Raw genomic sequence first — 72,089 nt, forward strand, 5'->3', positions numbered from 1 at the left:
GCAACTCGCGTTTACGTATTATGCAACCGCCAATGTTCCCACTATGCCGTTCGGTAAGATACTTTTCTTACGAACAACCGATTACCGCTCTGGATCAACTGGGTCTTTCGTTTTTCATCATTGCAGTTCAGTTCAGTCGTTCAGTCGTGTCCGACTCTTCGTGACCCTATGGGCCATGTCACGCCACGCTTTCCGGTCTCTCACTATCTTCCTAACATCACATAACTTCATCTGGAGTACCTCGAGGATGCCATCTAACCATCGCGTTCGCTGCCTACCTCTTCTCCGGCGACCCTCAACTTTTCCTAACATCAAATCTTTTTCCAGCGACTCCTCTCTTCTCATCAGATGACCAAAGTAGCTGAGCTTAAACTTTAAAATTTGACCCTCCAATGAGCAGTCACGGTTTATGGTTGACAATATCGACTGATTTGATCTTCTGGCAGTCCAAGGAACTATCAAGAGTCTTCGCCAGCATCACAATTCAAACGCGTCAATTCTTCGGCGGTCAGGCTTTTTCACAGTCCAACTCTCGCATCCATACATCACAACTGGAAAGAGCATAGCACGAGTTATACGGATCTTGGTTGGCAGACTAATGTCTCTGCTCTTTACTAGGCGGTCAAGGCTAACCATTGCTCTCTTTCTCAGAAGCAGGCGTCTCCTAATTTCATGGCTGCAGTTTCCTTCCGAGGAAATCTTGGAGCCCAAGAACAGAAAATCTGTCATAGCTTCCACTTCTTGTCCATTGATGCTCCAGGACTTGATATGGCAAGACGCCATGATCTTTGTCATTTTAATGTTCAGTTTAAGCCCAAACTTCTCACTCTCTTCTTGTACGCGCATCAGAATTATTTTGAGTTCCGCTTCACTTTCTGCCATTAAAGTGGTATCAGCCGCATATCTAAGGTTGTTGATACGTTTTCCAGCAATCTTCACTCCAGCTGAAGACTCGTCCAGACCGGCCTTCCTCATGATGCACTCTGCATATAGGTTAAATAGGCAGGGCGACAGTATGCAGCCTTGCCTCATCCCTTTCTCGATCGGAAACCAATCAGTAAGACCATGCCCAGTTCTGACTGTGGTTTCTTGCCTTTCATACAGGTTCCTGAGGAGATAGATGAGGTGAACTGGAACTCCCATCTCTTGGAGAGCTTGTCACAATCTGCTGTGATCTACGCAGTCAAACGCTTTCGCATAATCAATAAAGTAGAAGTAGATAGGTTTCTGGAGCTCTCTTGCTTTTTCCATGATCCAGCGAAGGTTGGCAATTTGGTCTCTAGTCCCTCTACCCTTGCGAAACCCAGCTTGCATGTCCGGAAGCTCCCGCTCCACATACTGCTGCAGCCTACCTTGGAGGATTTTCAACATCACCCTGCTAGCATGCGAAATAAGCGCGATCGTGCGGTAGTTGGAACAATCTTTGGCACTGCCTTTCTTTAGAATGGGGATATAAACTGACCTCCTCCAATCCTGTGGCCACTGCAGGGTTGTCCAAATCTTCTGACATAATGTATGCAGAATGTTAACAGCGTCATGGTTGAGGTTTTGAAGCAACTCAGCTGGAATGCCATCAATTCCGCTAGTTTTCTTCTTAGCAAGGCTGGCTAAGGCCCATTCAACTTCACTCTTCAGGATGCCCGGCTCGAGATCAGTAATCACAACCGTGTTATGTTGGTTTGCACATTCGGGTCCTTCTTGTACAGTTCTTCTGTGTATTCCTGCCACCTCTTCTTTATCTCTGAGGCTTCAGTGAGGTCCTTACCTTGTTTGTCCTTTATCACGCCCAGCTTAGCACAGAAGCTTCCTTTGATATTTTTGATTGTCTTATACAGAGCTCTTGTGTTCATTAATTGGCTATTATCCTCAACTGCTTGGCACTGTATGTTCAGGAAGGCATTGTTATCTCTCCTTGCTATTTTCTGAAAATCCGCATTTAGAACCTTGTATCTTTCTCTTTCCCCCATAACTTTTGCCATCCTCCTTTCCTCAGCTATTTGCAAAGCCTCTTCAGATAACCAGTTTGCTTTCTTGCATTTCTTTAGCTTTGGAACTACCTTAGTAGCAACTTCTTGTAATATATCACGAACATTAGTCCACATCTCTTCGGGCTCTCTGTCTTCTAGATCTAATTCTTGAAATCGATTCCCTACTTCCACAGCATATTCTAATGGAATTTGATCCAGATCATACCTGAAAGGCCTTCTAGTTTTCTGCATTTTCCTGAATAGAAGCTTAATTTTGGCAACAATAAGCTGATGATCGGTGCCACAATCGGCCCCAGGCCTTGTTTTTACTGCTTGTATAGCGCTTCTCCATCTCTGCCGGCAAAGAATATAATCGATCTGATTCCTGTACAGACCGTCCGGTGAAGTCCACGTGTACAGGCGCCTCTTGTGCTGTTGAAAATGAGTATTTCGCTACGGTCAGGTTGTTTTCTTGACAAAACTCTACTAGCCTCTGCCCAGTTTCATTTGGCTCGCGAAGACCGAACTTGCCTATAATTCCGGATATTTCTTCACTCCCGACCTTAGCATTCCAGTCTCCTATGAGAAAAACGACGTCTGATGATGGGGTGCGGTGTAAAAGGCGTTCTAGGTCCGCATAAAATCTCTCAACGTCAGCTTCTTCAGCAGTAGTGGTCGGTGCATAGACTTGGATAACTGTTATGTTGAAGGGTTGCGCCGGTTATCAAATGGCTGTAAGCAAAGTTGGAGGCTCTTCAAACTCAAAATAAGCTTCTCATTGTCTGTGCGCTCAACCTACGCAGATGGACGTGAAATAGAAGAATGTGGGGTTGTCAAGTTTTCTTCAGTAGCGCGTGCCTGTCCACGGCAGGCATTGTAGTGTGACAGCGGTCTTGTCCCTGTTTCCTTCCTCGCACTTCCCCATACTCTCTTGTCAAACATATGATGCCGCTGATCATAGGGGTCCCGTCCCGCACCACTCGGTCAAAGGAGCGAGGCGTCATCTTTCTTTTCGACGACCTCTTCTTGCATGTAGTTCTGGCGCTCGATCCGTTTGCGTCCGTGCTTGCGATATCCAGTTTACTAGTGCCCGGAGCGACCTTGGAAACTTCTTGGGGCAGTGACTCAAAAGGTCTTACTACCGACTCCAAACAATGAGACGGTGCGCGAGACAGACACTGAAACACCCGCGGACCGCGTCCCATTAATTCCCCCCCCCCCCCCCCCCTCGCCTTTCCGACGTCGGAAGAAACTGTTTTCGGTTTCTCTTTCAAGCATCAATGGGCCCGCGGCAGCTGCGCTCCTCGCCGTGCATCGGCTTTTCACTGCAGGCCGACTCTACCCTCACTTGTCAACGTAGCCGATGGGCTGCGAGAATGCACGTGGATGAAACAGGCAGCGCACAACCTTCATTATCAACGCTCGCCCAGCGCTACAACCTTACTTTCCTAAAGAGGGTGGTGGTGGTAAAAACATTTATTAACAAATGAATGGTTACAGAGAGGAGGTTGGGTTAGAGACGCATTGGCCTCTTCCCCACACAATGCTAGGTGGAGCCCCTATTCTGGGGCCTCATTGGCAAGAAACGCTGCCCGCATCCGTTGAGCCAAGAACTTTTGAGCTTTGATGTCTTGACAGCCGAGCAGGGCCGCCTACCAGTCTTCTCTAGTTGTATTGGGGGTTTCGAGAAATAGATGGATTTGATTGGCACGCCCAGACGTGGAAGTTGTCAGCCGCTTCCCCACAGTACTTCGAGAAGCCCATTTACTAAACTAACACACGCGTATTACACAGACCACGTCCGGTCGCCGCCTCTTGGACCGACTACAAATCAAACACGATTACCACATTGAGGAAAGGGTAAGAGTGCCAGCACTCTGGAGACGCGCCCGCCGGGTCCGATCCCTTCCCCGCAACATGCCCAAAGAAGACCATGACGGTCGTCTCCAGGCGCGCTTTGAAGCACTGAAGCGATAATATATGGTCACAAGCAACATTTTATTATGTGGATGTTGCCGGCCAATACCACGGAGGGTGGTATGCAGCTGAAGTTGTGTACAAAATAAACACAGTTTACGGGCTAAGGTTCAAAGCCTACAGCACAAAACACGCGGAGGAGATTGCCTATCACTCTGGCTCTGAGTATTCCTAAGTCGAAACGAGGAAAAGCATATTTGGTTGTTGCGAGTTTGTCCGACGTTAAAAAGTTGAAAATCACTTACATCTTCGACTTAGCGCACTGGCAATTTGCAGCAAGGCATCGTTCTGCACTTCTCTCAGCGCGAGTTCCACCACTGGTTGTAGAGAACCGGCCTTTGCCACACTTCGTTTATGAGAGGCTGATCATTAAAGAGCGAAGAAAATTCGGCACTGCGCATGATCAAGCTGCTGGCAGATACATTTACCGAGACACAGGAGCATTGTAAGAGTTTCGAATGATGTCGCTTGCAAGCCGGCTTGCGCGCGAAATCTGGGAGGACCGGAAGCCCAGTGACCGGTAAGGGAAAATTGTCCTCTCACTAAAAGCTGCAACTGTGCTAGACGTAAAAACCGCGGGTTCGCCGCCATTTACGCCCACGCTGGAAGCAGACGTTGGCAACTTAACACTCAATGCGACAGCAGTCTGAACAGACTCAATGCGCTTGTTTGTTTACGTTTACAATTCTTACAAACGATACCCAGGTAGCGCGCCTAGTCTGAACGGGGCTTATATTATGGCGATCCTGGCGCAGCTTAGTCTGTTAACGCGCTCGGCTGGTGATCGGAAGGGTAGGAGTTCGATTCCAGGTAGATGATGTTTTTGTTTCTTAGATTAAACAGAATCCCGCCGTCATTTGATTGACAGGTTGAGTGCGACACTTTCTGCGGACGGACGGGCTCACACGCACCCACTTATGAGCCTATGAAGGCTTTCGCCTTTAAATGATTATTCTCCCTTGGGGTTCAGGTTTTCTGATTTGCAGGCAGCTGAAGACCGTTGATCATGCATTCGTGCATTGTTGGGAAGATGTGTATTTAAAGTACGTCTTGCAAAGAACAATTCAGAAAGACTTTCCACTGGACCCGTACAAAATACAATTTTTCTCTGGAAAACCACCTCATGATACAATAATGCTTATTGGCCTCCACAGCACTTGTTGTTCGAGAATGGCTGGATAGCACTGTGAACCAGATGCAAGACCAGCCGAAATCTACATCCGCGAACGGATGTACGTTTGCGGAAATACGGAAAAGTGCCGATCAAGTTCCTGAATGGCTCTTGAAGGCATCTGTTGACCCTGAAGGAATTTTAATAAGACGGATAGCCAGCTGTGACTGGTTGATTATAAAATTGCCACATGCAAGGGGATCATTGTAAATATTTTTTCTATTGTGTGTATTGTGTCCAAAGACGGCAATTCAGAAAAAGAATCCTTAATTGACCTACGCGCTGCCCGAACCTCTGGCATGCAGAGGGCCTTGCCTCTAACCCCATTTGCGACAAATTTATTTCACTGTATATATAAGATTGCTCCATTTTGATTTTGGGGGGTTTGAAACTCCCGGATGAACTCGTGCGATTGTGGCATCATAATCGTGTTGATAAATCATATTTTTTTCGCACAAATATTTTCGACGTGCTGGGGCCAACTAGTAATACTACCACCGCTACTATGATGTCGACGGCTTTTCGAAGAAAAAAGCTCTATACGCTTCGCTTAAAGAAAAAAAAAATGCGCCATCGAGAACTATTCACTGATTTTGTCATGTAGATGAGCTTTAATCCATGTTATATGTTTAGCGGCATACTAAAAAAAATGCGATTCAGTGGCACCAATCTGTACCATAGCGAATCAAACGCCCTACTGCACTGCAAACACGTACAATTTACTGTACGTGTTTGAACAATATGAAGTCGATTTCATTTTTAGTCTCCCCGTTAGAACTTTTCCACGTCCATTTCTGGTTCTTCCGCTTGCTGGAGAAGGTATTCATGTTTCGCAAGTTATTGCGCTCTGCAAACTCAACTAGTAACTCCGCCCTGCTATTACTAGAATCAATGCCATAGTCACCTACTGCCTGGTCTCCTGCCTGCTTTTTCCTTACCTTGGCATTGAAGTCGCCCATTAGTACAGTTTACTGCGTCCTTACTTTTCGCATTGCCGATTCTACATCTTCGTAGAAGCTTTCAATTGCCTGGTCATCATAACTACATCATGTACAGGCATATACCTGTACAACCTTCAGTTTATACCGCTTATTAAGCCTAATTACGATGCATGCCGCCCTCTCAATATTACTATACAATTTATCTATATTACCCGCTATATACTTGTTGACAAGGAAACCTACTCCTAGTTCTCGCCTCTCCGGTAAACCTCGATAGCACATTACATGCCCATCCTACAGTACAGTATATGCGTCATTCGGCCTCCTAACCTCACTAAGCCCTATGACATCCTATTTCATACCCTCTAGTTCCTCTAACAGCACTGCTAAACTAGCTTCACTAGCTAGAGCTCTAGCGTTAAACGTTCTGGCGTTAAACATTCTATACGTCCCATTAATTCACTTCTTGTTCATTTTAGTCTTTGGAACTTCCAAACTGCGCGCCAATCTCTTTCTATGCCCCTTTCCGGCTCTACTTTCGGTAGCGTGACACCCCATCCTTGACGTCATGGTAATTCACTTGTTGTTTACCCATTTTAGTCTTCGGTACTTTAAAATTGCGAGCCAATATCCTTCCTATGCTCTTTTTCGCTTCTACTTCTGGTTGCATGACGTCACATCTGTGACGTCACCCTAATTGACTGCTTTAGTTAATTACTTTAGTGTTTGATATTTTCAAATTGCGCGCCAATCTCTTCCTATGCCATTTTTCGGCTCTACTTCCGGTTGCGGGGCGTCACATCTTTGACGTCACCCGATTTAACTGGTTTAATTAACTGTTTTAGTGTTTGACACATTCAAATATGGCGCCAAGCCATTAGCTAATGAGACCAATTTCGCCTTTATTTTTTTATTTTTTTCCTCTGATTAATTACCTAAGTAATCTATTGACCTATTTTTTTCGCACACAATACTGCATCACCCTCTATCGATTGAAGCCACTCGTTAACGTATACGGCTTCTCCATTACTCACAACTGCTGCAGGCATAATTTAGTGTGTTCTGCCTGTAAATAATTACCAAATTACCTTATTGGCCTAATTATTATTTCGGACACAACATTACGTCATCCTCTATCGACTGACATCACTCATTTATCTCTAACACTTCTCAATTACTCCTAACTGCCGCGGACAACTTTTACATTTTTTGCCTGTAATTAATTACCTAATTACCTTTTCGGCCTAAATATTTGCTCTGCGGCAACATTACGTCAGCTTTTATCGTTTTATACCACTCATTTACCTCTAACCCTTCCCAATTACCCGCAACGGTGGCGGACACGATTTTGCGGACGTGGTCTGCGGACACGGTCTGCGGACAGAAATCTGCGAACATAGCGAAGTAACGCTTTCGCGTTAATAACTACTACATTCGCACACTTCCACTCAGAAGGCAGTGTATCGTGATCGAATGGGGTAATAAATAAGGTAATTAAAATGGTGTAATAGATGACACAATGGTGTAATGGCGGCACAGCTGTTAGAATGAAATTTGAAATACGAACGTATTTTAATCTTGTGTACAAATAAGCTAATCGCAATATTTATAAATTCACTTTATAAAAAAAAATGACAAATTTTTTTCCGTATTCGACTGAACCCGAGAAACGTGCATTGAGCCGCCACAGAGCAGAACATTAAAAAAAAAAAAAAAAAAAAAAAATATATATATATATATATATATATATATATATATATATATATATATATATATATATATATATATATATATATATATATATATATATATATATACATATATATATATATATATATACATATATATATATATATATATATATATATATATATATATATATATAACATTTGTTCACCAACGATTGCCAATAAGGGTATGGCGGTAGGTGTACAGACGTCTGTACATTGGTTACAGATTCCAGCAATGAAACATTGCAATTTCCGAAAGCGGCCCCGCAGGGTCAGGGGATAATATTTTATACGCTAGATACACATGACGCTGGAAAAGCAAAACAAAAATTACTCGCCGGGTTCGAAGCTGCGCGCATTTTTCTTTGCATTAACGCGCTACTCGCCAGAATGGGATACTTGCGCAGCTGTGGCGTCAAGCGCAGTGCGCTGTTTATGTTTCTATTTCTGGCCCTCATTAGGACCAGCACCTGCTACTGAGCACAAAGAAATTCACTCGTGAAATAACCGCAGGGGGTAGGCGTCTCTTGACGAGAAACGCAAATGAAATGAAATTTCAGACCGGACAAGCTACGAGTCACGCTAAAAAGGGAGCGTTGATCGGAGCTGCATGTGTGTTATATGACCACTCGTGTCTGCGCCCAGCAACGAGTTGCGGCAGGTCCACAGCAAGACAAGGTCAGGTGAAGCTCATGCACCGATTAGCAAAAGGTAAAGTGATGAAGTTGTGGTTGAGATGAGCGTCTCTCGGACGATTTTAAATAATTTAGAGCGCTGGTGACTTTAAACTCGCGCTGACATCGCACAGTACACAAGCTCACTCTGTTTCAATCCCACAAAAAGGTGTCCGCAATGACCGGAAGCAAATCCGCGTCGTCTGGGCTTGGAGCGCAATTACAGCTGAACAACGGCGGTGGGGTGATGCTCCGGCGATTCTTCATTCGGCTGGGTGACTAGTACAACTTGCAAAAGTTCGAAATAACAGCTCAGTATTTAAACAGGTAGAATTACGTTGCCAGCCAGGCACGGGAGGGGGTTCGGGAAACCGCAAAATCGAGGTTCAAGCGCCTCAACCCCCATTTCTTTTGGCTGTGTGATCTTGCCGCATATATCATCTGGCATACACTAGACCCCATCCCCGGTTCGGTGGGTAAAATACAATTAGCTGTGGTTTAGCTTGCGGTTAAATCTGGAGTTATGCGAAAGCAATTAGCATGGCTACGCTTAGGTTCGGCCTGAAAGTAAAGAAATGGCTTTTGCACACAGTAGTTTACTCTATGGTTTCAGCTTTATATATGCCATAGGGGAATAATTTCACGTATGAGTACCCCTGGCCTCTCGTCACTGACGATTCTCATTCGGATGTAGAGTTCTAGTGGTATGACGTCTCTACGTCGAACGCCGGGGCACAACACCGTCACAACGTTCGAACGAACCTTCTGTCCTAGCAACTCGCTGTTGTCGTTCGCCTCTACCAACTACTGAGTTATCTGTTTTTTTTCTTCTTCTTCTCCTTTTGCTACTTCTTTTTTCGCTTTTCGGTCAGGCACGAACAGGTACGGCGAAATCTCGAGGCTGTGGCCAATGTAGCTCTCGCTGCAAACTTTGCAGTGCACCTCCTTCCTCCCCAAAAATATTTTCCTGATACACGCCTGCTGCAGGTGCGGAGTCTGCATCATCCTTAGGTAGAATCTAAGTGGCCGAAATTTCCGGCGCCATCCTCTAATGAGTCCCTGATACCCTGAGTCACTTAGGGGCATTAACCCACGTGAATTGAGCCTTTCAGAGAGCCCTCGAGAAGCACATACCGAAAATAAAACAAATTAGAGATCAGTCCGACGCTTCTCATGAAAATGTTCGTGTGTACGTTGCGTGTCTATCTGGTTATCTGGGCTAATTCCGTGGAAATGTTGCAGCGTAGCCACTGCGAGGATATCTCGCCTTGTTTTGCCACTGAAGTGCGGCGCTGGAGCGCTCTATGTCAGGATGACGCAGACTTCTCTATTCTAGGTCCTAGCTGTGACCTAGGATAGGATGGGAACGCGGGAAGGGCAACAAATAAAGAGGAGATAAGCTGTATGGCCACTCACGGTAACGGAGGAGATTTGAACAGATAGAATGCTTAGCAAGGGACAAAGGCATCCACTTAAGAAGATGAGATATGTTTGCAGCTACAGTGCTGTCGCATATGGCACAGGGCAGTCCGGTTTAAGGGTGATCACACGTCCAACAATCTTCGACGGACGTCTGATTCAAGTCCGCTCTTACCAAGCTGAATTCGGATATTGATTGAAAACAAAAGCTCACAGTACGGATACCACTGTGTGGCTCTAGGTACAGCGGCAGAAGTTGATATATGGTCATTCCACGCTCTACTGATAGTGAAAGCTATATATACATATTCATAGAATGATTTTTGTTTTAGTTTTTACACATGCCTCTACTATTGCTATTAGTGCAAAGGCGCGAAAACGCAGGGAACGCGAGACTAATGACAATGAAGTATGTGTAAAATGAAGTATGTTTTCCTACCGGGATATGAGAGTACAATCCCCAATTTTTGCAGTGCGTTTTCCCATTTCACGGTACCCTCCTCTTGGCCAACCTTTCTTATGCGGCCTGTGGCCGCCACGTTCGGTGACTAATACATTACAGTTGCGATGGTGCGGAACACAAAGAACGAGCGCTCTACATCGGTCGCTTTGGATGGCAGAAGTCCGAAAACGAACGTTCAAATAAGGACGTTATTGGGAGAGCGCATTTAATTCAAATTAGTAGCCTCCGCAGTAGTAAGAGGCCTACATTTTAAGCATGTTACCAACATGTCAGCGTACGTTAGCAGAGGTAATGAAAATATCTAATTAAAAGAACTGCATTTCAACGTCTTGTATGGCAGTTGCTCCGAGCCGCATACATACGGAGACAAATTTATTTATACAACCTAATAGCGCGCTACTTACACTTGATGGGCGTCTTGCATGGTTAGGTATTAAGCATGCATGAACCCATGAAATACTAGTTCGAAGGTGAGATGACAGTGAGCAAGTTAGCTGTGTGCACCTTAATGTCCAAGTGTAGGCATATGTCTTTTGTTCATTGTAGCTTGTATGGCCGCTTGTTAATAAATATGTTAATTGCTCATTAAATCCTCTTTCTATTGCCGAACCTTATTTAAAATATTGCTTTCAGGCCAAAGAATGATTCGGAAATGCTGCTTAACCGGCATGTACTGCGTTTTAGATTTGTGGCCACAAAAGGATCAAAACATTGTTCGTAATTCGTCGCTCGGAGGTCCTTTGGATGACCTGTACTGCTGGTCTGCGACCATTTTAAGTAAAACCCGAAAAAATATGTGTGTGTGTGGGGGGGTGGGGGGTGGAGGGGGCTGAATTGATCTGGAAAACTTTGAAGGACTCCAAGCTCCGCCTTAAGAGCATTAATGGATCCCATTTGCGGTTCTCCTTGTCCATCCGCATTCGCGTAAAGTCACTTCGATACCCGCGTAATCACTAAGACCTTAATTTGTGGCTCTTTTATTTAGGACATTCTGATCAGCACAGAACCATAAGGTGCCTCATTATGCGGCAGATCAAACAACATGGATTAAAGCCACTCGATACCCTAGCCGTGCCAATACTCCTGCGTGGCAAAGAGGTAGCGTTACTGACGAGCGGTTAAATTAAGTCTGGTCGGCTTTTCATCTCAAATTACCCACCCTAGCTAGCAGCTCCTAACTACTCGGCCATGTCATGAGGCCTCGTTATTTCATACAAGCTGTTGATAAATCAGTGCAAACTGACTTCCAGTTAACTACACGAGCCATAAACATGCTCGTCATTTCTCGTTCACAAAGCCAAAAGTTACATTGAGTTTGTGGCAAAAGGAGACTTTGAGGCTATGGATGTTTAATTGTGAAGCTTTAAAAACAGGAATAGCTTTGCGCATACGAACATTTCGCGCGGGATAACAGTCGGGATCCCGTTTCCCTGCAGTGCATGTAGTCTGATTGTGATCATGATAGCATATTGCTGCTTCAACAGACATTTAAAGTGTGTGATCGCGAAGCGTATGTATGGGGAAGCTTGCCACCGAATCTTTCGTGTTATAAAGGCACAGCAATATCGTTTTACAGCAGATTACTATGGCCAAACGGATTCCTTGTCCACTTAAGAAACCACTGCAAAAGTAATTTTTAAAACAGGAGCACGCTAAAAAAGTTCATTCAACTTAAAACATTTAGAGTAATAGTTCTAAAACAGTGAATATAGTCACACTAACTGTTGATGCAATAGGGTTGCTCTGCCGACATTATGCATTGACAGTTGGCAATTGCCTTAATTATTTGCCAATTTTTAGCTTATTTATTCAGGGGTGTTTTGCGGTGTTATTTGGCTTAGGTTGCGACCATGTTGATAACGTCAAAATTTTGGTGAACTACCATGTTATCTGCCTACGGCCACATCCCAGGTCAGCGGCCAACTCGGCTGCGAGATTCCTTGATTGGCCGAGAGGATCACAACAGAATAACGTGTGGCTTGGCCGAGTTCCTAAGGATAAGCGGGGTGTAGTGGAAATCAAGAAGAAGAAATGGGCATGGGCGGGACACGTAGTGCGAAGAGAGGATAACCGATGGTCGCTTAGGGTAACAAACTAGATTCCAAGGGAAGGAAAGCGTAGCAGGGAGCGGCAGAAAGTTAGGTGGGCGGATGAGGTTGAGAAGTTCGCAGGGCTCAAGTGGATACAGCTAGCACAGAACCGGGTTAATTAGAGAAATATGGGAGAGGCCTTCGCCCTGCAGAGGGTATAGTCAGACTGACGATGATGATGATGACTTCACACCATCATGTGACTTTCTCGGCCAATCAAGGAATTATGTGAAACGCGACTGAGCCGCCTTTTTATTGGAGGGCGAATCTGATGTCGTCAAGTTAAAATGCATTTCACTCGCCGACTTCTTGCACACAACACTAAATTAGCACTAACGACCGAAATCGTGATGCTACCGCTTATTCTTGGCGGTGTGCTGAGCTCTCCCCTTAATGAAGGAGGAGAAGGGAAAGAAAAAAAATATTGAGCGATCGAGTGCGGTCCTTGCAGGGCAAAGAGCCACGGCACGGCTCTAAGATTACGTGCACGTGCTCAGGCTACGTAGTATCATGACACTAGCACGCCAGTTGACACAGCGAAGTTGGATGTCCGTGTCTGGCGACGCAAGGAGGGCCTGCATTTTTTCACGATCCGACGGCTGGCTGTCCCTGCGTGGGAGGATCGTCAGGGCAGCCGATGACAATATGATCTAGTGGTGTGCGACACTTCGAAAAGAGTGCATATCCTTCTCCGTGACTCCCAGCTGTCCCACTCCCAGCAGATCTTGTGGAGGCGTCTCCAGACTCGAACTCTTCTCAACTCTCAGGTCCTAACCTACTGCCCTTACCGAATGTTCTGTGCAGTGCTCTGACCACCTCGTTGACCAGGCCGCACATGGCTTCAACGGGACCATGTACACATGGCGCTGCTGAGCCCACCAAAGAAGCCGCTGGACTGATTTACAGCAAAGGCAGCAAGGACGCTGGACTGCGGAAGGCGCAAAACCCTTCTATGTATGGTACGTCGTGATCACAGACGCGAAACGAAAGAAGCCAACAGTCGGCGAGGCCAAGGAAAGCATTGGGGATAGTACTTTGTCTTTTTTTTCCTTGGCCTCGCCGACTGTTGGTTTCTTTCGTTCATGTATTTTAACAAGCACCCTCATTTCCCCTTCCTTTATATTGCCACGTGCCTAGCGCCGCGCGACTGCCGTGCTTGGTGCCGACCACGACGAAGCGGTGGTTGGCTCGAGAGGCGCGCTGGTGCTGGACACTGTCATCACAGCTAGAAGAAAACCTGACTTTCGGGTGTTACCTTGGCCAATAGATATAGTCATGACAATATATATATATATATATATATATATATATATATATATATATATATATATATATATATATATATATAGATCTATATATATATATGGACATGGATTGCTTGTTACTAATAGGCCAGAGTTAAATTCAAACAGGATGTCACACAACTTTCCCGATTATCTATTTTATTTCAACAGTTTCGGACGGTGGACCGTCCTTCTTCAAAGTAGAATTCAGAATGGGTGCGAAGAGAGAGAGAGAGAATTCTGAATTCTACCTTGAAGAAGGACGGTCCACCGTGCGAAACTGTTGGAATAAAATAGATAATCGGGAAAGTTGTGTGACATCCTGTTTTTACATATATATATATATATATATATATATATATATATATATATATATATATATATATATATATATATATATATATATATATATATATATATATATACTGAGGCTCATTACCGTTTCGACTGGGGCCAGTTTTTAGAATGAGTGATCTTTCTAGATGGCGAGCACACACAGTGACCGCAGCAAAAAAGAGAAAACAACGAAAACAAGGACAAAAAGCAATACGCACTAAAGAATGCACAAACAGGTGCCTGCTCTGCGCGTGATGAGCCACGAGCTCAGTGTCCGTTCTCTGGGCGTTGTACCGAGGAAATCATTTGATATACACGCGCAGGACGGGCACGTGTTTGTGTATTTTTCTTTGAGTGTGTGCAGCTTTTTTGTAGCGATAGCTATATTACGCCAGGTTTTCGCCTCTTCGCCGTCGCCGCACTTTGAGCCGTGGCCGCACTTTGACGTCACACTACGGCCCTCGATTCTCGAGAAACTGGGCTCGTCGCTGTCGCCGCGCGGCCACAGCAACTGCCGGTGGACGCTCGCCTCGCCCTCTCTGTGACGTCACGCAAAGGGCCTCGATTCTCCGGCAAATCGGCTCGTCGCGGACGCCGCGCGGCCACCGCTCCTACAGGCGCACGTCCGCGTTGCCTGGAAACAGCCACAGCTGGCGCACTCGTCATGCCCTATGTGTGACGTCACATCAAGTGCCTCGATTCTTCGGCAACTCGGCTCGTCGTGGTCTCCGCACGGCCACCTCTCCTGCCGCTTGTAAAGTCACCGGAACTTAGTGACTTTAGCCGCTTGGCACTCATTGTGCCCTCTGTATGAAGTTCCACCCCGCGCTCCGCAGCTGTGATAACCGGGAGTATAGTGCTCTAGAATATTGGGAGTATAGAAGGCAGCTCGTGTCGCTGCAGCCATAGTTGAGGCCGCAGTATGGATGGTGAGAAGGCAGGCAGCCTGAAGGAGGCCAGAGATCACCGTAGAAATGAAGTGAAGAGGATACAGCGCGCTGAAGATATCAAGAGGACAGTACCGAACGATTGGCCAAACGCCGTTAAAGCCTAAGCGTAGTCGAGGGTCTGTAGCTATCGCTACTCGATCATGTTTTACAAGAGCTAAACTATAGTCACCTTTTGTCTTTTTATCCAATCACTGTGGGTGCTTACCGTCTATAAAGTTCACTCATCTTTTCCCCACACCCATGAATACATCCCTGAAAATATCTTATAATGTCATATTCTGATAAAGACTGGCTCCAATGGTTGTTGCGGCTGTAGGAAAAAGGTAAGGAAAACGCACGGGCCTGCCACTGGTTTTGTGGCTGAGCTACCATCAAATTAGAGGAGAACAACAACAACAACCTCCGCTGGCTCGTACAGGCAGAGAAAATAGAAAAGAAAGAAAAAGAAGACGGGGAAGGGAGAAAGACGTTCGTCGCAACATCCGTCGTCCGCAACCGAAGGGGGTGCAATGGTGGCCTACAACAGTTACAACCGCCGGTGGCAGGCGACCAGCCTCCGCTAACGGTGGGGGTCTACCATTCCCAGCCCAGTAGGGCCATAGACTGTTGGCCACCACCCGGGATCAAGAGCCAGACCAACCTGAGGACGCAACTCCTTTTTAAGGCTCATCAATAAAGTTTTCACCTACCTAGGGCCAGCAGCAACCACCCCCTACCACTTACCCTGGTTCAAGTCGAAATGCTAATAAACCTACATATATTCGAGTATCTAAGCGTCCATGCTAACCTTAGCCAAAGGTTACAAATGGAACATGTGAGGTAGGCCAAATCAGTAATTACGGATGTAATTCCAATTTATTAAATATTTCTTTTCGACTTCAAATGTGACTGGCAAATTGATGCGGACTTTCTGAGACTGCCATTTGATTTATTTCCGATAAAGTAAGTCTTGCGTATAGCTTTTTTTTCGAGCTCGAAACAAATCCCGCGAAATACAAAAAATGACAGCGGCGTAGCTCGGCTATGCCAGGATATACGTAGTGAGAGTTAGGCTTTCCTGCCTGTTTGTTGTGGTCATGCACGTTTAGCAATGAAAGACGTTTGGGCATACACATTTTTATTCATTTTTCTTGACAGAGACGACGACTGCCCGATGATGTGTGAAGTATTATGCAGCGGTCTCAGTTTTGTCTGTAGAGTGTTTCGAATTCGTAGAGCCTCTAAACGCAAACTGTCATACATTGCATTACTCACCAGTGTCCAGTTCATTTGGCGCCACAGCCTCTCGCACACACTACAAATGTGACCAAACGAATTCTTCGCAAATTTTGCTTCAAATTTATGGTCGCAGATGCACGTTTGGAAACTCGGACCAAGTGATCGGTCACAAGACGTGCCTTCACAGCCTCCTGTGTTAGTTCCCGTTGACTGAACTCTTCGATAGTCCCATCTCGGCAGTTATGCGCCGTCTGCTACGTTCAGCAGTCTGGCGTCACCGTTTGGCAAGCCGTTCCTGTCTCTGTTCGGGCGGTTCCGCAGCTCTCTTGGCCTTCGTACGCCGATTCTCTTTTTTGCTGCTACTATGCGCCACTTTCTACGCTCTGCATATTGGCCCCTACGCTTGGCAAGGCATTCTTCTCTTTGTTCGGGCGTTTCTGCTGCTTCGGTTTGAACGCGAGCTCTGACGTCATGCGCAGCGCACCTGTGCTCCTCTCCAGTTTTTGCGCATGCGCACTAGTGGCCTCTCCAAACTCGGCGAAATGCTTTGCTGGGTAGCGTAGTGTAGCTCTCGCTACAAAACTGTCATGTGACTGTGGGGCTCCCAATCATGATTTGGGTGAACGAAATTAGCTGCTGCTGCGACTCAACGGCCCTGTCCTGATATGTTGGTGATGGTTTACAGCGAGCGCGGTTAGCACGGCAAGTTGCACCGTTACTTACGCCGACTGGCTGACGCGGGTGAAAAAAAATTAAGACTTGGTTTAGCTTGTGGGTAAACCTGGAGTTATGTATGTTGCTGGCCGAGTTGGTAGAGAATAACGCTAAACAGCGTTAGCAGATGAAGGACAAGAAAAAGGAGGACACACAAGTGCGCTACCAGTGTCCTTTCTCTTGTCCTTCGTCTGCTAGGGCTGTTTACAGTTATACCTGGAGCCATATGAAAGCAATCTGCATGGCTATGTTTAGGTTCGGCTTGAAAGTATAGACATGATTTTGGCACATTGTTGTTTACTCTATGGTTTCAGTTTTATTTGTACCATAGGGGGCAATTGTTACCACTAAAATACGATGAGCCGAAAGCCTCTATATCGTGATGGTTCGAAGCCCTCCACTACGGCACCTCTGTTGTCACTCCCACCTTCTTGATGACGTGACAGCGTAGGATATCAGCCAACATATAAAGCCACGCTTTAACCGAGCCGTATGAACGTGCCTGCGTGGCCTAGGCATAACGTGAATGCAAGGGCTTTGGCAGGTTGAGCGAGGCGTAATCATGGCGCTCGAATGCACAAGACACATGCTTTCATTTTCATTTCGTGGATTTTCTTTGGAGCACAGGAAATATATACACGTTAGGGTTTCTTTATCGCAAACAAAAAGAATGGGAGTTCCTGGAGATGCTCTTCAACTTTGCAAATCACATTTATTTTTTGAAGTGAATGCTTAGTAGTTGAGAAAATTATCTTAATTTCTAGTTAATTAATTTCAAAACAAAAAATTGCCTTTAGTACACATGGCGACTGTCAGATCTAAGAAGCTGGTTCTTCTGGCCTACCTCAACTGTTTTATTTTTTAACTCTTGGCTAATGTTAGTTTGGACACCTTACATATAATATTGTCACGACTGAAGTCACAGGGAGCCGTGAAGGTACACGTAGCCGAGGACCAGAGAATAAGGTCGGCTTGTCGTTCCGATCACAGAGTCCAGCACCAGCGCGCCGCCCGTGCCAACAACAACCGCTTCGTCGTCGTCACCACCAAACATGGCTGTCGCGCGGCGCTAGGCACGTGGCATTATTCCCCCCCGTGAAAGAAAACATTGTCCCGATGACAAGCTGAGAGGAGAAAGTAAAAAAAAAAAATTAGGCGTGAGGTGAACTGTACAATAACGCAAGGTTTCACTTGCAGGAAGCGCTCAGTAACGCGAAAAGTATGGCTTTAAGCGCACCACATGCACAATTTCAGGCCGCTGGCGTCGAACTCTGACGGTCACAGTTCCATCTGGAATGACTTCGTAATTAACGTTGTTTAAGCGGCGCAGGACTTTATAGGGTGCGAAATAGCGGTGGAGTAATTTCTCGCTCAAGCCTTTGTGGCGCACGGGGGTCCACACCCACACTTGGTCCCCTGGTTCGTAGTGGACTTCCCTGTGCCGGAGGTTATAGTGTCGAGCGTCAGTGGCATGCTGCTCCTTGATGTGCAAGCGGGCCAGCTGACGGGCTTGCTCGGCCTGCTCTGCGAAATGGGCGGCATCGGGTTCGACCGCTTCTTCCCCGCACGGGAGCATCGCGTCCAACATCGTGCGGGCCTCTCTGCCATATACGAGATGGAACGGCGTAAACTTCGTGGTTTCCTGCGGCGCCGTATTGTAGGCGAAGGTGACATACGGCAGGATCTCGTCCCACATTTTATGTTCGACGTCGATGTACATTGAGATCATGTCCGCCAAAGTTTTGTTTAGTCGTTCTGTTAATCCATTTGTCTGAGGGTGATACGCTGTTGTTGTGCGATGCTCGATATGGCTGAGAGTCAAGGTGTCCCGCAGTAGCCGAGCTGTAAACGCCTTTCCTCGGTCAGTAATGATGGTCGACGGTGCACCGTGTCTGAGCACAATGTCGTTCATAAAGAATCGAGCAACTTCGCCGGCAGTACCTCGGGCAAATGCCTCCGTTTCAGCGTAGCGTGTTAAGTTGTCTGTGGCGACTACGATCCACTTGTGTCCGTTCGAGGATAAAGGAAATGGGCCTAAAAGGTCCATGCCCACTTGCTCGAAGGGTGTGAGGGCTGGTTCAATAGATTGTAACATACCGGATGGCTTGAGCGTGGGTTTTTTTCGCCCGTGGCATTGTCGACAAGTCTGTACGTAACGTCTAACAATCGGAGAAAGGTGTGGCCAGTAATAGTTCTACCGGACTCGTTTTAGGGTGTGTGTAAAGCCAAGATGCCCTGAAGTTGGTTCGTCGTGGCAGGCCAGGAGGATTTCGTGCCTTAGATCAGCCGGTATGACTAGCAGGTATGTTTTTGCACTCGACGTAGAATTCTTCTTATAAAACACCCCATTGCGGAGGCAATACGACGACAACCCCCGAGCAAAATACCGGGGTATTGTAGGATGCCCACCTTCAAGATGGTCAATAATCAGTCGCAGCTCGTCGTCGGCACGCTGCTTGGAGGTGCGATCAGACGTAGTGACTGCTCCGAGGAAGCTATCGTCGTCGGTGGCATCTGACGAAGGAGGGCCGACGGGCGCGCGGGACATGCTATTAGCATCGGTGTGCTTCCGGCCAGACTTATAAATAACATCGAAATCGAACTCCTGCAGGCGCAATGCCCAACGTGCTAAGCGGCCACAAGGATCCTTTAAGCTTTTCAGCCAACACAACGCGTGATGGTCAGTGATGACACGAAACGGTCAGCTATAAAGGTACGGGCGGAACTTGACAGCGGCCCATACTACCGCCAAACATTCTTTTTCAGTGGTGGAATAGTTACACTCAGCACGGGAAAGTGCACGGCTGGCGTAGGCAATTACTTTCTCGACCCCGTCTTGGTGCTGAACTAGAACGGCACCAAGGCCGACGTTGCTCGCATCCGTGTGTAACTCTGTGTCGGCATCATCGTCGAAATGTGCCAGAATCGGGGGTGACTGGAGCCGGCGTCGTAACTTGTCGAAAGCCATCTGCTGCTCGGTGCCCCAGGAAAATGATGCGTAATCTCGAGTCAGGAGAGTCAGAGGGCTGGCCATCTGTGCAATTTTTGATAAAGCGACGATAATAGGAGCAGAGCCCCAAAAACCGTTGTATTGCTTTTTTGTGGGCGGGGACGGGAATGGCAGCAACGGCAGCAAGTTTCTCAGGGTCACCTCGGATGCCATCAGCACTCACGATGTGCCCAAGAAACTTCAATTCGGTGAACCCGAAGTGGCACTTTTGAGGCTTGAAAGAAAGGTTGGTAGATCGGACGGCTTCGAGAACAGTTCTCAGGCGGCGCAGGTGTTCCGTGAACGTCTGGGAAAAAATTATCACGTCGTCGAGATAAACAAGGCATGTCTGCCACTTAAGACCTGTGAGCACAGTGTCCATCATCCGCTGGAAGGTGGCAGGAGCACAACAGAGCCCGAATGGCAGGACGCGGAATTCATAGAGCCCATCTGGTGTTACGAAGACAGTTTTTTCACGGTCCCTCTCATCAACTTCAATTTGCCAATAACCACTCCTGAGGTCAATGGAGGAGAAGTACTTGGCTCGGCGAAGTCGGTCGAGAGAGTCGTCAATCCGTGGCAGCGGATAGACGTCCTTCTTTGTCATACTGTTAAGTTTCCGATAGTCAACGCAGAAACGAAGTGTTCCGTCTTTGTTTTTAACGAGGACTACAGGCGACGACCATGGGCTGCTTGAAGGTTGAATGACGCCATCGACGAGCATCCCCTTGACTTGCTGTTGGATAGCGTCTCTCTCCCGAGGAGACACACGCTAGGGCTGCTGATGGATGGGTCGAGTGCTTTCATGCGTGATGATCCGGTGTTTAATGACCGACGTTTGCTGCACTTTAGATGAAGACGTGAAACACACACGAAACTCCAGCAATAGATCTTGGAGTTGCCTCTTTTCAACGGAGGAAAGGATAGAATTGATGTCGACAGCGTGTACGGCATCATCCGGTTCAGTGCTAGGCGTAGCTTCCTCTGAAGCAAAACATTCGGCGACTTCGTGCAGATGGTCGACGTAAGCAATGACAGTGCCACGGAACAGATGTCGATGTTCATTGGAGAAATTGGTGACAAGCACCTCCGTCTCTCTTCCACGAAGGAAACAAAGACCTCTTGCCACAGAAACTCCCAAGGGGAGTGAGAGGGAGACATTAGGCTCAACAACCCGAAGGCCGTGATGTGGCTCGTCACAAGTAACTCTGGCGAGGATGCTGGCGCGTGGTGGCACTTTGAGGCTATCATCGGCGACTCGCAGCATGGAGTGGGACCCACGGTACTCATGCTTTTCAGTGGCCAGTTTGGCGGAAAACGTCACCAAGCGGTTCGGTAGATCTATAGTGGCACCGTGCTCACGAAGGAAGTCGATGCCAAGAATAACATCACGAGAGAATTCGCGTAGAACAAGAAAAGTCGCAACAAATGTGCAGCCTCGCACCGTAACCCGGGCTGTACACATACCCAGTGGTGCAATCACATGCCCGCCTGCCGTCCGTATGTCTGGTCCGTTCCATGGCGTCATCACCTTTTTCAGTGTCCTTGTAAGCCGCCCGCTAAGGATAGAATAATCGCTCCCGTATCAACTAAGGCGCTGACCTCCTTCGTGTCGACGATAACAGGGATGTCCAGGGAGACCCGGCCAAGACTAGGGCCTGTCGACGTTGGTTCGGAGTGAAGTGAGCGGTGTGGCGGCGAAAGCTGGACGGCAGTTGGGTGGTCGGCGTCGGGACAATTCAATGTCGACGGCAGGTCGGCGTGAAGCAAGCGGTGCGGCGGCGGAAGCTGGGCGACAGTTTTGTGGTCAGCGTCGAGGCGATTTAAGCGACACGGCGGTTATAACTGGTCGGCGATGCGGACGGCGTCGGGGCGATCTGGTCTGTGCGGCGAAAACTGGATAGGAATTAGCCGTTCGACGTCGGGGCGATCGAGCGGTGCGGCGGTGGAAGCTTTACGGCGAATCGGTGTGCGGCAGCCTCGCCCCCAAAGGTCGCCGGAGCTAGTTTTCCCGATGAGGGCTCTAGGAACCATGGCGTGCAGCGGTATACCGTGGCCCAGAGGGCGAAGAGCGACGAGGAGAATGTGGCAGACTACGCTGGCGGGTGACGTACTCGGCGATGTCCTGAGGCCGCTGACCAGGCTGTGGACGAGCGCTGTCGGGGAAAAATCCTCTAAGGCCCATCTGACGATAAGTGCACTGCCGGTAAAGGTGACCTGCCTCGCCACAGTGGTAGCAGAGAGGGCGGTTATCTGGAGCACGCCATAGATCAGTCTTCCGGGGCACCTGACGCCGATCTGCCCAAAGGGGCAGCGGTTCCGCAGCGTGCACAGCGACCTGTGGCGGCGTGTAAGGCGGTGGGGTAGGTAGCAGGGCTGGGCGGCGTGTGACATCAGCATAAGTCATCCGCTGGGTGAGGCCCGGGGGTGGTGTTGGAACGACTGTACTTGTCGGTGGCGTGAGTGCGTTCTGGACCTCCTCACGGATGATGCTGGCCAGGGAAGCCGCGCCAGGAGTAAATGATCCATGAAGTTGCTGGAACTCCTCGCGAACCACGGTACGAATGAGGTCGCGAAGGAAGCTCATATCTGCCCCGGGATTGTAGTCGGTTCGGTCAGACGGCGATAGTGTGAAGATGGAATTTAGCGGCCGAGCGTACTGGCTGCATCGCTGCTGTAGCAGTTTCTCCATGATCACAGCTTCAGCCAGAAACGCCGCGACGGTGGTGGGCGGGTTCCGCACGAGGTCGGAACAAAGCTGTTCTTTGACGCTGTGCATCAGGTGCCGTACCTTCTTCTCCTCACTCATGGACGGGTCGGCGCGATGACAAAGGCGCATGACGTCTTCAACGTACATTGCGACCCCTTCGTTCTGACGCTGAACTCGAGAGGTCAGGGCACGCTCGGCATTCTCTCGGCGGTCACTGTTGGCGTACGTACCAAGGAGCTGGCTTCGGAAGGCCGGCCACGTAGAGAATGTGGCCTCGCGGTACTCGAACAATGTCCGAGCAGCGTCTTCAAGGCTGAAGTAGACGTTCCGCATTTTCGCAGCGTCGTCTAAGCCGTTAAACGTCGCGACCCTTTCGTAATGAGCTAGCCAGTCCTCGGCGTCTTCAAACTGCTCACCATGAAATGGTTTAGGGGTACGTGGGGTCTGAAGGATGAGACAGGACGAAGGGGTGGAAGGGACAGTCATGGTACGGGCGGGCGGTGTCGTTGCCACAGCTAGGGTCTCTTCGTCAAGAGCGAAGGACTCGGGGGGCAAGGCTCGGAGCCGTCGGCTGGTACGATGAACAGGAGTGGTCACGAGAGGCGGCCGCGTAGGATCGTCCACAGGAGAAGGGATCATCGATGGCACCTCCACCAGTGTCACGACTGAAGTCACAGGGAGCCATGAAGGTACACGTAGCCGAGGACCAGAGAATAAGGTCGGCTTGTGGTTCCGATCACAGAGTCCAGCACCAGCCCGCCTCTCGTGCCAACAACAACCGCTTCGTCATCGTCGGCACCAAACACGGCTGTCGCGCGGCGCTAGGCACGTGGCAATATATAATGGATGTGTTTAAAGAATGATAATCGAGATCCCATGAACATTTTTGGTTTTCAATGAAATTATTATATCTTGTGGCTGAAGTCTCCACCTAAAGAAAACAACCTTAATTTTGCAAGACACGCTATAGATTTATCGAAAAAAGTCGTATATCTTTAGAGGTGGAAAACGCTGTTTTTTTTAGCATCAAGAAGTTATATGATCGGGGCTTTGCAACTCGCACGCTGAAAGTTTCTCGCACATATTTTTTACTCTACAAATCTGTGTAACTTTTACTCTTATAAGAGCTATTAACTATACTTTCTTATTACAGTTAATGGATCAAGCATTCGCAAGTATCGCTCTATGAAGCGCGCGCTGAAGAGAAAGTAATTTCAACCCTATTTTCTCGTACGATGCATTACGTTGTTGACATCAAAACGTTTTCGCTTTATTATGCAGCATGTTAACTTAGGCAAAATGTGTAGCTCTAGACGGCTAGGTGTTTTCTCCACACCGCATCAAAATCCCTCGAAATTTGAAAACAGCAAAAATTGGACAATGCCCTCCACGGTGGAGCAGTTGTTCGGGTTCGAACCCAGCCGCTGGCGGCTGCATTTCAACGGAAAGGAAATGTAAAGGCGTCCATGTGCTGTGCGAAATAAGTGATTGACTGATTTAATGAACGGTTTTAATGTTTGATGCATTCAAATATGGTGCCAAGGCATTCGCTAATGAGACCAATTACGCCTTTACTTTTTATTCTTGTCTCTAATTACCTAATTATTCTATTGGACTAATAAATTTTTCGCACACAACATTGCATCGCCCTCTATCGATTGACACCACTCGTTAACCTCTATGGCTTCTCAATTGCTCTCAAATGTTGCAGGCACGATTTAGCGTGGTTTGCCTCTAATTAATTACTAAATTACCTTATTGGCCTGAATATTATTTCGGACACAACATTACCTCACCCTCTTTCACTCATTAACCTCTACCACTTCTTGATTACTCCTAACTGCTGCGGACAACTTCTACATTTTCGCCTGCTAATTATCTTATTGGCCTAATTATTTGTTCGGCATTGACATTACGTCAGCCTTTATCTATTGACGCGCCACTCATTAACCTCTACCACTTTCCAATTACCCGCAAGTGTTGCGGACACGATTTTTCAGACGTGGTCTGCGGACACGGTCTGCGGACAGAAATCTGCGAACATAGCGAAGTAATGCTTTCGCGTTAAAAAAATATATATATGATGATGTTATTCGGACGCAATGAGGCAACCGTTGCGTAAGAGCAGATGATATGAGAAGACAGCGTAGCGTTATGCAAACTACATCCGGGATATATATATAAGCTTAAATACGCGCTTTCGATACAGTTTTCGACACAAGGTTGTTCAGTTGGACCAAAAAAAGCCGTTATCCCGCGCGTCTCCTGTTTCGAGTGTCCTATGGGCAGGCGTTGTTCTCGTTTATTGCGATTGACTTCCTGTGGCGCTAAGCTAAGCTGTTAAGGTAATGCATGTCATTTATCACTGCTATCGGAGGGAAGCGCACCGGCTGGTGAAGGAAGGTGAGCAGATTAAGAAAAATGTCTCCCTGAAGACTTCGGTTGGAGAAATGTGCGGGCATGGGCTCTAGCTGCTTTTGTTAGAGACATTCCAATCCTTGTGGCATAAGGTCATGAGGTTGGACCGGCATTCTTACGCGGAGTTAAAAAGGCTTGTGAGTGCTGATGAACCAACTAGTTTTACCTTAATTCTACCTGATTTATCTTTCCTTCTTATCCTTCCCGTTCAGCCCACTGCAACCCTCCGTGCGAACCGAAGCTGACGTGGTACCAGCTAGCCATGTTATGGATTCTTCGGCAGGGGGCTCTGCCACGTCACGTGTCCGCCGTGCCGGATGGCAACCGACGCTTCGCCAGGAAGTCCGGCATTGAAAAAAGCACAGTTTACGGCATGCTCTTTCCGAAGATCTTCCAGGTGAGTAGTCGTGAACCTGCAGAAGTTTGCTTTCAAGAGGCAGTACAGTGTTATGGTTGAATGAAGCCCATACAAGGTGAAACACACTCGGAATGCTTGGCAGGGAGGTATAGCAGCTTGCGCAGCGTCAGCAGCACGTCTGGCATAAAATACGTAACCGTACAGTGCTGCATGGTCACGTAGTTGCCCTGTTGCTGCCCTGTCACACATTGCCAGGTGTGCGATGTGCCCACCTCATGCTCTGAAAGAGCCGTGAAGCTTGGCCCAAAGGTTCTGGGAAGGCACATAACGCCAGCATAAAATCCTTCATACCGATTACGGCAACGCCAGCTAATATATTCTGGGGTCTCATGGATTAAATAGGTGCTCCACGTGTGTCGTCGGCAAATCAACATTTTCCAAATAGATACAAAATTTCTCCGCGTCTTGCTCGGCTTTTGCTATGCTGAATTACGCAAGAAAAAGTCCTAAATGGAAACGAATGAATGCAGACCGTATTGGTGGAGTGTTTATGGTTGATCGATGAATAGTTATTCCATCGGGAGTGTTGTGTTTTTCAAGCTAAGGTTTCGCACATTAGTCAAAGTTGATATCCCAACTCTATTCCTGGGCACAATGTCTGATTCGCGAGTGTTTTAATGCCAAGTATATCGCTCGCATTGCAGTGAAGCCCCTTTCTTAGTTCGTTGACTAAACAATACTTGCCGTCATTTCGGTACTGCATAGCTTACAACATATAGCGCGAACTACTGACAGTGTGCCGATCAAATTCTCTCTAATACAGCATCTACCAAAGAAATGAAATTTTTCCGCGCATTGTCTGACATGTAGTTACGGACGAGGACGAAGAAGCGGGCAGCGGCTTGGTCAGGAGTGCTTGCGCTAGGGCCGCTACATTCATGAAGCGTCATCTCTCATCGTCATCGGCCATCTGTTCACTTGCTTGCCGCCCCGTAACAATATGTTCCCAATGATTTGCGCCCCTCCGCTCCCCTTTCCTCTCTGGGCGCAAGTGGAGATGAGGCGCCATTTTCTGCAAGGAGGAGTGGAAGAAAGGTTCATACAAAAGAGGTCGATGTGTTGTATTCGGCCGATGGATTTAACTTTGCGATCAAACAGGCCTTTTATAAGATTCGGAATTCTTTTCTGCCGCTCCATCACCTCCAGGTATGGAACTACATGGCTCAGTTGGACGTCAACAAAGTGTCATTCTTCTTGGCCAGCGATCTCAACTTGCTTCGTGACGCCTCTGAAGTGGATGCCTACTTCACCGAACTTCTGCGCTTCTGCTCCAGAACATTGAATTGCTTGTGAGTGCACTCCATGCATCGCTTTTTAGGTGATCGTTTTACGGTGATGACTAAGTTTCTTCTGTCATGCTCTGCTGTCAGTTCATCAGTCGGCTGCATTTTTGATGCTAAGATACAGGGTCTGAAGATAATGGGATTCCTAGTCACTGCATTACAGCTGGCAAGGAGCGACCGCTGATCATGATGCGGCATCATTTTTCTTTCAATCCACATTGACATTTCAGGACTTCATGCCGGACACTGCCACAAAAATCGCGGAAAGAAAAACACAATGAGTGCGACAAGCGCAGTGAAAAAAAGTAAAATACCACTTGAACGAACTTCATTTAGACGAAGTATTCAGTTGTACGAACTTTTTTAAATTTCCCCGCTGAAGCTCAATTGAACGCTAGGCAAACGCCCTTCATTTTAACGAAATTCAATTGTTGCTCATATCAGTTCTACGAACATTTTCTATAGCGCCATCCTGTGTCTCCTACCTCATACTGGGCATTTCAACCAGAAAAACATGCACTTTTTGCTGAATATTTGGACGTTGAGAAACACATTAAGCTTAACTCGCTGTATAAACAAGCTTGTAGCCAGTGGAATCGCTAGCTAGCTTTACATGCTCCACAGTCATAGTCACAGACATCCACAGTCATGGTCACCCATACTTCAGCCCTGCAAAGCCTCTTAGCTCCAAGAAAGGCGTACGTATGCATGCTGGTTAATCGTGGTCTGCTGAAGGAATGATCTGCTTGGAGGAAATGAATGCCTCTGCTGCCCAGCAGACCGCTGTGCCGGACGAGGTTTACGCGGGAGCTTGCACACAGTGACTGAGGTGAAGACAACTTCAGTCCTAAGTTCAAAAGTGCTGCAAAAGATTACTGCATTACGAGTATAATATTTATTTCAAAACGGCAGGACGACAGAAATACAGGGCGAACACGAGCGCTGTTCGTCCTGTATTTCTCTCGTCCTGTAGTTTTACGCTAAATATTATACTCATGATGTCAGACTTGAACAAGTACAACATTTCACTCTTTTAAAGGTTACTGCATTCTTCGCTGCAAATGAGTGTAGGGACAAATTGAAATTGGGTCGAGATATGATGCAAACACCGGATGTTTCTTGGAGCTAATGGAAATAAGCTTCAGCGCACTTATTTCAGTTCAGCGAACTTTCACTTCAACAAAAATTTTCTCAAGGTCCCTTGAAGTTCGTTCAAGTGAAGTTACACTGTACACGCAATTGAACTAATACATGCAGACAAATAAAAAAAAAATAAGCAAAGCCACCATAAGGGGGCACAGTGCAAGTTGACAGTGCGCCATAAGCATTTTAAGCTTTAACAACTGCTCGGGGACATTAGGAAGTTGTGGATGATGCCTTTATGATCTTTAAATGCTCCCTATATCCCCCGTACTAAGAGTAGAAAGTGATATTTTTGCTGCAATGTAAATAAACAGCTTTCATCCGGACAACTTTGCCTTTTACTGCTGCCATTCAATTTCATTTCATAGTTTAGTGTACTACAGGCCAACTGTCAATACAGAAGGGAGTCGTTAAATTCGAAGTAAACTAAGTAGGAACAAGGAGTACAGGAAATAATAAAATATAGGCTTCTGAGCTCCTAATGGTGAAATCTTACATATGTAAGAATGGGGGGTTTATTCAGCAGATCAACAGGACTTGATCAGAAGGACTGAGCAGATTAGCGGCGAACACAGCGGCAGCGAACACAGTCAGATCCAGCACGCGCAGCGATCACGATGCCACTGACTGGCATGTTCCTTGTGCACTTCTTCCTCTTCACAATTACCCGCGGGACGAAGAGGAGACATCCTGACGACTTACGGCGTGAGCAAGACGGCAGGGTCGTAATAGGGTTTGAGGCGCTGGACGTGAACAATCTCGCGTCCGCGCCGGCGTAGATCATGGGACGGCTTAACAGGTTCCACCACATAATTAACCGGAGAGGTGCGCTCCAGAACACGGTATGGGCGATGGTATTTAGCAAGAAATTTTGAAGACAGTCCAGGGGCATTGGAAGGTATCCATAGCCACACAAGAGCGCCAGACGAGAAGTGCGGTGTCGAGTGTTGGCTGTCATGGTTGGATTTATGGCGGTACTGGGTGTTAGCCGTGAATGCGCGGGCGATTTGTCGACAGTGTTCCGCATGCTGGGCTGCTTGAGACGCAGGTGTATACTCTGATATGTCTGGCTTGTACGGGAGTATGGTGTCGATTGTAGCAAAGGGGTGATGGCCGTAGAGGACAAAAAAAAAGGAGAGAAGCCAGTAGTAGACTGCGTTGCGGTATTGTATGCGTACGTGACATACGGAAGGACGAGGTCCCAGTTTGAGTGGTTGGAGGAGACGTACATAGAGAGAATGTCGCCAAGGGTACGATTGAAACGTTCAGTGAGGCTATTAGTCTGGGGATGATAGGCGGAGGTGGATCTATGAATATTGTTGCACTTGGTGAGCAAGGCTTTCACAACGTCACTCAAGAAAACGCGTCCTCTGTCGCTGAGCAGCTCTCGAGGTGCACCATGGCGAAGAACAAATCGCTGTAAAATGAAGGAAGCTACTTCTGACGCTGTGGCAGATGGAAGTGCGGCGGTTTCTGCATACCTCGTCAGATGATCAACGGTTACGATAGCCCAGTGGTTGCCGGCCGCAGTGTAGGGAAGCGGCCCGTACAAATCAATGCCGACGCGGTCGAAAGGACGTGGTGGGCTGGGTAACGGCAGCAACTCTCCAGCAGAACGTTGAGGAGATGGCTTGCGACGTTGACAGGTGAGGCATGAGCGAACGTACTTGAGTACAAAGGTGTACATACCCCGCCAGTAGTAACGCAGCCGGAGACGAGTGTATGTCTTGAAGACGCCCGTGTGACCGGATTGTCGGTCAGCGTGGAAATAGTCACAAATTTGCGAACGTAGCTGCCGGGGAATAACTAGCAACCACTTGCGGCCATCTGCGCAGTAGTTGCGGCGGTAGAGGAGGTTATCACGAATGGCGAAGTGGGAAGCATGGCGGCGGAGAGCACGCGATGGAGAAGCAGCTGTAGGATTGGAGATAAAATCGAGGATAGAGTTTATCCAAGGATCTTGCCGCTGCGCTGACGGCATGTCATTGATGTGAAGCGATGGCGGGGAATCGTCGGAAGGGGAAAGGCTCGCGACCTCAGCTGTAAGGGGGCAGCGGGAAAGTGCATCGGCGTCGTGATGTTTGCGGCCAGAGCGGTAAACAACGCGGACATCATATTCCTGAAGGCGAAGAGCCCATCTTGCTAGTCTACCGGACGGGTCTTTCAGTGAGGAAAGCCAGCAAAGCGCATGGTGGTCCGTCACTACGTCAAAAGGGCGACCATAGAGGTAAGGGCGGAATTTAGTAAGAGACCAAATAATCGCTAAGCATTCTTTTTCAGTGCAGAGTAATTAGATTCAGCCTTCGTGAGTGTACGGCATAGGCGACCACGTATTCAGTATAACCTGCTTTGCGCTGAGCGAGCACAGCGCCTAGACCAATACCACTGGCGTCTGTGTGGACCTCAGTAGGCGCTGTGGGGTCGAAGTGACGTAGGACAGGCGGTGCCGTGAGGATGTGTCGTAAAGCATTGAAGGCATCGTCGCACGCTGGTGACCACGACGAAAGGTCGGAACTGTCGGACAGAAGTTCTGGCAAGGGAGCAGCAATGGAAGCAAAATTCCTAATAAAGCGGCGAAAGTAAGAGCACAGCCCGAGGAAGCTACGTAGATCTTTGATGGAAGTCGGTTTAGGAAAGGCTGTTACGGCACGAAGTTTGGCAGGGTCTGGAGATACACCTTCTTTGGAAACAACGTGGCCGAAAATGGTGAGCTGGCGGGCGGCAAAACGACATTTTTTCAAATTCAGTTACAGTCCGGCATCAGATAGGCAGGTCAAAACATGCTTCAGACGGTAGAGGTGTGTTTCAAAGTCACGAGAAAAGACGACAATGTCATCGAGGTAGCAGAGGCATGTCTTCCACTTTAGGCCACGCAAAATGGTGTCCATCATCCGCTCAAATGTTGCCGGAGCATTACAAAGGCCAAACGGCATAACTGTGAATTCGTACAAGCCGTCGGAAGTTACAAAGACAGTTTTGGCTTCCAAGGGGACTTGCCAGTACCCGGAACGTAAATCTAGGGAAGAAAAGAGTTCGGCGCCTTGCAAACAATCGAGAGCGTCGTCGATGCGTGGGAGAGGATAGACGTCCTTTCGCGTAATCTTATTAAGGCGGCGATAATTGACACAGAAGCGGATAGAACCATCTTTCTTTTTTACAAGGACAACAGGTGAGGCCCAAGGGCTGCTTGAGGGCTGAATCACGCCATTCTGGATCATTAGGTCGACTTGCTCTTCAATAGCCGGGCGTTCGGTTGCAGACACACGATAGGGGCGCTGTTGTAGTGTTGCGTGGGTGCCGGTGTCGATGTGATGAGTGACTGTAGAAGTTTGACCCAAAGAACTTTGATGAGAGTCAAAGGAGGAGCGAAAGTGATGTCGTAGGTTCAAAAGCTGAGTGCGCTGCTCTGGAGGAAGATCGGCATCGATGGAACGGAGGAACAAGTCTTTAGAGGGGGGAGCGGGCGCAGGTGAAGGGGGGGCTGAGCGCAGTCACGGCACAGTGCGGCGCGTCGTCAGGTTCCTCAGAGATCAGAAGAGATGCGATTGGCTGGATACTTCCGAGGCATTCGCCATGGCGCAAAGCAGTAGGGGAGTTAAATGGGTTAGAGACCCATAACATGGAAAGGCCAGCGGAAATAGCGAGCACTGCGTAAGGCAATGGAAGGCACTTGCGGCGCAGGAAAGTATGGGCTGGTGTGAAGAGAATGGTGTCATCGCTAATAGATGCACAAGCGACACGAACAAGCACTGAAGAGCAGGGAGCAAGGTCGATATCTTCGGCGACGAGGGCTTTAGCACCGGAATTTGATTGATCAGCTTCTGGTAAGGCATCGGGCACAGTCGAGAACCCCACTTCAGCTCGAGCACAATCGATAATAGCAGCATGACGCGACAGGAAATCCCAGCCTAAAATTACAGCGTGCGAGCAACTTGGCAGCACGACGAACTCAATCGTATAAAGGGAATTGTGGATAACTACTCGAGCGGTGCACGCTGCTAAAGGCTTGATATGCTGAGCGCTGGCCGTTCGCAACGAAAGTCCCGCAATTGGCGTCTTCACTTTCTTTAAAGTGTGACATAGTTTTGCGTCCATTACCGAAATCGCAGCACCAGTTTCAATTAGAGCCATGACAGCAACACACTCGACGAAAACTTCAATTAGGTTTGTCGGCGACAGATGAGGACTTGGGAAGTTCGACTGGGTCGCAGTTATCGCCTCAGGAACTGCGGCCTCTAGTTTTCCTCATGTGAAGCGTTCTGTCGCCGTCGCATCGGAGAGATAGAGCGGCGTCGCGGCGACGGTGAACGGCGGTCGGACATGGCTGAGCGGTCTGGGGAGAAATGAGGGCGGGCTGGAGGCTCAGTAGTCGCGGAATACTGAGGCGTCGGAGACCAGTATGCAGAACCATGACTAGGTGGTGCCGACACCGGGAGACGGTTGCGGCAATAACGAGAAATGTGTCCAGCAAGCCCGCAAGTGTAACAAATTGGCCGGTTATCCGTCGGGCGCCAGGGATTACGTGGTCTTGGAGCCGGTCTCATAAACTGCGCAGGTTCTCGCGCAGGCGCAGGAGGCGGCTGAACGTAGGCAGGTGGCGGTGGAGAATATGTAGGTGGCGGTCGGGCCGCAACAGCCGCATATGTTAACGGCGCTGTAACAGGCATGGGTTGAGGGGCTGGAGGAAGAGATTCAGCTACCTATTCTTGAATAATGTGGCGCAAACTGGGAGCTAGGTGTGAGGAAGGTTCTTGATGGCAGGATATAAGGGAGAGCTGTCGAGCAACTTCTTCCCGAATGAAGCTCTTAATTTGTGGCAGGAGCGCAAAATGTTCGCCTGCATCTGTCAGGGCAGCAAGGGACTCAGAGTGCATGGTGTTCGCGCGAGTTATGGCCCTTTGTTTCCGCAGTTCATCATAACTTTGACACAGTGTGACCACTTGCGCGACGGTGCGGATATCTCGAGCCGACAGCATCTGAAAGGCATCGTCATCGATGCCTTGCAGAATGTGCTTGATCTTCTCGGCCTCTGACATGTGTGGGTTAACGCGCTTGCACAAGTCGACGACGTCCTCGATATAGCTCATGAAATTTTCGCCAACTTGCTGAGACCGCGTACGCAAGCGCTGTTCAGCGCGGAGTTTCCTCACAGCTGGTCGGCCGGAAACTTCAGAGAAGCTGGCTTTAAACGCGGACCATGATTGAATGTCCACTTCATGGTTTCGAAACCATAGGTTTGCTACGCCGGTGAGATAGAAAATGACGTTGCTTAACTTTGTTTCCACGTCCCATTTGTTGTAAACGCTCACTCGTTCATAGGATGTGAGCAAGTCCTCGACATCGTGGTCGTCAGTGCCGCTGAAGATGGCGGGGTCTCGCTGGCGGAGGGAGCCGGGACAGATGATGGCCGAGCCAACTTGTACGGCTTGGTGGTTGACGTCCTCAGGCATCGCAGGAGGTGGTAATGTACGACTGCGGAGTTGCAGGGCGAGAGGATAGATCTTACCCAGCACCTTCACCAAATGTAAGAATGGGGGGTTTATTCAGCAGATCAACAGGACTTGATCTGCAGGACTGAGCAGATCAGCGGCGAACACAGCGGCAGCGAACACAGTCAGATCCAGCACGCGCAGCGATCGCGATGCCACTGACTGGCATGTTCCTTGCGCACTTCTTCCTCTTCACACATATTAGATTTTAAAACGGCACTGAGCTTCAACGGCAGCTTTAATCCTGTGTTATTTTTATATCAATCAGTTTCTATGTTGTATTTGTGTCTTGCTAATATTTTCCTGGCTGCAGTATATCGTTTACAAGAGAGAGTCCTCAGAACTGAAGGATAGCAGTGCCCTGCGGTGAGCCCAGTGCCTAAGCCCCCTTGTGAATGCAAGAAATGTTCACTGAGGCTTGTTTAGTTTACGCGGTTTAACGTCTCGAAGCGAGACGCCGTAGTGGAGGGCTTCGGATATTTCGACCAACTCGGGTTCTTTAATGTGCATTGACATTGCCGAGTATACGCGTGCTTTGGCTTCGCTGCCATCAAAAAGCAGCTACCAAAGCTGAAATTTGATTCCGTGTGTGCGGGTTCATCACTTGTGCACTCTTACGCCACCGCAGCCAGGTAGTGAGGCTCGCAGGCAAGTCTTTTCCTTCATTTCGTCTTACCATAGCTTATACATTTGCCTTCACAATTGCGGTCCTAAGACTTTTGACCAGAGGTAGTGATTTTTACTGGAAAGCCTATTGCCATAGCAACTCAGGCCCGAAGGCGTCACAAACTGCCATACCTGAATCCTTTAGTTTTTCAATGCTGCTTGGAATCTTAGCTTATCTGTTTTTTTTTTTAATTCTGTAAACGTTTTTTTAGAGATCAACATGATTTGAAAAAATCGTGCTCAACAATTGGACTATCATGTCGGCGTTGCCAACACAGTGAGACAGGTCGTTATGCACAAAATTACTGCCTTTAAATATTTTTTCATCACGAGAAAGCCTGTGCGCGACGTCGCATGAAGGTTCAGATCTGTGACCGACTATAGAGATCTCTGTATCCACTGCATAATGCGGAAATTACATAGCGTCTTTTTGTCCAGCTGTCATTTGAAGCACGTCGCGGCGTCACCCTCTCAAAGGAACTTCGTTTATGAATGCCCTCCCTTAGTGCTGTATATTAAGCCTTACTTTTGTAGCTCTTCATATTAACTCCACAGGAAACGTACTCCTACTGTCCAAGTTTTATGCGCATCCTCCGGCGTATCGACCTGCGAGAAACAAGTTCAGCGCTCAGTAGATTAACAAGCAACATGGGCAGACAGAAACGAAATTCAGACTCTTCATGTAAAGATCACTGGTGTTCTTGGTTAAACGAGGCTTGCGAACGAATCCCACGCTTTATCTTAATCACAGTGCATTAAGAGTAAAACAAGAGTGCAAATATAAAGGCATTATTGTTAACGGTAAAGTGCCATTTCTCTTCCAGAAATGTACTAAAGAAAGCCTCTCAACCTTTGAAATTTTCCAATAATCCTTTCACGAAAACACCGTGCAGTTGACAGGACATGCCTTTTAGGGGTTTACCGCTAACACAATACAACGTTTGTATGGTATATGTGTTTGCAAAGCCTTCGCACCTAAAACGACTAGACCCAGTGCCCCAGCTTTGGCTTGCGTCTTCAATCCAGGGCATACGTAACATCACCTATAAGCAGTCTATATTGAAATAAATAGCCATTTCGTGATAGAAGATCCATGCTTGCATGTTCACATATCCCTAAAATTCTATCGCTGCCGACAGACCTCTGTTATCTCCTAGTTTGCAAATAAGTGAAATAGCGAAGCACAAGATAAAACACAGTGCATGCCACATTGACTCCCTCAGCGTAATCAGCGCACTAAGCGGCACAGACGTAGAAGCACGAGATATATTACCTAACGTAACACAAGGAGACATTATTAGGTTCTGGTTAATACCTAGCCACTTTGGAATGAACGGCAATGAGAGAGCTGATGCATGTGCCGGAGCAGCCGTAATGCTACACTAGAGAAGGTAAATATACCAAAGTTTGTAAGCAAAATTGCGGGTTTCATGCCATAACGATGGTAACAACAAACTACATCTAGTGAACCCATTGATCGAGAAGAGAATATCACCTAGTCATCAAAAGAGTTTAATAAAATTTTATGTCACTTTCGTGTAGGTCTCACGTTTTTGACACACTTCAATCCTGCAAAAGAAAATGAGCTGTTTACGTGACTTTTCCCACATGCCTGGACTGCACGCATTTGTTTTAATGCTACCCCTTAGTACCACATTTTATGCCGCGGGCAAACGTAGCACCATAAATGACTAAATATTAGTTGGTAGGTAACATAGGCGTGCAGTGATTTGGCGACTTGTCCTGTGACGCCACGAGGCCGCATGACCTGGCTGTGTTTGCTGAATCTTTACGGAGCGCGAGATGGAAATCGAACTCTCGATACTCTGAGTGAGAGGCCCAACTTCTAGGCGCCGCAGGCGCGCTCGTTTTGTAGGTATTGGCTAAACCGGGTTGTTGATATCTCTTTCTAAGGGTTTCACAAAATGTTGTAGTTCACGACTGTACGCTAGTAGCATGTGTGCGATAATAAAGGCACTATAAATAAAGGGTTAATTACTGATCGAATTTTGATTTTTTAGCACGCGGACAAAAATGCCGAAAGGGAGGGGCGAACGAGAGCCATTATCCGTGTTTCTTCATGACCTTAAAAGGCACATAAAACAATACTTGCTCTATTGTTCTAGTGGAATAAATCCGTAGAGGCGGTCTTTATGAGTATCACAGCCAAATTGAAAAGCTTTGCTTGGAGCTTAAATTTACAAATAATTTCTAACAAGTGCTTCTAGCAACCGCTCGCCACCGATTACGGGGACAAGTTAGCCCACGCGAACCTTTTATACGATTAAAAAACTCCCAAATGACGTCACCGGAGCTAGATTCGTGCGCCACTCTGGATGTTCCCAAAAGACGCGGACGGAACGGGACGTGGAGGGGCTACATTATGGCCTGTGTTTTATATTTTTTTCTTCCCATGCGGCGTGCTTTGAGAAGCGAGAGAAGAGAATCTTCGTTGTTGGTTTTAATCACGCTAGCTTAAAATTTTTTTTGTGTTGCGACGAAGACTAATTATATATGTGTTACTCGTGTGCGTTTTATAATCTTATTAAATAGCTTCTTATGGGCCCTTTAAAGCCTGGGCTTGTGTCCTCAGAATTTTGTGTTCATGTAACTGTTTCCGTTTCATGCCAGGAGCCAATTAGCACTGCAAAACAATGAACGCGCCTCTATTTTACCAAGCTCTCCTTGAGTAATTCGATTTGAATGTATCATTGTGAGTTCAGATATACCTTCTTGACAATGGTAATGCATGCTTTTATGGCACTCGTTTCCGTACTTGGATTCCACACTCAAGTCGTGGCGATGGCTTGGTTTTGTCTCAGTGGTCTGACGTACCGAACTGACTGAGGCAATGGTGTACACCAAAGCGGATGACGGCGGATTCTTTCTCTCAGCCAGGGATACTTGACGTGCCCTTACAGCGCACAGTGCATTGGTGTCTTGCACTGTTATAAAACGTCGTTATAAAAACGCGATCATCACAGCTGAAATTGATTAAGGGTCTCCCGGTTTAGTAGCCAATTACCCTAACCACTGAGTCATTAGAGGGCCAAATAATGACAAGGTTCAATTGGAGGGCGACAGAAGCGCCAAGATGCACCGTCTCCTGTAGCTTCTAGGTAACGACTGCGCCATATAACATACAGCGGTGATGAGCACTGGAGTGATTTTTGAAGTCCTCCCGCAAAAGGTAATTTCGCAATAACGATCGTTTTGCCCTTTTCCTCCCATTATGAGGTATCTGCATCAGCGACGGGGCTTACGGATGCGTATCGTGGGTGACCTGGACCTGCTTCCCGAAGAGGTGCAGGTCAAGATGGCGCAGGTGGAGGCTGGCACTTCTGGCGGAAGCGGGTGAGAAGCCTCTAAAGCCTCTATAACAACGTCATTTACTTTTCGCAAGGGGAACAACTTCGCTATGTTGTGCTCACTCGCGACTGCCGCCCCCGCTTGTATCAGGAGGACGGTTACGTGGACTTGGGTGAAATCCGATAGCTGAGTCGATCTGCTTCAGAGTTGTGTATTGAGGCATTTAAAGCACCTATGCAAATCACAAGCTTCGAAAATACCTATACTAAAGTGCGTATCACCGCAGGGGGGCTTTTAACCCGGTCGATGGCAGTCGAGTCTAACTGGTTGAGCAAGAAAGAAGTCGCACAAGGTTGACATCTTTGGGGAAGGGATGTGCACGGTAGGGAAAAAGGTCTTAGGAATGAAAATCTGCACGACATCGCCTACATTAAACACCAAGTACATATCTGAATATTTCATATATTCTTCGTAATCAGCCCTTTTCAGCGTTGCCCTAATATATATTCATTTTTATTTCGCAGCGTAGGAACGTGCGTCTTGTGCATGGCCTACACAAGCAAGGTTGGCATGAGGAAGATGGCACATGTTTTCGCAAAGGCTGTAAAAGCGGGCGCCCTGAAATCTGAGTAAGTGAACAGAAAGAGACAGGTAGATGAAACCACAGTTGTAACCACTATGCAGATGGATGAATTCGCATAAGTGGATAGATATATGTGTATGAGGAAGGCAAACAAAATATATACAGGTGAACGTATTGGTTTAATAACAATAATAATAATTGGTTCATACGAAGAGAAATGCGTAGTATCTGTCACACTTGCTGCTGTAGACACCTGAACCGCGCCGTAAGGGAAGGAAGGAAGGTGGGAGTGAAAGTGGAAAGAGAGAAAGAGGAGCCGTAGTGGAGGGTTACGGAGTAATTTCGACCACCTGGGGATCTTTCACGTGCGCTGACATCGCACAGCACACGGACGCCACTTCGTTTCGCCTCCATCGAGACGCAGCCGCCGAAGTCGGGATCGAACCCGGGTACTCCGGCACAGCAGTCGGGCATCTTACCACTGCACCACCCCGGATCGGGGGCAGTTACGCAAATAGCCGTATCTCTTGACATAACTGCAAAACAAAATGAACAGACCTATGTTCATTTTGTTTTGCAGTTATATCAAGTGATACGAAATTGACGTAACTTCCCCCGATCGGCGGTAACTTTACATGAAGCTGAAAAGAAAAGTACACGATATCCATGGAATCTGAACCCATACCGTCTAGGTGCGATTATTTGTCTCTTTATAAATATGAAGCCTACTGCCAAAACTAAATATCATCTGGAAAGCGTCCATGTTTCATACGTACAGTAGCGGACTGAATGGCGCGAAGCACGCGTTCGACGTTTCTCGAAGAAAAAGGCCGGTAAGCTGTGTTTATGCGGAAGCGAAAAAGTGGCACCCCCAATTCCGAATTTAATACATCGCTCAATTTTGAATAGAAGGCTCTAAGGCATGAGCTGGACCGCTGAGTCACAGTACTCCTTATAATTTCGACCGTAACGTTACATGGCCTGCTGCTCTAAGCAACTATCTTTTGTTTTTGACATTTGGATGACTTAATGAAAGGCATAGCTGTTTAGTGACTTTGATAATTCGATTGTGTGCGGTAATTGGAGTAAGGTACCGAAGAACTATTACGCGCAACCGGTCCGTCCATGAAGCAGTTGTAGCGGCTACAGTGGTCACATTTCGCGATGAAAGGGTGAATCTATAGCCTATAGCTGAACCCAATGATTTGGGCATGCTTCGTGACAAAGGACGCTCATTCGCAAGAAGTATCGACTGAAGACAGCTTTTGTACTACGCAGTGCGTGCGCGAGCCCGCTGCTGTTTCACCGTGTTTGTTTTTGCGTTGTGTGAACATTTTTTGCACCATATAAAGAGCTGACTGCACTGGCAATACCAGTTGCAAGTTCATGCTGTGCTCTTGTGGGTGTTCTTTCACCAAATACCGACTATCATTATCGCCCATTAAAAATAGGCGACTTGTGGTGAAATATAATTAACATGTAGGTGGAACGGAAGGTAAATGTTGTAATTATGCGAGTTTCTTAGTAACCCCTTTCCTTCATCTGTGACACAATGACAGCATAGCTTCAAGAAAGAATCGTATTGGTTCGGGCATTAATTGCGCATAGCCTGCGTAGGAAAGTCCGGATTTCTGGGAAGTCACTTTATTGGCAAGTGGTGAATATTTTATATTAGTCTTAAGTGCATACTAATGGAAATGGTCTGAATAGCCAACGCGTAGCAAAATCTTGCTTTTAATGTTTGTCCACCGCTTACACTTGGTAGTGATGACTGCCCAGGAAAAAGATGGGGCGCGTTTTTGATAATAAAGGGCAAAAAAGCCACCGAGAGGTAGTCTTGGTTTATTACTTTTCATTAAGCAAGGTTAAGTAATGCGAAAAGAACTGCGCTTATAAACAGATGTCAATAAAACAGGTGCTTGTCGCGAATTCCTGGGTATGAAGCCGAAGTCGACTTCCCCTGCATGGGATCATCGGACATCGGGCCTTTTGTTCCCCACCTTGCCGGCCATTCATTGTTTCGCTACCGAAAGGTCCGGTTACTGAACATTGCCGGTTGCGGAAAGTTTTGTGAGAGGACATTGTAGGCATCAAGACGTCAAATATCGTGATGGGCGAACACTTCGAAGAAAGAGTACGTTCGAATGACAAAGCGCTCGGTCATATTCAAGAATGTATCGATGTTACAGTGTACTGCGCGCCAATTTCTCTTGCCTCTGCAATTCTGAAACTACTGGATGTCATAGCACGCGGCCTATGCAGGGACATCACTCCAGAGCTAATCGAAGACTACTTGGCCCTTTGTGAGACTCCCGAGACGGAGCTGTGGTTTCGGAGCTCGGGCGAACAACGTTTCAGTGTATTCTTGACTCTGCAAAGCGGCTACTCCTACATGCACATCGAACAAAAACTGTGGCCAACTTTGCAGTTTTGGGACTGGGTCCGGGCCATAGTCAGCTTCCAGCTACATTGGCCATCGATTAAGGTATGTGCGCGTATTACTGTCGACTCTGCCGTTATAAATCTTCTAACAAAAGAATGGGATTGCATACATTATCTGTTACTTGGCGAATACTAAAACATTCAGCGGGGTTCCCACAAGTGTTCTGGGAGTACTGAGCAGCTGTAAGTGCATTAGAAGTTGGTTGAGACTGGCGATGTTATGTTTTATCACCATCCAATTTAAGTGGTATGAGCGATCGGTCACAATTATAGAAGCAAAGAAAACAAAACCGAATTCATTCGCAAACTGAAATATTTTTAGGAAATTGAAACCTGTGTCGCACTGCTTGTTTCATTTTGTGCATTCCCCATGGTATTATTCGTATAGAATGTTCTTCCCCCTCCATGTTTTCCATGCCATTCCTTCTGAGGCCTGTAGTGAATGGGAATAAATAAATAAATAAATAAATAAATAAATAAATAAATAAATAAATAAATAAATAAATAAATAAATAAATAAATAAATAAATAAATAAATAAATAAATAAATAAATAAATAAATAAGTAAGTAAATAAATAAATAAATAAATAAATATATAAATAAATAAATAAATAAATAAATAAATAAATAAATAAATAAATAAATAAATAAATAAATAAATACATGAATAAACAAATAAATAAATAATGTGGGGCCATCTATGATCGCAGCTTCTCATCTACACACTGTATCATGTACTCTGTCCGGTAGAGTAATTTATGTAACCGCTGTTTACTTCTCCGATATTGCACAATTTGTTGAACACCAAATGTGCCACGAAGCAGAACTGCCAATGCGCTCTCTTAAAAGGATAACTCCGAAGGCTTTTTGACATTCAAATATCCTAGTAAAAATCTTACTGTAGGTTCTTCTCTCCATCGTGACGTATTCTACAAAATTTGGGGACCGTGCAATGACTCATTCGAGCGCAACGCGACTTTAAAATATGCAGTTTTCATAGCCTAAGCCGAGTCTATCTCTACGGGCAACACTGCGTTTCTGCCGTCACAAAGGTTATACCGACGTTACTGCCCACTTCTCGTATGCTTATGAAATTGTGAGGCTTATATTGCACTACCTCCGACATTTTATGCAATGCTTCATGATTTCCATACTTCATTTACACCATCCAACACATGAACGGGTGTTTTTCTAATACTGTGTGTGATGTCACCATTTCGTCAACTGGTACGTTGTTTCTGGCAATGGAAGCAGTTTCAGTTTCGATTTGATGTATGTGCTTTTTAAAAATAGTTCTTTTGTAATTTCGGAAAACGGTTTTTTGTGTTGGAGTCAGGATATGCTGTGGAGTGCGATTCAATCAAAAACACAAAATGATGAAAAAACCGCCGGAGTTGCCCTTTCTGGACATAATCAGTTGGAGGGTACTATGAAAGCGACGGCGTTAGGACGTTATATGAAGGGAAGAATACCATGACTTTTGTCAGTTTAGTAGACTTTGAGAGGATGATAAGGATTAAAAAAGTGAAGGAAAGACAATTTGGAATCCCAAATGGGGCTGGCATTCGAAGTAGCGTTGAACTTGCATTTGGATGAAAATTGTAAGTTTAGTTGGAATCGTAAAACTTTGCGAAGGGTGAGAGATGGAAAGTGAACTTAGATTTGAATTGGGTTGTGTTGGGTGCTTAAACCACACTCAAAATTATGATGTGAAGTAGAACTAGAGAAATTATAGAAAAACATTTGGATCGCAGTTATAGTAATAAAAAAAAAAACGAATCAAAATGAGAAAATATGCGGAAAATAACTTGCCAGTCTGAAACTTTAACTGCAATTAGTATCAAGGAATTCAATTAACCAATGCAAATCATTCAATTTAGTTCAAAACGAAATCATTCAAGAACATCGCCTAACGCATTTCGCGGCACATGAAACGAATCGCTCGCCCGGTATTTTTTCTCTCCGAATACAATGTAGACGAACTTTGGGTGATCTGGACCCGCATATCACGTAAAACTGCTCGGTTGCAGAACTTACAAAAATTACGAGGGGACTTTAGCGACTAAAGTAATGAAAGGCAAAAGCGTGAGTGCCGCATTCTGCTACGCAACTGGCACTGATTAGTAATTAATAATCATTATCAGGAATTAGTTATTCAATTGTTTCAGTTCAGTTCAGTTCAGGCGTTCAGTCGTGTCCGACTCTTCGTGACCCTATGGACCATGTCACGCCACGCTTTCCGGTCTCTCACTATCTTCTTAACATCACATAGCTTCATCTGCAATGCCTCGAGAATGCCATCTAACCATCGCGTTCGCTGCCTACCCCTTCTCCGGTGACCCTCAACCTTTCCCGACATCAAATCTTTCTCCAGCGACTCCTCTCTTCTCATCAGATGACCAAAGTAGCTGAGCTTTAACTTTAGAATTTGACCCTCCAATGAGCAGTCAGGGTTTATGGTCGACAATATCGACTGATTTGATCTTCTGGCAGTCCAAGGAACTCTTAAGAGTCTTCGCCAGCACCACAATTCAAACGCGTCAATTCTTCGGCGGTCAGCCTTTTTCACAGTCCGACTCTCGCATCCATACATCACAACTGGAAAAACCATAGCACGGGTTATACGGATCTTGGTTGGCAGACTAATGTCTCTGCTCTTTACTAGGCGGTCAAGGCTAACCATTGCTCTCTTTCCCAGAAGCAGGCGTCTCCTAATTTCATGGCTGCAGTCTCCTTCCGAGGTAATCTTGGCGCCCAAGAACAGAAAATCTGTCACAGCTTCCACTTCTTGTCCATTGATGCTCCAGGACTTGATAGGGCAAGACGCCATGATCTCCGTCTTTTTAATGTTCAGTTTAAGCCCAAACTTCTCACTCTCTTCTTGTACGCGCATCAGAAGTCTCTTGAGTTCCACTTCACTTTCTGCCATTCAAGTGGTATCATCCGCATATACGTTTTCCAGCAATCTTCACTCCAGCTGAAGACTCCTCCAGACCGGCCTTCCTCATGATGCACTCTGCATATAGGTTAAATAGGCAGGGCGACAGTATGCAGCCTTGCCTCACCCCTTTCTCAATCGGAAACCAATCAGTAAGACCATGCCCAGTTCTGACTGTGGCCTCTTGCCCTTCATAAAGGTTCCTGAGGAGGCAGATGAGGTGAATTGGAACTCCCATCTCTTGGAGAGCTTGCCACAATCTGCTGTGATCTACGCAGTCAAACGCTTTCGCATAATCAATAAAGCAGAAGTAAATGGGTTTCTGGAACTCTCTTGCTTTTTCCATGATCCAGCGAAGGTTGGCAATTTGGTCTTTAGTTCCTCTGCCCTTGCGAAACTCAGCTTGCACGTCTCCCGATCCACATACTGCTGCAGCCTACCTTGCAGGATTTTTAACATCACCTTGCTAGCATGCGAAATAAGCGCGATCGTGCGGTAGTTGGAACAATCTTTGGTACTGCCTTTCTTTGGAATGGGGATGTAAACTGACCTCCTCCAATCCTGTGGCCACTGCAGGGTTGTCCAAATCTTTTGACATAATGTATGCAGTGTGTTAACAGCGTCGTGGTTGAGGTTTTGAAGCAACTCAGCTGGAATACCATCAATTCCGCTAGCTTTGTTCTTAGCAAGGCTGGCTAAGGCCCATTCAACTTCACTCTTCAGGATGCCCAGCTCGAGATCAGTAATCACAACCGTCCTATGTTGGGTTTGCACATCCGGGTCCTTCTTGTACAGTTCTTCTGTGTATTCCTGCCACCTCTTCTTTATCTCTGAGGCTTCAGTGAGGTCCTTGCCTCGTTTGTCCTTTATCACGCCCAGCTTAGCAGAGAAGCTTCCTTTGATATCTTTGATTGTCTTATACAGAGCTCTTCTGTTCCTTAATTGGCTGTTGTCCTCAACTGCTTGACACTGTATGTTCAGGAAGGCATTCTTATCTCTCCTTGCTATTTTCTGAAAATCCGCATTGAGAACCTTGTATCTTTCTCTTTCCCCCATACCTTTTGCCATCCTCCTTTCCTCAGCTATTTGCAAAGCCTCTTCAGATAACCAGTTTGCTTTTTTGCATTTCTTTTGCTTTGGAACTACCTTAGTAGCAACTTCTTGTATTATATTACGAACATCAGTCCACATCTCTTCGGGCTCTTTGTCTTCTAGATATAATTCTTGAAATCGATTCCTCACTTCCACAGCATATTCTAATGGAATTTGATCCAGATCATACCTGAAAGGCCTTCTAGTTTTCTGCGTTTTCCTCAATCGAAGCTTAATTTTGGCAACAAGAAGCTGATGATCGGTGCCACAATCGGCCCCAGGCCTTGTTTTTACTGCTTGTATAGCGCTTCTCCATCTCTGCCGGCAAATAATATAATCGATCTGATTCCTGTACAGACCGTCCGGTGAAATCCATGTGTACAGGCGCCTCTTGTGCTGTTGAAAATGAGTATTCGCTATGGTCAGGTTGTTTTCTTGACAGAACTCTACTAGCCTCTGCCCAGCTTTATTTGGCTCACCAAGACCAAACTTGCCTGTAATTCCGGATATTTCTTCACTCCCGACCTTAGCATTCCAGTCTCCTATGAGAAAAACGACGTCTGCTGATGGGGTGCGGTCTAAAAGGCATTGTAGGTCCGCATAAAATCTCTCAACGTCAGCTTCTTCAGCAGCAGTGGTCGGTGCATAGACTTGGATAACTGTTATGTTGAAAGGGTGACCTTGGATCCGAAGTGAAATCATTCGGTCGTTTTTGGGGTTGCACCCTAGCACTGCTTTGCCCATTATTCTGTTTACTATGAGAGCGACCCCATTCCTTCTCTTGGATTCGTGCCCACAATAAAAGACATAATGGTTGCCGGAGTTAAATTCTCCCATTCCGGTCCACTTGAGCTCGCTGATACCCAAGATATCAATGTTCAATCTGTCCATTTCTCGCTTGACGATATCCAGTTTACCTTGCGTCATAGATCTTACATTCCATGTTGCTATGTGATATATCTCCTTGCAACATCGGACTTTCCGGTCGCTTCCCGACACATCCACAACTGAGCGTCCTTTTGGCTTTAGCCCAGCCGCTTCATTCGTCCTGGAGCTACTAGGAAACGCCCTTTGTTCATCCTCAGTAACATGTGGGACGCCTTCCAACCTGGGGGGCTCATCTTCCGGCGCCATATTGATAATGGTATTGTGACTGGCCATAGGGTTTTCTTGGCAGAAAATACTGGAGTGGGTTACCATTACCTTCTCCAGTGAATCACATTTTGTCATAACTCTCTGCCGTGACCTGTCTATCTTGGGTGGCCCTACACAGCAGAGCTCACGACTTCATCGAGTTTCGCAAGCCCCTCCGCCACGACAAGGCAGTGATCCATGACTGAATAATTAAGTAGATAATTGATTAATTACTTAATTGATTCGACGATTATTACTTAATTGACTAATTACCCAGTTAGTCTTTTATTAGTAAATACTTTTTCAATTAGTCGTTAATTAGTGATTAATCATTGATTAACATATGACTATTTAAGGAACGCATTCGCGCATACTGTGGTAGTTAGTGCCTGTGATTGGTCATGACCTCTGACGTCATCCCGCCTCGGCCAATCAGAACCGCCGCAAAAGCGGGACACCTTTTGTCCACGACAGCATGAACCATTTAAGGCTTTCGCCTTAATAACGAGGGCCGGTTTGGAAGCGCCGTAAAAGTTGCGCCAGAGTTCTGAATAAGGGCCATTCAGTGACGGCATGTACTTGAGCGCATGGATATGAGATGGGACCACCTTGTTGCCGACGCAGTTTCTGCGAAAGAAATATGCTATTCCTCTAAGTGTAAACGAAAACGTGAAGTGTTGGTGGCTATGCTTTGCAGAAACAAAGACTTAACACTTAAGCTCTGCCTTAAAGGTATGATGCGACACCCTTCATTGGTCCTATCATCGGATAGCTTTGCAGACCCTTTTTCGTGAGCATGCACTATAATACTTGTGTTGTAACGTGGGACCGAATTCCCGAAAATGTGGACGAGAGGGTGTGTTAAAAACACTCGCCGCCAGGCGAACGCCGGCGCTGCGCCGGAGCCGATTGCGTCCGCGTCTTACACACAACTTGTGTAGTCAATAATCCCTTATTTACTTAGTTATTTTGTCCAACCTACTAATAACCACAAAGCTATGAACTCTCATGGCCGCGTGGTCCAGGGGGATTGTGTGCGATTCGAAATCCAAAGATTACGGAGCGGAGGCGGGGACTCTATATTCCCATGTGAAATTTCGGATTAAACACTTATGAGATTCAATAAATGATTATCGATTATTGTTTCAATATTTCATAACCTCACATCGTGGCACATCCAACAATTGCAGAAGCGTGGTGATCTGGGATAATTAACGTCATTTCTAGACTTTTCCCTTCCCGTAATTTTAGTAATTCTATGCAGGAGAACTACGGAAGCTCGATCACTGCGTGGGCACTATGCATCGAATTAACTGGGATATGTCCTTTCGTGGTTAGGTACTCTCAAGTGCGGCGAGAAATGTACCCTGCACTGGAGTGACATGTGCATTCTTTCTTCTTCTGGCGCCAAACATAGATGGTGAGAGACAAACACCGAAAGATTCAGAAGCCCGGCAACGACCGCCTAGAGTTCACCGAAGCGCTGCTTCGTCAGCGTACCTTCCTAAGGAACGCCGAAATGGAGAGAATGGCCTACATCTACAGATATTGCTCGGCCTGTGAGAATCCTGATCCATCGTCATTGGCTTCCAGTTCTGGTTGTAAAAGGACTGGCTAAGCGACGGGTGTGCCGTAGAATTTGACAGCGAGCCCCATTGCTCCAATTCCACGCCCGTGTTCAAAAGCTGCGGATAAATCAGCAAAGTATTGAAAGTGTTATTCACGCATATGTAATCACTGCTTTAACACTGTTGCACCAGTTTAAGTTCAGTTTGGACAGCTAGAAGACAGCTCTTAAATAATCGTGAATTAAGCGATAATCAATAAAATGACAGTGCGCCGTACTATGACCATTGCCTTTCTACCATTGCGTCTACTTTTTCATTTGAATAAAGATTTAATACTGAGCCAGGTACAGTGGGAGCAGGCGTTCAGTAATTACGTACACTCTGTCTTCCCCTATACAGGCCTTCAATTTACTTTGTGAAGAGTAGGTGTCTGTAAATCACTCTCGATTGAAATTCTGCCCGCAGCGCTGGAATCGATGGACTCTACCCCACTCTAGCTCGTGGCACAACCATGTAATGGCGTCATTTCTTGAAAATCGTTGGTAAGGGTTGCGACTAGAAGCTGCGCTATCCTAGTTCTGTGTAGATGCGTTAGCTGCATTGAAAGATATGTAATTTACTCACCATCCACCGTTGTGATGCATCATAACCCATATAGACGGGACTGAGACGGGCACCTGTTGACTACGTAAAGAAGAAGCAGTTCCGTGTAACCAACATCGTGTTTTTGCACGTGACAACATACGGTATGATCTCCCCACAGGGGGAACTTCTTAAAGCAGTAGTTTGCACGTACTGTGCGACACCATGAACCCCGGGCACCGACACTTAGCCATGCGAGGCATCGCCGTGTCTTGGGAAAGGGGATGCTGGTTGTTGGGTCAATGCTGAGTGTTTGGACCTTTACGGCTGCTCGGTGGAGGCAACGCAGCAATTTGGCCCATGCTTCCCATAGACTGCAAGTCCGGACCGACTCACCCTGGAGAAATCAGCAGTCGCCTTTCCTGTCCTCCTCTCCAGCTTTCACTTTCCTATCTTCTTTCTTTCAACTGTCCTGTCTTCTACCTTCTTCGTTTCTTCTTGCTTCCAGGCGGTGAGAGTTAACCTGAGTAGCTAACTACCTTGAGGCACGTCATATGGTGTTATAGTTATGATGTAGGACTGGCGTGGGCAGGGCATTGTTTTTCATTCTGTGGTGGGTGGCTGGCACTGAAGACAAACAGTGTACTATTTTATGGCTTTTTGTTTTCTAAAACAGCTTATCGCCTTTCCAAGAAAAGGCGGACCGAAAGTACTGCCCCATATTGTTTTTCAAAAATTGAAACAGGCTTTCCTAAAGTATCATGATCTTCATCGTAATACCAATATAAAACCAGCCCGACTATTGTCCTCATTCTTAGCGTCCAAATTTCTGACAGGTGCCAAGGCTACAAAGTAATCAAACTAGTCAGTGGTGACTAATTCGTTGCCGTCCAAAACAGTGCTCAATACACAAAGGTTGTAAACCTTACGTCTACTGGGGATATGGCAGTCTCCGTAACAGACCGCAGACCCCTCAGCACAAATCATTGTGTAATATCTGAAATGGCCTTCCTAAGTCCTACTGAGCAAGAAATGCATGCAGGACTAGCTGACAAATAAGTAACAAATGTTCACCGAAGCGATATCAAGAAGATGCTGAAAATACTTCCTAAAAGCCTGGTCCTGACATTCAACTCGGGTGAATTACCTGAATCAACCGCAGTCGGGTACATAAATATTCAGTTAAGTCCTTACATTCATAGCCCGCGCTGATGTTTTAATTGTCAGATATTGTCGGGGTCCACGGTAGTGTTTATTTTCTTCTTGATTGAGGTTGGTTGTGAAGGATACAACGAAGACTGAGATTGCAACAACGAAAACTTTTGTGTATCAGAATAGCACGGTCAGAGTGAAGGCGGAAAAGGTTTATAGAATACCATTACATGGAGCCGCCTGAGCTCTCTCAGACACTCACGACGATAACCCTTAGATTCTCGACAACAGCTATTTTTAATCAATCGCCTGGTCGCCGATTCGGCAGTACATCTCATGAGCAGTGCTTCCGACGCCGCAGTAGCCTGTAGCCGCTTAAATAGGCGGGCCCACCACTGTTGCAGCAGATTCCACGCGACAAGGTAATACATACAGTAAGAAAAGCACACTACGTCGCATGCAACGCTGTTATTACGTGACCAGACAAACTACAAAGAAAAAAGAACACTAAAATGCGTGTCTGCGCTAGAACACGTAATCCGATAAAACACAGGACAAAAAAAAATGTGAAACTAAATCGCGTACGCGCCACCACTTCACGCGATCCAACAAAATACAACTAATGCAACCACAAAGGATTGAGCAGTGAGATGGCGTGGGCACGAGAGAGAGAGAAAGAAATAACTTTTATTCGCACCCGTCAAGATGACAGGGAAGCAGGCTTTAGCCTACATCCACAATCATTCCTCTACCCGTCAGCCGGAATCTCTAGGGACTCTGCGGCGGCAAGGGCGAGACCGATGACGTTTCGTTGCTCTTCTGCTTCCTGTGACTCTCGTGAAGTCTTCGTTCAACTCAAGAGGACGCACTGTGACAAGATTTAGGTCGAGCTTCGATTGCGATATATTTCCGTGTCCTAATTATACCCAGCCGCTCGGCGCGAGGTCTGAAGAACGCGACCGCAACGGCACTTGGTTCGCAGGCCAACGGGAACATGTATTTCGCCCGATATATGACGATTTAGAACTCCGTGATTATACAGTCCAGAGAGTTGCAGCGGACACAAAACTTGTTCTAAATGTGCCTCGAGGGATCATTCATCAGACAGCTGTCATGCTGAACCACACTGTGCCATTTGCGAAGGAAACCACGCCGCATACTCGAGGTCGTGCTCGAGCTGGAAAAAGAAAAAGGATATAACTCGAACGATAAAGGAAAATATAACTTTTAAATAGGGATGACAGCGTTACTTCATTGCACAAGGGATTTTGGTGTTCAGAGCGAAACCAGACTGCTAAAAAAATGTTGTGGGGCGACACACCACACGAGGATCCGGCCTCTGCCCATGCCTTGAGCCACCCCATAGTCAATTAGGAACATATTTAATGGAACTACCAGAGCTGTCTCTAGTAGTCAGGGATTTTAAAGCTCACTCCTCTCTTTGAGGGAGTGAACAGAGACACAGGGGGCCATAACTTAGAAGACTTCATATGCAAAAATGTCTGCCTGGTGAATACAAGCAAGAAGACGTATTCCTCTCTTAGCTCTGGAAAGATGAGCTGTTTAGACCTGACTTCTTGCTCACCATCTACTTGTAGATATTTTAAATGGGATGTTTTAGATTATCCATATGGTAGCGGTCACTTATCTCTTATTATCAGCATACCATCACCACCATCAATAACTCTGATAAAAGCACGCCGCTGGAAGCTTCATTTAGTGGCTATTTCATTATCCTGTAACGTAGCGCACGGTTTCGCCAGACACGTGTCTGGATTCTTAGCTATGCATTAAGCTTGCTTAGATGAAGTATTCAGAGGCTTGGAATGGGAGCAGTTAGGGATAAGGGTAGATGGAGAATACTTCAGTAATTTGCGATTTGCTGATGACATTGCCTTGCTAAGTAACTCGGGAGATGAACTGCAAATGATGATTCATGGCCTAGACAAAAAAGTAGAAAGGTAGGCTTAAAAATCAATATGCAGAAGACTAAGGTAATGTTCAACAGCCTCGGGAAGGAACAACAGTTTACGTTAAGTAGCGAAGCACTGGAAGTAGTAGGCGAATATGTCTACTTAGGACAGGTAGTAACCGCATATCCTAACCATGAAAAGGAAATAACAAGAAGAATAAGATTGGAATGGAGCGCATTTGGCAAGCACTCACAGATTACGACTAGCAGCTTACCGGTATCGCTAAAGAGGAAAGTATATAACAGTTGCATCTTACCTGTACTCACCTGTAGGGCTGAAATGTGGAGGCTAACCAAGAGAGTTCTACTTAAGTTGAGGACAACCCAGAGGGCTATGGAACGAAAAATGGTAGGGGTAACATTAAGAGATAGGAAGCGTGCAGAGCGGGTCAGAGAATGTCAGTAACTCCACGAATGTCAGTAACTCCACTCCAAGAATTTCCACTGGAATGTCAGTAACTCAAGTTACTGACATTCCAGTGGAAATTAAAAAGAAATTGGCATGAGTAGGACATGTAGTGCGAAGAGAGGATAACCGATGGTCGCCTAGGGTAGCAAACTGGATTCCAAGGGAAGGAAAGCGTAGCAGGGGGCGGCAGAAAGTTAGGTGGGCGGATGAGGTTAAGAAGTTCGCAGGGGTCAAGTGGATGCAGCTAGCCCAGAATCGGGGTAATTGGAGAAATATGGGAGAGGCCTTCGCCCTGCAGTGGGTATAGTCAGGCTGATGATGATGAAGCTTCAAAAATTTCCTGTCTATCTGGTTGTTGCTGTGGAATTGGATTGTTCTGTGTTATGCAAGTCAGGCAGGCAAGGTTCACCTTTAAGATAATTGCAATCACGGCACTGCAGCCCGAGGTTGGAATGAGATTTTTTTCACAGCAAGGCAATTTTCTTGCTCTTTCAGTCTGATATTGATATACTTGTCGGTTTGGCTATGATATATTTTCACACGCCAAAGGAACCCTGTACACGACGCGTTTTTTGCAGCCCGGGAACAATTTACGTGTGATTCAGTGCAACGACGACAGTCCCTTCTGGACGATGATGGCTCCGATTTCTTGTGCCCTGCATCGCACATTTTTCCAACTTTATGATCTGTGGAGAATACAACCTGCATTTTGTGCCGCGCTGCAATCTTCTTTAGACGATGCGAGACACTGTGTAGGTACGGTGTGCATGCCACCTTTCTTCGGGGCTCATGCTGATGATCCCGAGAAACCGGGGCCACCTTCAATTTCAGCTTGGCTAAGAGTCATTCTGTCAACCTCGCAAGGATGTTCTCAGGCTATCCTGCTTCACGTAGCCTGGTCAACTGGCCGTGCAGAGCCTGTTGCCATTCGACGGCAACATGGCAATTCGAGGGAAGTTGACACGCAACTAATCTCTATCCCGTCCTTCGCCAGCCTTCAATTTTCCGAGGAGAGAAGGGGCTTCCCGGCTTTGGGTGCATACATCCAATAGACATGGTCGGTATCCAGCTCGAACTCAGGGTGTCAAAATTGTATGCCCTCATTTATTGACAAAGCAAATGTGAAATAAAGCACTTGACCCCTTTCTTTAAACATAATAAGTACGTCGGGCACTGTTCTAATGCTGCTCGGCTCTCTGAGGAACTCAAGTAATGAACTACTTTCATATATATATATATATATATATATATATATATATATATATATATATATATATATATATATATATATATATATATATATATATATATATATATATAAGATAAATATTTATTTCCATTGAACATGGTGGAGACGAGATAAAAAGCCGCTTTTCGCAGCTTGACTGGACCTCGTCCCCTATAAACAGCAACTCGCCCAATGCAGCGTACTGGAAGCTTAATATAACTGCTTGTACACCGTTGAATACGAAGCTAGTCTGGATAAATTAATATTTTATGATCTTAGTGCCGATGTTCTAAATGAATTATTCACCAATTTTATTGTTACTGTTGCACACCTACAAGCAGATAATGAAGGGGAAAATGAGGGTGCTCGTTATAATACGTGAAGGAAAGAAGCCAACAGTCGGCGAGGCCAAGGAAAGCATTGGGGATTGTATTTGGTCTTTTGTTTAAATTTTACTTTGGTAACCACATAAATTAGTAATGTAATTTGTTTAGGGGAAGATAATAAACATAAAGTGGAAGGAACAACGTGCCGATGGTGGGAACCGAACCCACGACCTCCGAATATCGAAAACTTTCTCTTAGACTATCAGCACGGTTTTAGGAAGCATCGATCAACAGAAACAGCCCTTTTAACGCAAAAAGAAATTATCATAGAAGCATTTAGTAAGAAACATGTAGTACTAGGGATCTACATAGATTTTTCAAAAGCATTTGACCTGGTAAATCATAACATCCTTCTTTCAAAATTATACAGATATGGTGTCCGCGGAACACCCTACGCGCTACTGAAGTCATACCTTACAAATCGAAAGCAGTACGTAGAAATAAATAATGTTAAATCTTCTTTGCAAACTATTTACACTGGCGTTCCGCAGGGAAGCATACTCGGGCCGCTTTTATTTCTTATTTATATTAATGATATGGCACACTGTACACAGGGCGTAATTTTTAACTCCTACGCAGATGACACCACAATCTTCTTGTCCGGGATCACGGAAATCGACATTGAAGAACGAGCAAATAGCGCTTTAATTGACTTGGATCGCTGGGTGAAAGCAAATTGCTTGAAAATTAACACGAGCAAAACAAAAGCTGTGTGTTACTCACCGAAAGGAAAACATTTAACAGGTAGCATAAACATACGACTAGGAACCGAACAAATTGAACTTGTAGATTCGGTAAAAGTACTCGGAGTGGTATTTTCGAGCCACCTGACTTGGAATGAACATATTGACCATATTCAATCGAAAGTGTCATCAGCTGTTGGCGTCATGGCCCGAATAAGATATCTTCTACCTCCTAAAATCAAGCTGCTATTATATAATGCTCTCGTGTTATCCCTTTTCCAGTACTGTAGCCTAGTTTGGTGTACCACAGGAATAACTAATTTATCAAAACTGCATGTATTACAAAAAAGAGCCGTCCGGTATATCGCTGGTGTAACCTATTTCCATCCCACCAAAGAGCTTTTTTCCAAGTATGATATACTTTCGGTGTTCCAGTTCTTTGAGTATAGACTTATATTGACTTATAAGTCTCACGTAAAATCAAATAGCAGTTGTATAATTTCACTTGCAGACATAAAAGAAAATCCTGGAAGCAGACAAACTCGACATAAAGAAAAATACCTTGTTCCAGTACCTCGCACATACGCGTATACACAGTCACTGCATTATACTGTACCCAAATTGTTGAATAGGCTACATTTTGCCGGACTTGACCCAGTTTGCGTGTCGAACCACGATGTCAGCCTCTATTGTCGAGGAGAGCTGTCATGAATTTGTATATATATTTTTCTTTTTGCATCATTGTGTACCATTGTTTTATTGTTTTCTGTATCAGCAATGCTTTCCCACTTCTTTCCTTGTATCTTTGTGCTGTATTTTATAACGTTCCTTCGTTCGTACAGAAGGAACTGTACAACGTTTTACCCGTTTTTTATTTGTATAAACGTGTTTAGCTATAAACATGTTAATTGATTTTTTCTCCTGTCTGCTGCTCTGCCAACCTTGTAAGGGGGCCAGGACCCCGTCAAGCTGTTTTTACAGCTTTTAGTTCTGGCCCCTCCTTTTCTTGCTAAAAGGAAATAAACTTGAACTTGAACTTGAACTTGAGTCCGGTGCTCTTCCAACTGAGCTACATCGGCCGCTGTCCCACCTGCTACTTTCTTGGGCATTAATGTTGCCTGTATACAAACCTTGAGAATGTTGCTTAATGATGAGAAAGATGGTGAATGTGATGACAATATTAACGAAAAAAGAACTGCTGAGCTTTTACGAAAGTTAGATCACTCGAAATTGCAGTCGTTATCGGCAAAGGACCGAGAGGCCCCCTGAAGGGGACACGGTTTCCCTGATCGTTTCCTGTACAACACACCCTCTCGAAGTATTTCAGTACTTTATTTTTAGGGCAGGTAAAAATGCACAGGCTGATTCTGAAAACTCATGTAATATTTGCTCTCAACATTACGTTTAACGACGCGTGAAACATGCTCTTGAAAGTGTGCTGTCATCGGAGTTGATGGTTTTACTGATGACAATGACAATGCAGTTACGCTGTGCGCATTACGAAGATGATCGTTGTGCTGGGAACCGTAGTCTATAGCCGGAGCCATATATCCTTACATATAGCTTTGCTTGTGGAAGAGGGAGCTATTCGCGATTCCAGCAATCCATGCGGCACCTAGCGACGAAGCCATGTAACGCGCTAAAGAGGTCCAGTAGCAGACGCCCCTTGCTCGCGCTATGGAAACCCGCTAGCACAGCGCTCGTAGCGCCACGAAAAAGGAACCCAACGGAAAACCAATACATCAGCGTTCCGCAGTGCGTGTCAGCACAGTGGCACATAGTTTCATGTATTTTCTCCGTGCTCTAGCGATCGGCGCCAGTCGAATCGATGCATTTCCAATCTCCGCGGAACGCACTGAAAGTGCCGTCGACAATTTATATATAGCCTCGTCAGTTTTTGTTGTACGATTTCTTTCCGGGTATCAGCTGCCTTCTACAGGCACGGCAGGCCTACGGATAAGTAGCAGCAAACAATACATACGACGCAGCTCGAATTTTCGCGGCGCATATATAAGGCGATATCAGCGCGTTGTGACAGCTTGATCATGGCGCTTTTTAACCTCGTTCTGCTAAGAAAGTCATCACCAAATGCACGTAATTGAGCAGTCTACGACGCTCAGCTGAATTCTTTGCCGCGTCAAGCATGCGTCTCAAGATCTGCAGGCCACGCAGCGCGTGACACAGGGTTCGATCTTGGACGGCGCACGTTAAGAGAATTGGGCCCGTTGCATGATCGCTCGCCTATATGCGGCCGCTCAGCTCGCAGGGAGGGCCTTTACTGCAGACCGGCACCTTGGCTCACAGCCGAAGGACCTCACAGGTTCTACCAAACGGTAGCAGGCTTTAAGACAGCGGTCGACAGCGACCTGCGTGACCTCAATATTTTTGAGGTGCCCGCAATGCAAGTCAGCGAGATGGTTATCTCCTCGCGTCTAAACCTCGACGAACAGCTTCGCACGACCGTCGACAAGTGGCGTCGGTGGGCGGTAAGCCGCGTGCCTTCCGAGGTCCACGATTTCGAGTGGCGCCGGCGACGGGGCGTGTTACAACGCGAGAACGCCTCGCCATGTGGCATGTCGTGCCAAATGACCAATGCCCAAACTGCGGCCGCACGGAAACTGCAGAGGCACGCGTTCTTTGAATGCTCCGGCGACCTGGTCATGTGGCGCTTAGTGAGAAGGATGTTCTCCGTGCATGGTGGCCCTGGCGCCAGGCCACCACGCTGATGTTTTGTGTAGTCGCCTGTGTATATTTTGTGCTGTGGAAGAGGCTTTGCCTTGCTGAAGTCCGTAGACAACCAGCCAGGGCCATGCACTTAGCGCTGCAGAGACTGCGTATTCTATTGTGTAAGTATCTCTCTGATCAACTGGACCGAGGTGGAGAGGCGCGGTTTCTGTAGCGCTGGCACACCCGTTTCTTCGTAGTTCGGGACGGCAGGTTTGTTATGGCAGCTTTGCCATACTAACCCCTCCCCCCCCCCCCCCTTTTGTTACGTACGTCGAATCATGAGGAAGTGTATTGTCATATAAGATTTAATCATCTGTCATTAGGTTTCTCATTGTAATTCCTTTTGAGCTTGTGTTCTGTAGGTATTGATGAACACAGAATAACTATTAATATATGATTGTTGCTAGTATCGCACCTTTCGTTGTCCTCCCATGTATGTACGACAGTGCGTGTGCGTGTATATACAAGTACCTATGTGTGTGGAAGATAATAAATGCCCTCTACTCTTTCCGCGTCGCAGCTTATCACACTTTAATAAGATCCCCGAATCGGTATAGTTGTGTGGGCGACAGGTCTGTGACGACTACGCGCGGTGAACTGATCAAGCCGCAGAACCTTTTTTTTTTTTTAATGTATTCTCAAATAAACGGCAATTCGCCAGGAGCAAAGCCCGCTTCAGGGCACTCGTTTGATCAAGTGCCGGCATACGTATCACACCTCGCCAATTACAAAATGAGCAGTGAATGTAGCTATACACGCATATATATATATTGTAAAACAGGTACTGTATATATTGTAAAACAGGTACTGGGCTCTGATATGTTCAGCGGCTGCAGAGGAGCGGCGGGTTGGCGAGGTGGGTGTTTTCGGCGCTGACACTCTTGGCAGGACTGGACGAACCGACGAACATAACGGTACATCTCACGCCAGTAGTAGCGATGTCGCAGGCTAGTGAAGGTTTTCAATAAGCCGGCGGGGGCACACTGGGGATCGTCATGGTAATGGGAGCAAATCACGGAGCGTAGATGGGTCGGAATTACAAGCAGCCAGTTTCTACCATCAGAAGGTAATTCCTACGGTAGAGGAGCTTGTCTCTGATGACGAAATGGTGAGACTGGCGACGGAGAGCGCGGCAAGGAGGTCGTGAAGCACGGCCAGATAAAAAATCCAGGAGTGAAGCGATCCATGCGTCTTTGCGTTGCTCGGAAGTCATATCGGTGGGCATGCCGGTGGGATGTAGAACGGATATAGCAGGAGTGGCTTCAGACGGCAAGGGAGAACGTGAGAGAGCATCAGCATCAGCATGTTTACGGCCAGAGCGATAGATGACGTTAATGTCGTATTCTTGGAGCCTCAGAGCCCAACGGGCCAGTCGACCAGAAGGATCTTTCAAAGAAGACAGCCAGCAGAGGGAGTGATGATCGGTGACGACATCAAAAGAACGGCCATACAAGTAGGGGCGAAATTTTGCTTGCCCAGAGAATAGCGAGACACTCTTTCTCGGTAACGGAATAGTTTGCGTCCGCTTTTATTAGGGTCCGACTTGCGTAAGCGACAACGTATTCATCAAAGCCAGGCTTCCGCTGAGCGAGTACTGCGCCGAGGCCGACGCCGCTGGCATCAGTGTGGATTTCCGTGGGAGAAAAAGGGTCGAAATGACGCAGGATTGGTGGAGTCGTCAGAAAGTGGCGGAGTGTCGCGAAGGCATCATCACAGTGCGGAGACCAGGCTGAAAGATCGTGGCTGGGCAGAAGCTTGGTGAGACGGTTGATGATTGTGGCGAAATTGCGAACGAAGCGGCGGAAGTACGAGCAGAGGCCGACGAAGCTGCGGAGTTCTTTCACATTAGTTGGCTTGGGAAATTCTGTCACTGCATGTAATTTTGCCGGATCGGGAAGAACGCCATCCTTGGAGACGACATGTCCGAGTATGGTTAGCTGCCGTGCTCCGAAACGGCACTTCTTTAAATTTAATTGGAGGCCAGCGTCGGTCAGGCATCGCAGAGCTGTCTCAAGGCGCTGGAGGTGAGATGGAAAATCTGGGGAAAAATGATAACGTCGTCAAGGTAACAAAGGCAAGTGTGCCAATTGAGCCCTCTGAGTAGGTTGTCCATCATGCGTTCGAATGTGGCAGGGGCATTGCACAGTCCGAATGGCATGACATTAGAGCCTATCGGGTGTGACGAAAGCGGTTTTTGGGCGATCGGCCCCTGCCATCGGCACCTGCCAGTAGCCAGAACGCAGGCCTATTGAAGAAAAGAACTCAGCTCCCTGCAGGCAGTCAAGGGTGTCGTCGGTACGAGGGAGAGGATAAACGTCCTTGCGCGTGATCTTGTTCAGTCGGCGATAATCTATACAGAATCGGATGGAACCGTCTTTTTTCTTGACCAGGACGACCGGACTCTTTGGTACAGACTCTTTGGTCTGGCTATGGGTGCCTTCCTCCAGTCCCGGCCTTTCATCCAAACTTGTGAGCAAGTATCAGGGCCCCTACCGTATTGTCAAGCAAACGTCCCCCGTGAACTACCTCATCGAACCCCTTACGCCATCCACTGACCACCGTCGCCGAAATCGTGAAATAGTACACAGTAACCGACTGAAACCTTACTACGATCCGGCCATCGTCACATCGCCATGAGCCGCCAGGATGGCGTCTTTTCGCCCGGGGAAGTTGTAAAGCAGGTATTGGGCTCTGATATGTTCAGTCTGTTGCTGAAGAGAACGACGACAAGCATGTTCAACGCGCGTGACAGGCAGGAAAGATAACGACAACGAAGCTGGCTTCGACGCTCGTACGTGTGCTGACACGTCTCACGACTGATCACAGAACGTTCCATTGACTGTTGACGACGTATCGCCTTGTTCAAGGTCTTCTACAACAATATATATATATATATATATATATATATATAAAAGTGAAAAATTGCTTTATACTGTTTCCAAGTTTATTTGTAGTCGACGTTTCGGCAGGAGCCCTGCCTTTCTCAAAGGCAGGGCTCCTGCCGAAACGTCGACTACAAATAAACTTGGAAACAGTATGAAGCAATTTTTCACTTTTATGTAAACCTCTAGCTACCAAGTACGTATATATATATATATATATATATATATATATATATATATATATATATATATATATATATATATATATATATATTGTAATAGGGCGTTTATTGACGCTCAGATGGAGAGCTGTGAGGACAGGACCTTGCAACGGCGAACCCAGCGTACTTCGTCTTCGTCGCACAACGCACAGGTGCATGTCGATGGCTGAAGTGCTGACTATCACAGTACATTTTCCCCCCGGGTAAAAAAAAGGAGCCATCCTGGCGACTTATGGCGCGGAAAGCACAGCGGGGTCATAGAATGGCTTCAATCGGTTCACGTGAACTGTTTCACGACCACGGCGACGCAAGTCCGCAGAGGGCGTGACGGGCTCAACTACGTAGTTGACTGCAGGTGTTTGCTGGAGGACCCTATATGGCCCGTGGTAGCGAGCAAGAAACTTCTTTGAAAGGCCAGGGGTTGTGGAGGGCACCCAGAGCCACACCAGTGTGTTCGGGAGATATGACGAAGCTTCGCCGGTATCACGGAGGTATTTTTGTTGCCACTGATTTTCTGTTGTGAGAGAGCGGGCGAGCTGACGGCATTCTTCTGCGTACGTGACGGCATCGGATAGCGGGGAAGATTCGGAAACGTCAGGGCGGTAGGGAAAAAGTGTGTCCATAGTACAGGGTGGCTCGCGCCCGTAAAGGAGAAAGAATGGAGAGAATCCAGTAGTGGCCTGTGTCGCGGTGTTATATGCGTAAGTAACAAACGGTAGAACTTGGTCCCAATTGGAATGGTCGGTGTTCACGTACATAGCCAGCATGTCACCGAGAGTGCGGTTAAAACGTTCTGTCAGTCCATTCGTCTGAGGGTGGTACGAGGTAGCGGTGCGGTGTATGATGCGGCATTCTTTCAGGAGAGCCTCAAGAGCGTCTGATAAGAAAACGCGTCCGCGGTCACTGAGCATTTCGCGAGGGGCACCATGGCGAAGAACCAGGTTTTTCAGAATAAAGGCAGCCACGTCGCGTGCCGAAGCAGAGGGCAATGATGCTGTCTCAGTGTAGCGGGTTAGATGATCCACTGCCACGATAATCCAGCGGTTGCCAGCTGAAGTTGTAGGAAGGGGACCGTATAGATCTATGCCGACACGATCAAACGGACGGGCAGGACAGGGCAACGGCTGCAACGAAGCAGGGGACTTGAGAGGAGTTTTTTGGCGTTGGCAAGACTGGCAAGAGCGGACAAAATGGCGGACAAAGCGGTACATTCCACGCCAGAAGAAGCGTAGACGCAAGCGCGTGTAGGTTTTCAACACTCCGCCGTGGGCGCACTGGGGATCAGTATGGAAAGCAGCACAAATTTCGGCGCGGAGATGACGGGGGATGACTAAAAGCCACTTCCTTCCGTCTTGAAGATAATTGCGGCGATAGAGCAGCCCGTCACGAATTGAAAAATGGTGAGCTTGGCGGGCAAGCGCCCGAGACAAACGACCTGGAGAGTGACTTGAAAGAAAGTCCAGAAGTGTAGATATCCAAGGGTCGCGCCGCTGTTCCGTGGCCATGTCGATAGTGGCAAGCGAAGACAAATCGTAGGCGCAGATCTCATCAGACAACGAAGAGGGAGGCAGCGGTGAGCGCGAAAGAGCGTCCGCGTCAGTATGCTTGAGGCCTGAGCGATATATGACACGAATGCCATACTCTTGGAGGCGAAGAGCCCAGCGAGCAAGGCGGCCGGACGGGTCCTTGAGGGACGCCAGCCAGCACAGAGCGTGATGATCAGTGACCACATAAAATGGTCGGCCATAGACATACGGACGGAATTTGCCGATGGCCCAAATAATGGCCAAGCATTCTCTTTCCGTAACAGAATAATTGGACTCTGCCTTGGTCAAGGTGCGGCTTGCGTACGCCACCACATAGTCTTGGATAGCAGGTTTGCGTTGGGTGAGAACGGCGCCTATCCCAATACCGCTAGCGTCAGTGTGAATCTCAGTTGGCGCATTCGGGTCGAAGTGGCGGAGGATGGGAGGCGAAACTAAAAGACGGCGTAAAGTGTTAAAGGCGTCATCACAAGCAGGTGTCCATGCGCAGAGGTCGGAGCTGCCGGAGAGGAGCTGGATGAGAGGAGCAATAATAGAGGCGAAATTTAAGATGAAGCGGCGAAAGTAAGAGCACAGGCCGATGAAACTTCGTAGCTGCTTCAGTGATTTTGGGCGTGGGAATTCGGCAACTGCACGAAGTTTGGTGGGATCGGGAAGAATGCCATCCTTAGAAACGACATGACCTAAAATTGTTAGTCGGCGAGCAGCAAAGCGGCACTTCTTCAGATTCAGTTGGAGGCCGGCGGTAGCGAGACAAGTGAGAACGTCCTTCAGTCGGAGCAGGTGGGATTGAAAATCGGTAGAAAAGACTACGATATCATCGAGATAGCAAAGACAGGTTCGCCACTTGAATCCACGAAGCACAGTGTCCATGAGGCGTTCGAATGTGGCCGGGGCATTGCAAAGCCCAAAGGGCATGACGTTGAATTCATATAATCCATCTGGTGTGATGAAGGCAGCTTTAGAGCGGTCAGCGTCAGCCATTGGCACCTGCCAGTAGCCAGATCGTAAATCCAACGAGGAGAAAAACTCGGCGCCCTGCAAGCAGTCTAGTGCGTCATCGATGCGTGGCAGAGGGTAGACGTCCTTGCGCGTGATCTTGTTGAGCCGGCGGTAGTCGACACAAAACCGGAAGGAGCCATCTTTCTTAGGTACCAACACAACTGGAGACGCCCAGGGACTGTGGGATGGCCGAATGACACCACGACGGAGCATGTCGTCCACATGATCAGCAATTACTTGGCGCTTCGAAGCCGACACGCGATAGGGGCGCTGGCGCAAAGGTGCAGTTTTACCGGTGTCGATGGTGTGCTCTACGACAGACGTGCGGCCCAAGTCAGTTTGAGGAAAGTCGAATGAAGAAGCGAAGTTCTGCAAGAGGGCGACAAGTTGATCACGTTGCGCAAGTGGAAGATCAGCATCAATAGCATGTTGGAAAACGTCGGAGGGCGTCGAAGCGGTCGCAACATCTCAAGAGCACAGACTAACGTCGAAGGAGGGGGTTGAGTCAGCAAGAGTGGTGATATGACCGGGATCAAGCTCTTGAAGACGTCCAATGCATTCGCCACGGAGCAGGACTGCTGGGCAAGAAAATGGGTTCGAGGCGTAAAGTGCACTCTTGCCGTCTTGAATTTCGAGAACTGCGAACGGAAAAAGGAGGCAGGGATGACGGGAGGTGGCTTCGGAAGGTGTAAAAATCGCAGTCAAAGGAGTTACCCACTCACAAGACAGTGGTACGAGGGCAGCAGAGAACGGAGGAATGTCGGTGTCATGGGCGACGAGAAGTTTTGCAGTGCGGGGAGGGGTATCACAGAAGGGGGCATCACAGAGGGGGGCGAAGGCAATTTGCGCACGAGCACAGTCAATAACGGCTTGATGAGTCGATAGAAAATCGTATCCGAGGATGATATGCGAGCAGTTCGGCAGAACAATAAACTCGATGGGGTACAAGACGTCTTGAATGAGCACACGGGCTGTGCAAGATGCGGAGGGGTGAATGTGCTGTGATGAGGCGGTGCGGAGCGAAAAGTCGGAAATCGGAGTGGTCACTTTGCGAATTCGACGGCAGAGCGCTTCACTGATGACGGAGACGGCTGCACCGGTATCGACGAGAGCGAGAACTGTGGCGCCTTCTACAGAAACTTTGATAACATTAGCGGGACGACATGGAGGACTTGAGGAATTCGAAACAAGCGCAGTTCTTGCCCCCGGAACTGCGACTGTTAGTTTCCCTCAACGGTGCTGGTAGAACGTCGCAGCATTGGAGAAAGCGATCGGCGCCGAGGAGAATGTGATCGACGAGTGGTATAGGTTTGGCGATCTTGTGGGACAAATTGAGAACCGGGCGGAATCATTTGCGAGCGTGAGTCGGTATCGTACGGGTAAAGTCGAATGTCAGGCTGTGAAGGTTGGAGGCGCTGGCGACAAAGGCGCGCAACATGGCCCGGCCGACCGCAGGCATAGCAAATCGGAAGGTTGTCCGTAGTACGCCAAGGTTTCATAGGATGTGGGCGGAACCTTGAGGGTGGGGCTTGAAACGAAGGCTCAGCATGCGGCGGTGAACGGTAGGCAGGGACCTGCACATAGGAGCCAGACGTGGGCGAAGGTGGTGGCCTAGCCGTTACTTGGGCATACGTGAGAGGTGCCGTCACAGGCGGCACCACGGGGTTGGACGGCGAGACATCAGCGACGTGTTCTTGCACGACACGGCGTATAGCAGGGGCCAAAGATGGAGCCAGTTCAGGAACGAGGCGGCCCGAGTTTTGAAAATGGGGAAGGAGTGAGATCTGACGTGCGACCTCTTCACGAATAAAATCTTTGATCTTTTGATTCAGCGGGCTCCCTTCAGAAGTTGGCGAACCACCCAGGGCTAATGCGGATACGCCTTCGTCGCACACACTGGAGCGGCGCCTAGAAGCGCGCCGCTTGCGGAGCTCGTCGTAGCTCTGGCAAAGCTTCACGAGTTCACTAACGCTGGTGGGATCTTTCGCTATCAGCATCTGGAAGGCGTCCTCAGAAGTGCCCTCGAGGATATAGCGGATTTTGTTTGCTTCCGGCATGGCAGGGTCGACTCGTTTGCAGAGATCAACGACGTCTTCTATGTAGCTGGTAAAGGTCTCATCAGCGCGCTGAACACGATCGTGTAAACGTTGTTCGGCACGAAGCTTACGCACTGCCGGGCGGCTGAACACTTCCGCGAAATTCTTTTTAAATGTCGACCAAGATGACAGGTCAGCCTCATGGTTGCGAAACCAGAGGTTCGCCACGTCCGTCAGATAGAATATGACGTTACTGAGCTTGTATGAGTCATCCCACTTGTTGTAGCTGCTTACTCTTTCATACGATGACAACCAGTCATCGACATCTTGATCGGCCGTGCCGCTGAACAGGCAAGGGTCACGCTGGCGCACGACGCCAGCACACATGATCGTGGGTGGAACGGCCGGCAGCGTCGAAGTGGACTCGTCTTGCATGGCGGTCGTAGAGGGTAGTGTACGGCTTCGCAGTTCCAGTTTGGGTGGGATCGTTTCCGGCACCTCCGCCAATTGTAATAGGGCGTTTATTGACGCTCAGATGGAGAGCTGTGAGGACAGGACCTTGCAACGGCGAGCACAGCGTACTTCGTCTTCGTCGCACAACGCACAGGTGCATGTCGATGGCTGAAGTGCTGACTATCACAGTACATTTTATATATATATACATATATATATATATATATATATATATATATATATATATATATATATATATATATATATATATATATATATATATATATATATATATATATATATATATATCGGATCCAGAATTAGCTTAATTACTATATTAGCCAAACAATCAAGGGGTCGGTAAATTACCTCGAAAAGATATTGAAATCAACAGCTTATTTGTGTTCAAAATGTAACATAGATGAGCTCGTCTTTTCAACTTAAGTTCTTGATGGCCCTGCATACGTCTTAATCAAGTTTAGTTCTAGGACATTCCATACATGTGATATAGGCTGAAGTAAATGTGAAGTGAACATTGCACAGTAAGAAAAGAATATCAAGAAAACAAATGAGTGATTTTGCAGATATATTCACACATCACCTCGTCAACTGCAGCATAAATAACCCCGTGAGTAAGTGAAAGTGAATGCAGATTCACCATACAAAACTGATGCACACAACCGTTCTTGCATATACGTAGAGTATGCTTTCTTGGACACCTGGTAATTTTTTACAAGAAACGATTTGCGGCTGCTCTAAAGGCAGTCTCATAAAACAGCTGTCAAGAGGAGCTTTATCACCTGTACGAGCAAGCCAACGCACTCATTAGTTTTTCATCCACGCATACCCACGCCCTTACTCCAGTCGTACATCGCGCCGATCGCCGGACAGCTACATCGTCCCGGAACCACCATCTAGATATTCGTCGCGGCCTACCATGCAGGAACCAGCTTACACGCCACTTTTTGATCGACCTCTTCCGGTGTGCTACCGGTGTGGTGTCGCGGGTCACATCTCCCGCTACTGCAATCGGCGCGCATCGTTCAGGAATCCCCCGACGGCATCGAACGGACGCACCATCCAGCCCTACATCGACAGCTATCGGTCAGAACATCTCTCCCGGAGGGGTCGTTTTCAAAACGAACGGCTCCGCAGCCCTTCGCCAGCGTCGGACCGTAGTGTGACACCACCCTCGTCATTTCGTGTGCGCCATTTCGTGTGCGCCGCTCCTCGTCTCCACAGCGCCGATCTCCGCTACCAATGACGGAAAACTAGCCAGCGCGGCCAATGGAGGCGAGATCGCTGAACAATGTGCGCAGCTACCTATTATTCCTCCGTCTGTGTGCATGTTAAAGAACAAGGTCAACGTGATTGTTGATGGTTTGCCAACAATAGCCTTGGTAGACACTGGTGCTACAGTTTCAGTAATGAGTTTCAATTTTAAGAACCTTTTGAATAACAAAGTTATGTTTGTTTGGGACAAAACTGCTAGTTTTTATGGAGTGAGTGGAGAGTTATTGTATCCGGGTGGGGTATGTAGCGTTAACGTTTCTTTTGGGGGCACAGTATTTCCGGCGGAGTTTGCAGTACTTTTGCAGTTTGCAGTTTGCAGGGATTGACTTCCTGCGTATGTGTGGCGCTACAGTTGATTGTCGAACGGGAGAGCTAAGTGTTAGTGGTTCTCTTCCTGGTGAACTTTTGGAAGAGACGTCAAATTATGAAGACGTTTTGTGTGTGTTTGATGAAGCCGTCATACCGCCACATTCTGCAGTGTGTGTCCAGGTGTCTGGCTCCCGTGCTATTAACGACTCTTTTGAGGCTACTGTGGCGCCTCTTAATTCACAGTGCGTAAAGAAAAATGTATTAATGCCGCATTGTTTGGTTCGCGTGAAACAGGGCCGTACCGGACTGTGGACTATAAATTGCTCATCGGAGGCAGTTATTTTTCCAGCGGGCTCCAAGCTAGCTTCATGTAGCGCTACTCTCCCGAATTGTGTAGCTGTCGTTACTCCTTCCCCAGACAACCCCGCTAATAACTCACCTGCTGACGAAAAGCTTCTTCCGATGATCAGCGCATCGTTGAACACCTCAGAAAGACAGATACTGAAGAACCACTTGACCCAGCGCCTACCCTTCTTTGATTTTGCGCAGTTCAACGGCTCGCAACGTTTTCCGCCGTCGCGCGCACGTCACAGGATTGACACGGGATCTGCCCATCCGATCCGTCAAAAGCCGTACTGTGTGTCATCATCAGAGCGTAAAATCATCACCGAGCAAGTCAAAGACACGTTGAACAGGGGCGTAATACAGGAATCCTCCAGTCCCTGGGCTGCTCCCGTGATATTGGTAAAGAAAAAAGACGGAACATGGAGGTTCTGCATTGACTATCGTCGCCTCAACTCCATCACTAAAAAGGATGTGTATCCTCTCCCACGCATCGACGATGCCATAGATTGCCTTCTCTCCGCGTCTTATTCCTCTTCAGTCGATTTGCGATCGGGGTATTGGCAGACTCTGATGGACCCTGCTGACAAGGAAAAAATTGCATTTGGTGCGCCGGACGGCCTATTTGAATTTAACGTGATGTCCTTCGGCCTATGTAATGCGCCGGCCACATTTTAAATATTTATGGGCACAATAGTTCGTGGCCTCAAGTGGGAAATCTGCATGTGCTATTTAGACAATGTTGTTATTTTTGGCCGGACTTTTACTGAACATAACACGCGACTCGCTACTATTTTAGATTGCCTGCAGAAGGCTGTCGTGACGCTGGGGCTAAGTCGACCCGGCCTTCACTTGGTAGCGTGCAGAGACTCGGGGTTGAAGAAGGACTGAATCTTCGAAGTTGGTAAAATATATACAAGCAGGTTTAATGGCACTTTGAGAAAACTTATTTACATGATTATTTACACGAAAAAGAAGGGTACATCAGCAAAATGGCAAGCGTTAAGAGTTCATAGCGAGAAGCGTCTGGATGAGCCGTTTACCCAGGGCTCAGAGCGACATTTCGTGCTCTGCAGCGTCCTTAAAACCCCCTATGTCCAGCCCCTCTCTGAAGATGCTGACCAACCAAATCCAGGGCACGCCCCTCAGATATCGGCATCCAATCGAACACATCACTGCACTGATGGTCTGAAGCACTGACTGGTCCGGCATTAATTCGTTGGGCGTGATCACTTGTTGGCGGGAAAAGCTTGGGAACGGCGAGGAGAGGAGGTACATTTCTATTCTTCAGCAAAGAAACCACAGGCTGGTTCTGACAAGTGGGTTTACTTCTCAGAAACCCAAGTGCACGTGGGCGCCGCATACGCTCCCAGCATTGTCCGTTTTCGACAATTGCAAATCTTTCCTGCATTCCTGGGAAATCACTTAATGGCTGTATGCGTCATGCTCCTTTCTTGTCCTGCACGTCAGCGGACATGTCACTCTGTCGTCTCCTTTGGAAAGTAGGCATTCCTCACTGGACGATAGGGCTTCTCGACTGGAAGGGTGAACAAAAGAAAGAAAGCACTTCCTGCATTTCCCGCAGGGGGACGTTTCTTTGTGTTTTTCCAGACGTTGTCTTGACAGGGTCAATTTGGCATTTGCAGGGTGTCCACAAAGCAAAACAGGCTTACAAAACAGGATTCCTGGAAACAGGCTCACTTAGAGCCATTGGACCATCACCACATATCCACAGCACTTATCCATGCCTACAGGCGAACAATAGAGCGCGCAAGTGCGGATGATGCACGGTCGTAACAGCCTCCTCCCCCGCCAGAAGAGTCACGGAGGGCAGCAGTCGCAGCTGCTGCATGAAGAGACGACTTAATGGCCTGCACGTGAACGCTTGAAGCTCGCTGTTGCTTGTCGCGTTGTCTTGATTGTTGTAGGCCAAATTGCTTGAGCTGTCTGAAACTCAACCACATGTCCAAACAAGCACTCGGCTCCCGTCTGAAGAGACCAGGTTAAAAGAAAACTGCCATTGTTGTTCGAGAAAAGCCCACTCTCAAGACGTTCAGGACCCACGTATGCCTCGAAAACCAAACGTGCTGCTTTACATAGTCACACATATACAAGCGCACGAAAAAAAAAAACCTGATTATCAATTTGGATACATGGTGAGGAACATCTCGGACCGCTTAGAAAGAGCGGCTAAGCGCGTCCGCATTCCCATTTAGCTTCCCTTTTTTGTATCTTATTTCAAAATTGTACTGCTGTAAAATCAAGCTCCACCTAAGAAGGCGACTGTTCTTCGATGTCGCAGTTTGCAGCCAAGCCAGGGGACAATGGTCCGTCTCTACGGTGAATTTGGCCCCTCCAAGATAGCGCTGCAATTTTTGAATGGCCCATACAATGCAAGCGCACTCTTTCTCTGACGCGCAATAAGCCCTCTCTCTAGAACTCAGTTTTCTGCTCAGGTAGAGCACCGGGTGCTCATTACCGTCGTCATCTCTCTGGCAGAGAACAGCACCTAACCCTCGATCACTGGCATCACACTGGACGGTGAATTCTCGGTCATAGTCTGGAGCTCGCAATACCGGACGGCTAATCAGCACAGCCTTCAGGTTTACGAAGGAGGCTTCCTTTTGTTCGTCCCAGACTACATTTGTCGGTTCTGTCTTGCGGAGAGCGTCGGTCAGAGGGCTAGCCAAAGATGAATAGTGAGGGATGTAGTGGTTGTAGTATCCCGTCAGCCCTAAGAATGCCCGAATTTCCGTCTTCGTGCTCGGCCGCGGGTAGTCTGCTACCGCAGAAATCTTAATCTCGCTGGGTTTCCTGAAACCTTGACCTACATTGTGACCCAAGTAGTCCACGGTCGCCCTTGCCAGGCAACATTTCTCGGCCTTTACGGTTAGTCCAGCTTGACGCAAAAGGCTCAGTACAGCTCTTAGATGTACCATATGGTCCGCCCATGAGTCGGAAAAAACCGCAATGTCATCTAAATAAGGCACCGCGAATGTTTCACACCCATTTAAAACCCTATCCATGAGTCGGGAAAAACAAAATGGAGCATTTTTGAGCCCGAAACTCATCATTGTTGGCTGGTAGCTGCCCGTCGGAGTGACGAAAGCCGCGTATCTGCTGGCGCGTTCAGTGAGCGGTACTTGCCAGTATCCTCGAGTAAGGTCCAGCGTAGTCACATATGCCGCTCTACTGACCTGTTCTACTCTCTCCTCAATATTCGGAATAGGATACAATTGATCCCTGGTGAGAGAATTTAGCTTTCGGTAGTCTACCACAGGCCTAGGGTCTTTACCTGGAGCTTCTACTAAGATCATAGGCGAAGCATAATCGCTTTCCGAGGGTTTTATTACTCCTAATTCCAGCATGCGAGTTACTTCCCTATCCAGAATTTCTCTTTGCATTGGAGAAAATCGGTAGCACCTTGATCGCACTGGCACGTCTGAAGTCAGCTCAATATCGTGCTCAGTCAAATCAGTCCTGCCTGGCCTGTCCACGAAGCAGGCCTCAAACTCTGTTATTATCTCGCCCAGATCGGACAGCTGGGATTTCTTTAGTTCTCCTCTCTGCTCCGTCTTTTTGAGAAGCTTCTGAGTGTTGCTTCCTTTTCCGCTGAGGCAAATCAAGTTGTCCCCCATCTCATCGGAAAGGTTTAACGTTAGATTTACCACGGCTTGCTCCATAGCTAAGTCCTCTCGGGTTCCACTTAAAAGTCTCGTGAGATTACTAGACACTGGCGGCAAGAGGTTACTCTCAAGAACGTCCTCATTCCGCGTCTCATCAAGCTCACTTTCAAGTTGACTTATCTGAGATGCCTCGCTCTCAAAGTTTTCTGACCCGCTATCTTCCGCATCGACCACTGTTTTAACTGCCGTTTCCTCCGCGGTGGATTTGTCTGGAATGGGCAGTGTAGCTAGTTCTCGCGCCTTTGAACGTGTTAAGGCTTGCACAACTCTGTCTCCGAAAAGGATGCCTCTCTTTCGCAGTAGCATATCCGATTTGTTGGAAAACAAATACGGATAGCACTTAGGCAGCTTTCCTGAAACGGCAGCCTCGGTTGTTAACTCGCCGAAAGGGCCCTCGATGACCACGTTCGCGATTGGCAAGCACACACTCTGTTCCTCCACTACCTGGCGGATCCATGCACACTGTCCTGTATAGTCGGAAGGCGACACATACGCCGGATGGACAACATCCATCGTTGCGGCCGAATCGCGCAGTACCTTGCAAGGCTTCCCGTTGACTACTAGGTCATGCAGGTAGGGTTCCAAAAGCTGCATATTTTCATCGCAGTCACTGACATACGAGAAAGCAATCTTCTCTTTCCGGCAGTTGACGGCAATGTGACCCTGCTCATTACACCTAAAGCATCTGAGCGGCTTCCTAGCCCCAAGCTTATTCTTTGTGTTCTGCGCTTTGGTCACTTCCCCACTTTTCTCACTGCCGTCCTTTCTAGGGCGTTTGCCTGAAGAAGCCTTCCTTTCTTCGTTTGCAAATCTAGCAAAGTGCCTTTTCTGACGGTTATTCACACTCAACTTGGGATTGCGGAGCCTATCCACTGCTGAGTTGCTGAATTGTCGGCGCGAAGCGTACTCCTCAATGAGTTCGGCAGCTTCAGTTGCCGACTTAATGTCGCCTCGGTCCTGTAACCAATTTCTTTCTTTTTCTGGGAGGCAGCTATAAAACTGCTCCAAAAGAATTCGCTCGACTACAGCGTCCCTATCACTGTAGGAATCAGTGCTCTTTAGCCACTCGCCCAAATTAACTCTTAAATTGTACAGGAATTCAGGGTAACTCTCGTCCCTGGACTTAGTAGCGTTCCGAAAACGTTGTCTGAACGCCTCGGCGCTAAGCCTATACTTTCTCAGAAGGCAAGCTTTGACCTTCTCGTAGTTGTCCGCGTCCTCCTTGCTTAGCCGCGCGACAACCTCCGCTGCCTCGCAGGGCAGAACCGTCAATAATCTCTGAGACCAAGTGTCTCGCTGGAAGGACAGTTTTTCGCAGGTTCGCTCAAAGTTAGCCAGATACAGACCGATATCCCCTGATATCACATATGGCTGCATGTACTTTGACATCTTCAAATCTGCCTCCTTGTTGAGACGAGGTACCGCTAGCTGGGGACAATCGCCCGACCTCTTGCTCAACTCTAGTTCTAATTTCCGGAGCTCAATGTCTAGCTTCTTTTCCTCCCTTTCCCTCTCACGTTCGCGCTCCTTTTCCTCTTTTTCCCGCTCTTTCTGCTGTCTGAGCTGCTCCTTTTTTTGACCGATGAGGTTCCATGCTTCACTGAGCTCCTCATCATCGGTTCCCAAATCTGTGATTGCCTTTATAATCAAAGGTTTTCGTGCCAAACCACTTGTATCAATTCCCAATTCCTCACACAATTGCAACAGTTCCGGTTTCTGCAGCTTTTGTAGGTCCATGATCGCTCCGAGTGTCGGCTACTTCCAAAACAACAGTGCAAACTACCAAACCTAAAGGCGTTTCAACACTTTTTACCAGTTCTAAAATCTAACCCTGTTCTAGAACCTGGTCCACATCAGAAGAAAAGCCAAGCACTCACCCACACATGCGATCGATGTTCCGAGCTGCTTTCTTGTTGGCCGATTGTTGCGCCTGCTTGTTACTTGAGATGCCACCTCCGATCACCAGATGTTGTGGCTTGTAGATTCTGATCCACCTCGAATCACCAGATGTTGTAGCTTGTAGATCCAGATCCCACCTCCAGTCATCAGATGTTGTGGCTTGTAGA

The 72,089-nt window shown here is 47.3% G+C and overlaps 1 protein-coding gene across 1 annotated transcript; it reads left to right on the forward strand.

Annotated features, from left to right (window-relative positions):
- Window positions 1–13,262: 13,262 nt before the first annotated feature.
- LOC146193468 (dehydrodolichyl diphosphate synthase complex subunit DHDDS-like) lies at window positions 13,263–47,375 on the forward strand. The gene is made up of 7 exons (XM_084600557.1): window positions 13,263–13,391; window positions 25,263–25,447; window positions 26,615–26,757; window positions 37,287–37,403; window positions 37,883–37,987; window positions 40,204–40,426; window positions 46,966–47,375. Exons 1-7 carry the CDS (start codon window positions 13,268–13,270, stop codon window positions 47,164–47,166), a joined length of 1,098 nt encoding a protein of 365 aa, XP_084456683.1. The 5' UTR covers window positions 13,263–13,267; the 3' UTR covers window positions 47,167–47,375.
- Window positions 47,376–72,089: the final 24,714 nt, after the last annotated feature.

Source organism: Amblyomma maculatum, chromosome 4, assembly GCF_055883805.1.
Source record: "Amblyomma maculatum isolate TAMU_Amacu chromosome 4, ASM5588380v1, whole genome shotgun sequence".
NCBI lineage: Eukaryota > Metazoa > Arthropoda > Arachnida > Ixodida > Ixodidae > Amblyomma > Amblyomma maculatum.

Excerpts from the sequence above, each read along its gene's own strand:
- LOC146193468 (XM_084600557.1), top strand. The coding sequence starts at position 13,268 with ATGGCTTCAACGGGACCATGTACACATGGCGCTGCTGAGCCCACCAAA. Across the intron at positions 26,758-37,286 it reads TCCAGAACATTGAATTGCTT|GTATCTGCATCAGCGACGGG; the intron begins GTGAGTGCACTC and ends TCCCATTATGAG. Across the intron at positions 40,427-46,965 it reads TACATTGGCCATCGATTAAG|ATGGTGAGAGACAAACACCG; the intron begins GTATGTGCGCGT and ends CGCCAAACATAG.